Below are 72,089 nucleotides of genomic sequence, written 5' to 3'. Positions count from 1 at the left end.
CGCCAAAACTAACAAGCGAGAGCAATTATACTGCAGGTGAGGGGTTTCTTACCTCAATCGTAAGGTTTTCTTACGATTCTATTCGCTAGGTGTTTCCGGAAAAACTGTCCGCTCGACGAACCGCTTACGTCTTCGCGTTCCTCTCGCGGAGAAGAACCCCTTTCGTGTTGGAGTCGTCGCCGGAAGATGATCCTATGGACCCTTGCCTTGGTGTGCCGTGCGTGAGGAAGAGGAGAAGAAGGGAGAGGCGGCGGTGAGGTTTTGGAAGAGAAAGTGGCGTGAGGTGAAGAGGTGCCGAACCAAAATAAACCAAACCCCACTTAAGTTTATTATTTATATTAAGTGGTTTAATGAACCCAACTCTAATATAAATATATTTGGTTCTCCTTCCTTTCAGCACGGCCCTGCTGGGTTCAACTGGTTACTAACATTATCCCTTACACCATAGGTCTCGGGTTCGATTCCCGCCTAAGCTATTTTGCGACCTATTTGTTTTTGCTACTTCCGCTACTCGGAAAATTCCGGAAAAATATCTAATAATTCTAGAAAAATCATAGAATAATTCTAAAATAAATTTGGGAATTTTTCGGGCTTTACAATCCCCCATACCTTATAAAAAGTTCGTCCCCGAACTTAAAACAATTCTGGGTACTTCTGTCTCATGCTGGCCTCTGTCTCCCAAGTCGCCTCTGCTGCTGTGTGATTTTGCCAGCTGACTTTAACTAATGGTACTTCCTTGTTCCGTAATTTCTTTACTGCTCGGTCTATTATCTGAATAGGCCGACTGTCATAGCTGAGATCATCACGGACCTGTACCAACTGGGGCTCAATCACCTGGGTGGCGTCTGGAATATGCTTCTTCAGCATGGAGACATGAAATACGTTGTGGATGGCTGACATCTCCTGAGGTAGCTCTAGCTCATATGCTACCTTGCCCACTCTCTTCGTGAAAAGGTATGGTCCCACATATCTGGGAGCTAGCTTGCCCTTCTTCCCGAATGACTTCCTTCATGGGAGCTACTCGAGGAAAACTGTATCCCCAATTGAAAACTCTAGGGGTCTGCGTCGTGTATCGGCATAGCTCTTTGACGGCTCTGTCTGTCTCTATCCTCTGGCGAATCTGCTATGCGGCTGTGGTATCTACTACTAGATCTGTCTGAAGCTCTAGTTCACCACTCTCATACCGCAGATTGGTGATCTGCACCTCCGCCCATAGAGTGCCTCATAAGGTGCCATCCGGATAGTGGCCTGATAGCTGTTGTTGTATGCAAATTCCGCTAGACTCGGATATTTGCACCAACTTCCTTGAAATCTAGGGCCAGCTCGGGCATATCTTGAGTACTGATTCACTCGCTCGTCGACCATCATGCGAGGATGGAAGGCATCTTGAATTTTAGCTGGGTGCCCATAGCTGACTGTACACACTTCCGAAGTGTGATGTAAATCTTTGTCTCTGTCGATATAATGGTTCGTGGGACTCCATGCAGCCTGACTATCTCCCGAGATACAACTGAGCTAGTTGCTCCATGGAATAGGATATTCTGATAGCTAAGAAGTGGGCTGATTTAGTCAACCTGTCGACTATTACCCAAATGACATCAAAACCATTCGTGGTTCTGGGTAACCCCACTATGAAGTCCATAGAGATATCCTCCCACTTCCATTCTGGAATCTGGATCGGCTGCAGAACTCCTCCTGGTCGCTGATGTTCTGCCTTAACCCTCTGACAGGTTAGACAGATGCTGACGTATCTGGCGACATCTCGCTTCATCCCAGGCCACCAAAATCGTTTCCTTAGGTCCTGATACATTTTGGTGGAACCAGGATGCATCGCATAAGGAGTCCTGTGAGCCTCGTCTAGAATCTGTTTTCGTAGTTCCACCTGATCGGGAACACAAAGTCTGTCACCACAGTACACTACCCCACTGGCGGACACTCTGAACTCTCCATTTTCTGATTCTGCTAACCCTTGCTTGATTTTCTGGATTTCAGGATCCTGCTCCTGAGCTGTCTGGATATCATCAAGCAAGGTAGATGCTAAGGACATAGTGGAAAGCCGTCCGACTATAAGTTCGAGACTAAAGGCTGTAATCTCCTTCCTTAGGGGTGGTGACATAGCTGCTAAAGATAATAAGGTAGCACTAGACTTCCTGCTGAGTGCGTCTGCTACCTTATTAGCTTTCCCTGGATGGTAGAGGATATCTATGTCATAATCTTTGACCAGTTCTAACCATCTGCGCTGTCGCATATTCAGATCCTTCTGAGTAAAGAAATACTTCAGACTTTGATGATCTGTATACACTCTGCACTGAGCTCCGTACAGATAATGTCTCCAAATCTTGAGAGCGAACACCACTGCTGCAAGCTCAAGGTCGTGAGTAGGATAGTTCCTCTCATAATCCTTGAGTTGTCTGGAGGCATAGGCGATCACCTTGCCCTGCTGCATCAGTACTGCTCCTAATCCCAATTTAGAGGCGTCGCTGTAGATGTCGAAGTTGTCTGTGTTTTCTGGTATAGCTAAAATAGGAGCACTGGTCAATCTCCGTTTTAGTTCGCTGAAGCTGTTTTCGCAGTCCTCTGTCCACTGAAATTTCTTGTTCTTCCTGGTGAGTGGGGAGGCTATCCTGGAGAAGTCCTCTACGAATTTCCTGTAGTAGCCTGCTAATCCCAGAAAGCTTCTGATTTCACTGACGTTCCTGGGTCTCTTCCAGTTACTTACCGCTTCTATCTTGCTGGGATCTACCATAACACCATCCTTGGAGATGATGTGACCTAGAAAGGCTACCTGGTCTAGCCAAAATTCACATTTCGTGAATTTGGCGTACAGCTGGTTTTGCTGAAGGATCTGCAAAACTGTCTTCAGATGCTCTGCATGGTCCTCCTGAGTACCTGAATAGATAAGAATGTCATCGATGAACACGATGACAAACTTGTCTAAGTATTCTCTGAATACTCTGTTCATGAGGTCCATGAATGTAGCTGGGGCATTTGTCACGCCGAAAGGCATGACTACGAACTCATAATGTCCGTATCTAGTCCTGAAGGCTGTTTTAGGTATATCACCTTCCTTGACTTTAACCTGGTGATATCCTGATCTGAGGTCGATTTTAGAGAACACTGTGGCTCCCTTTAGCTGGTCAAACAGGTCATCTATCCTGGGAAGAGGGTACCTGTTTTTAATTGTGACCTGGTTCAAAGCACGGTAGTCTATGCATAAGCGCATGCTTCCATCCTTCTTCTTCACGAACAACACAGGTGCTCCCCATGGTGAGTGACTAGGCGTATGAAACCCTTGTCAAGAAGCTCCTGTAATTGCTCCTGAAGTTCCTTCATTCTGCTGGAGCCATGCGATGCGGTGCCTTGGAAATTGGATTTGTGCCGGGAATGAGCTCTATCTCAAATTCAATCTCACAGGTGTCCACGTTTTAGTTCTGCCCCTTTGTTGACTATAAATGCTAGACTTCGATGTCTGTTGGTTCTTGTCCTGGCTGGTGTTGACTACATTTGCTAAAAATCCCATGCATCCCGAATCCAATAGCTGTTGTGCTTTCAATGCTGAGAGAAACTTCACGGCTTTCCTCTTTGGCTTCCCGTACTCAAACTGTACTTCTGCTTCAGGTTGGAATATGACTTTTCATTTACGGCACTCTATAGAAGCGTCGATCGGAAAATCCATTCCAAAGATGACATCGTAGTCGGTCATTTCTAGCACTATCGGATCACCAAAAGCTCCCCGTCTGCTATAACGACTGGTAGCTCGAGCGGTCGTAGGCGCCATAATGTCTCCCGAGGGTAGCGTTGTCGAAACCGACTATTGAGTACTTCCGAGGTGTTGCTAGTTTCTCGGCAAATGCCACGGATACATAGGAGTGGGTTGCCCGATGTCGAATAAGACGGTTGCATTATCTTTGAAAAATCTTGATCGACTGTGACAAGCCGAGGCATTTGCTCGTCCTCTCAGTCGGTGAGAAAATCCGGCATTCGTGGTAGGCGTGGGGCTTCTAATGCCTGATCGATCATGGACCATCTAAGACGATACATCCGGTGTAGGTGGTTGAGCTCCATCTTGTATCGGTGAGGTGAGGAAGATTCTTGTTCGAACCTTTGCTAGCCATGTGCCCTTCACATCCACATTCAAAACAACCTCGCGTACCCTTGCGGCAAACTCACGGATGATGTTTCCCACAAGTAGCACACTTGGGATGTCTGGAATGTTTTCCGGTGGTCCTCCTTTTGGGTCATTGCTTGCCTTGCGTTTCCCCTTCAGTTGGAGCTATGCCCTTGTTGTTTTTCTGAGTACCTGAGCCAGCTTGTCCCTTGGGTCGAAACATTTGGGTGATCTTTGTCTTGATAGTGCTCGGTGATCAGAGCACTACTCACCGGCTCCTCCGTGGTTTGTGGCCTATGAACACCACCGGCCACATTCATTGCGATCTCCGGTCCGAGCATCTTCAACATCAAGCGTACTCGTTCCTTCTCTGAGATGACTAGTTCGGACACAGACGAGCCAAACTGTTGAATTTCTTCACGGCCTCCTGAACTGATAGGTTGCTGGCGAAACTCAGTAAACTCGTCGTAGTGTCGGTTCGTGACTTGCATGTGAAAGAATTCCTCGAAGAATTCTTTCTCGAAGTTGGCCCATGTCATCCGGTTTACTGGCCACTTCGGTTTAATCCGCTCCCACCACATGCGTGCGTCTCCTGTTAAGCGAAGGAGGCACACTTCACCTTTTCGTGCTCGGCCAATCTAGAAGCTCCATCGTGCTTTCGAGTTTTAAACCATGCCCGAGCATCCCATGGTTCGCCGGTGCCTGAGAAGTTCTCGGGCTTAATTCTCTGCCACTGGATAAGGTAAGCTTCTCTCTTAGCCCATGCTACTGGCTGCAGGCTGAGGTGGTACTACCTCTGTGATTATTGGAGTCGTGAGGTTCGGTACTGGAGTGTGGGGAGTAGTCTGTGGTTAGCCTTTAAGGAGGCTATCTCCTGCTGTTGTTCAGCTTCTTTGTTGTGGTGAGCCACTAATCTTTGTAAGGTGCAGGGAGGCCTCATCTTTGAGGCTCGGCTGCTGCTTTCTTAGTGGACGTCCTCGTACCATTTTCTAAATAGCGAGAACATATATATATAACTAGGCTATCATGTTATAGTTAACTCACTGGTAACATGTTAAATACTATCACTTTGTAAACATGAATTAATTAACTACCAACATGCGAGCAAACATGAAAGCACATATATCTGATATGAAAGCTGAAAAACAAAACTGAGTGAGAGATGTTCTTACTTGGAAGCTGCAGGTACAATGCTGATGTGTGTGTAGGAAGTATGGAACTTGCTCGATACCACTCTGAACGACCCAACTCCCGGGTACTAGGCTGTGAGCCGGATCGCTACATTAACTACTGAAACTACTGTGCGGAAAACTGAGCAAATTTGAAATTTGCTAAACTAATTACTGTAAAGTCTCAACCTGACATTCTAAGAGTACCTGAGTGTTGTACACATGCTAGGAGAGACAATCTATGCCTCTTGGATGTCCTGCTAGCTGTAATCGGACATTTCAACCGATCCGTGAGTCGAGTGAGGCGTCGGAACGATTCACAGATCGTTCCGGCTGATCTTGCGCGGTGGCACCCTGGATCGGTCGGTGGTGATCCACAAGCTTACCTCGCTTTCAGTGGATCGGTCTGACCGATCCAGAACACTGATCGATCGGGAGACCGATCGGTGAGCCTCCGTGCTTCTGCTGCGTTCTGTACGCAGTTGGATCGGTCTACCCTCAGGTATCTGATCGGTCGATGAACCGATCGGTAACCACACTATGCTCTAAGGCTTGGATCGGTCGGTGACCGATCCATACACAATCATTCGCTGTTTCTGCGGTCGGTCGGTGACCGATCCAGGAACCCGCAAATCTCTTCGAGGCTACTGTATCGAACTAGATCGGTCGGTGGCCGATCGAGGAGGATCTGATAGCATCTTATCTCGGATCGGTCGGTGGCCGATCGGTGGCTTCAGAACCACGATCGGTGCGGAGACCGATCGATGTCTGATTCACTCGAGTTCGATTTGACACTTTGGCGTGCCAAAACATTACACAACAGTTCTAAAACAATGGAAATACATTCCAGCATGTAAGTACTAATATTCTAAACATGATGACTAAACAAGATATAGTTTACTAAGCTGTAACAAGACTAATTCATAAAACTAGACATGTTAAGTACTAAAACTGAAATAAAAGCGTGTAGATCCCAAGGATCTTTATTCCAGACCCCTTGCACACACACATCATCGTAGCATCGCCCTCCAGCCTCCGCTAGTCCACTTTTCTTTTACCTGTATCTGCAGTATAAGAAAAGTAGTACCTGTAAGCTTAAAGCTTAGTAAGAAACCATCTACCTCACTAAATCATGCATACGATGCGAATATGATTTTAAATCATGTTGTTTGAAAACATACTGAACATGCAAGCATGGCATGGCATATCAAACAAAGCATAAACTGGGCTGAAACATGGCATAACATATAAGCTGGCATGAACCGAACTAGTCATGCATATGTCTAAATCTGTACATGAATTCAAATCATGAACCTGAACTGAACCGAAAGCTAAATTAGTGTTCTCATCGGTTTCAAATTTGAAAACTATACATATAATAGATGAAAATACTAAACATCCTGTTTGGGCCCAGCAACTACTGTGCGCGCATCCCTACGAGACCCGGGATTGCAAGTTCCGAATCCAGCAGGGTTACTAGGTCTGAACCTAGGGACGACTGTGGGAGTCCAGCCCATGGATATCTGATCCAAATGGTGCCAATGAATAAAAGTAAAATAATTAATAATTTTATTTTACTTTGTTGTTCTAGGTTATCTGAACCTAGAGCTAGGTTATCTGAACCTAGAGGCTACTGTGGGAGCCCACCCAATGGATATCTGATCCATATAGCTGTAATAACTAATAATAAACTGAATAAAATGTTTCTATTACATTTTATATGCGGTTAGGACGCCTATTGGTACATCCTTCTGAACTGGGCATTCTACCGAATGCTTGGCGTGCACTAAAAGCATGCCCTAAAACTGAAAACTATAAAATTACTGAACTAACGCCAAAACTAACAAGCGAGAGCAATTATCCTGCAGGTGAGGGGTTTCTTACCTCAATCGTAAGGTTTTCTTACGATTCTATTCGCTAGGTGTTTCCGGAAAAACTGTCCGCTCGACGAACCGCTTACGTCTTCGCGTTCCTCTCGCGGAGAAGAACCCCTTTCGTGTTGGAGTCGTCGCCGGAAGATGATCCTATGGACCCTTGCCTTGGTGTGCCGTGCGTGAGGAAGAGGAGAAGAAGGGAGAGGCGGCGGTGAGGTTTTGGAAGAGAAAGTGGCGTGAGGTGAAGAGGTGCCGAACCAAAATAAACCAAACCCCACTTAAGTTTATTATTTATATTAAGTGGTTTAATGAACCCAACTCTAATATAAATATATTTGGTTCTCCTTCCTTTCAGCACGGCCCTGCTGGGTTCAACTGGTTACTAACATTATCCCTTACACCATAGGTCTCGGGTTCGATTCCCGCCTAAGCTATTTTGCGACCTATTTGTTTTTGCTACTTCCGCTACTCGGAAAATTCCGGAAAAATATCTAATAATTCTAGAAAAATCATAGAATAATTCTAAAATAAATTTGGGAATTTTTCGGGCTTTACAATACTAGATGCTCTTTGCCCTTTTCAATGAACCCTTCTGGTTGTTTCATATGGATGTTTTCTTCAAGACTTCCATTAAGGAAAGTTGTCTTGACATCCATTTGCCAAATCTCATAATCCATATGAGCGGTAATGGATAAGAGTATCGTGATAGACTTAAGCATGACTACCGGCGAAAAAGTCTCCTCATAATCGATTCCCTCTTTCTAAGTGTACCCTTTCGCAACAAGCCTTGCTTTGAAGGTTTCTACCTTCCCGTCTGTCTCTCTTTTCCTTTTGTAGATACACTTGCATCCAACGATTTTTACACCATCAGGTGGTTCTACAAGCTCCCAGACCTTATTAGAATACATAGATTCTATTTCTGAATTCATTGTCTTTTGCCAAAATACTGCATCTATATCTTGGAGTGCTTCATCATATGTCCGGGGATCAGGTTCATGTTTACCCGGGATCAAGTCCAAAGACTCTCCCAAAAACATGAATCTCTCAGGTTGCCTTACAACCCTCCCACTACAACGAGACACTGTCGGTGGTTGTGTATCGTGTGTGACACGTGTTGCAGTCTCTTGTGGTACTTCATCTTGTACTATTGGTACTAAAACAGACGTGTCCTCTCTAAGTTCTTCTAGAACAATTTTGCTACTGAGCTTGTGGTCAATTATATAGTCTTCTTCTAAAAACTGGGCATTGGTACTAAGAATGACCTTCTAGTCTTTAGGACTATAAAATAAACCACCTTTCGTTCCTCTGGGATAACCCACAAATACGCGCACTTCTGTACGAGATTCTAACTTATCAGCATTCGGATTTAGCACATGTGCTGGACTACCCCAAATCCGAATATGTCTTAGACTGGGCTTTCGCCCATTCCACAATTCTGTGGGAGTAGAGGATACTGATTTAGAAAGTACTAAGTTCAGAATGTGCGCTGCCATTTCCAAAGCATATCCCCAAAATGAATTTGGTAATTCTAAATAACTCATCATCGATCTAACCATCTCCATAAGAGTCTTATTCCTTCGTTCTGCCACACTATTCTGTTGGGGTGTACTAGGTGCGGATAACTGAGATTGAATCCCGGCCTCTGATAAGTAATTCCTAAACTCTCCTAAGAGGTATTCGCCACCATGATTAGACCGTAGTGTCTTGATACTTTCACCAAGACGTTTCTCCACATCAGCCTTGTACTCTTTGAATTTATCAAAGCACTCAGACTTGCGGCGCATTAGGTAAATATATCCGTATCTTGAATAATCGTCTATAAAAGAGATAAAATATTCAAAACTACCTCTTGCCTAGATAGACATAGGACCACACAGATCAGAATGAACCAGTTCTAACGCTTCTTTGGCTCTATACCCCTTGGCTTTAAAAGGTATCTTGGTCATCTTACCTTCCAAGCAAGATTCACAAGTTGAAAAATTTTCCAACTCCAATGGACCCAAGAGTCCATCAGCTATGAGTCTTTGAATCCTACTTAAGTTAATATGACCAAGCCTTAGATGCCAAATATATGTTTGGTTCATCTCCGAAGGTTCTTTTATCTTATTAGAGTTAGAAGATGTGTTATTAATTTTCATATTTTGCTTTATGGGAGAAATTGGATTTAAAGTATATAAATTGCCAACCAATGCACTAGAACAAATAATCACCTTATTTCTCTTTATAATGACATTGTTACTAAAGGAAATAGAATATCCATCCAAATACAATTTAGAAACTGAAAATAAATTCTTTCTAAAACTGGGTACATAAAGATAATTTCTTAAAATCAAACTTCTATTCCTATCAAAAGATAAGTAGACGTCTCCCACTGCAACAGCCGCCACCTTAGTAGCATTGCCCATGTAGACAATTATCTCTCCATCAAATAGTCGTCGGGTTTCCTGGAACCCCTGCAAAGAATTGCAGACATGATCAGTGGCTCCCGTATCTACACACCAGGTGCTGGTAGATAACACCGCTAAACATGTTTCAACTACTTGAGCATGAGATATACCTTTATTATTTTGATTCCTACGAGGACAGTCCGCCTTCCAATATCCTGACTGCTTGCAGATGAAGCACTTGCCCTTCGGCTTCTTCATTCTAGCTTTTTGTCCCTGAGGTTTATTCACTCTCTTTGTTGAAAAACCTGTTTCTTCTTCTTCTTGCCTTTTGGCTTAGAAGTAGAACAATTTTCAGCATAGTGAATATGAGAACTTTGACGAAATATACCTTCTGCTGCCTGTAGTTCTGTCAGAAGTTCCGCCAACGTATACTCTCTTTTGTTCATGTTATAGTTCAGGTGGAACAGTTCAAAACTTCTGGGTAGCGTTTGGAGAATTATATCGACCTGGGTTTCCCCATCAATTTCTCCTCCAAGAACTTGTATTTCATTCAGATAGGCCATCATTTTGAGGATATGATCCCTTACAGGTGTTCCCTCAGACATGGTGGTTGTCATTAACTTTCTCATTGTCTCTTGCCTAGTAGTCCGACTCTGGTGCCCAAAGGGTTCTTTGAGATTGTTCATTATATCATAAGCTGTTGGTAAATCTTGATGCTGATGTTGCAATACATTTAACATTGATGCCAAAATGTAACACCGCGCCATTTCATTAGCTTTTACCCATTTCTTATGATACTCAATCTCCTTTGGGGTAGAGTCACCGTCAGGTACATTAGGGCAAGCCTCAGTTAGTACAAATTTATAGCTCTCAGCAGTAAGAACAATGTCCAGGTTCCTTTTTCAATCTATATAATTGGGACCAGTAAGTTTGTTTTCTTTCAGTATAATGACCAGTGGGTTGAAAGTCATCCTAAGAATCACAAAAATAAACTTTGGTCAAGACTCTAAATTTAGAATAATATTGATTCCTCAAATAATACTATTTTAAATTAACCAACACCTCAAATCACCGTGAATTTTGCATGCCACGATAGTGTGAACGTATACAAAATCAAACATTTGTAAGAGGAGGTTTTACCCATTAATTTTATTCTTGTCAACCTAACTTTATGACAAATAAAATTAATAGTTGGTTTTCCTTCGGTCACACAAATAATAGCAGTGACTCCGATGGGGAGGATACTATTAGACGTGCCTAAGTGTATACCATTACTTAACACTTAGTCCATTAATAAGATTGTGCCCCTTCCGATGGGGAAGATCACACACTCTTAATTAATTTCCTATAGTTATCCAAAATGGAAGTTTAATCTAGTGATCCACAAACAAACTCATCCGATATGGAGGAAGGCACTCAGAGTCAACGCGCAAGTTTGTTTGCATCACTTACAAACCAGTAATGGAGATCGTGGAATTTATTAAAATTCCTCTCCCACTTAGTTATTTAAAAATGAGGATTTTAACCTATGCTAGCATACATCACATGCACATAAACATCACAGTAAATAAAGCAATAAATTTGGAAATTAATTTTCCAACTATTATGACATTTTCCATCATTGTCTTCAGTATGCTCCAACCCTAGCTGCTGCCATCTTTAGCCACCGCCATCGAGTCGAGTTATCGCATCTATCTTGCCTCTTATTCTGCTGCACCTCTGATCCTCCAATAGTACCACGCCTCGCAAAGATACGATCCGCGACAAATATAAAATATTACATATATCGATCTTATATTCCATAAAGGAATGTACATATATTCTAGATCGAAAAAATAAAATTCCAAAAATAATACAGCTCTTGCTGTATTTGATACATACAATCACACACACAAAATAATGCCCTTGACATGTCCAAGAGTCCAATCACACACAATATCTAAATGCCATAATAGTTGGAGTTTGCAACCACAAAGTTAGCACATCCTACTATTATCCTACCTAAATTATGTATGACATGTACATAATTAATTTGAAAACCAAAACACACAGCGGCAAACCCTAGCTCTGATACCAATTGTTGGTTAGTCCTAAGAAAACATACCGGTTCCACTGTATAAATTTTTTTGTACAAATGTCAAACCTTTCCTTAAATAACCTATTGTGTTCTTTAGAAGTTAAATTAGGAATCGCAGACGGAACTTAACATCATTGATTCCAAATTTAACTTATCTGTTCTTAATGGTTTAGATTTGAATCACAAGCGGAACTTAACACTATTGATTCAAATCCACCTATGTTATTAATTTCATTAAATATTAATTTCTAAAATTAGCTTCCAGGACTGAATGGCGAGGCACATGGCCTTCTTGGATATGGGAGCAACCACCACCGCCTAGGCAAAGCCTTTTAAGGAAAGCTAATATTTAATTTCCTTAAATAACTCTAGGTTAACCAAAAGGAACAATTGAATCACAAATTCGAAAAAGAAGAAAACACAAACTCGAAAAACTAGATCTAATGCCTCTTGTGTTTGGAATTCATACAAAGGAAAAATAACTAGCATGATGCGGAAATAAATTGCTAATTATACCTTCTCTTTGTATGCTAATGACCTCGAGATCTTCTGTCGTATTCCTCGTCTCGCCTTGGACGTCGTGTGGGCGATGATCCTCCAAGATGAACAGCACCCAAAAGCTTTCTTCCTCTTCCTCTAAAATCCGGCCACCACCACCACCAAGGAGAAGAGAGCAAAGGGAAAAGAGAAGGGAGAGGGTCGGCCACCAAAAGAGTCTCCACCAAGAGAATAAGAGTTGTGTCTCATGAAGCCTCTTCACCCCTTCTTTTATAATCTTGCCCAAGGCAAATAAGGGAAGAATTTTTATAAAAATTAAAATCTTCCTCTAATTTTCCTTTTCCCTTTTAATTTTTCCTTTTCTTTCCTCTTGATTGAATCAATCACCAAAAATTAATTTGATGATTTTATTTTTAAATATGGCCGGCCACCTTGCTTGGGCACCAAGCAAGGGTGGCCGGCCACCATAAGAGGAAAGTAATATTATTTTTTTTTATAAAATTTTACAAGAAGAAAAAACTCTTATAAAATTTTACAAGCTCTGTTTTCCTAAAGTAGGAGTTAAAAAAAGGAAAGTTCTAAAAATTAAAACCATGTTTTAAAATTTAAAACTTCTCTTATAAAATTTTCTTTTTTAATATGGTGATAGAAAATTTAAATTTTAAAACTTCTCTTCCTTTTTCCTAAACCATGAGGATGGTTAAAAAAGGAAAGTTTTAAAATCTTTTAAACTTTCTCTTAAAACATGTGACCAAATTCAAATAAGGCAAGTTTTTAAAATTAAAATATCTCTTTTAAAACTTATAGTTTTCTACAAAGAGAAGATTTTAAAAATTCAAAACAACCCTCCCTTTTTGAATTATTGTGGTCGGCCCCTACTAGCTTGGTCACCAAGCAATAGGGTCGGCCCCTATAGAAGAGAATGTGGCCGGCCCTTGCTTGGTCACCAAGCATTGGACCGACCTCCTTCTTGGACACCAAGATGGACTTATATTTGGATGGACTTGAGGCTACGACAGGGACCTAGAGGAGAAATTGGTTTTTGCCTTCTAATGAGCTTGAGTATCCCGTGTTCGCCCCGAACACACAACTCAAGTTCATCGATAATAACTCATTCCACTTGAGAGTTATTATCACACTACCGCACCAATCCCAAATTACATTATGGGGTCCTTCTTATCATAAGTGTATTAGTCTCCCTGTGTTCAAGATAACGAATGTCCACTAATTAAGTAAGTTACTGACAATTCACTTAATTAATATCTAGCTCCAAGAGTAGTACCACTCAACTTTATTGTCATGTCGGACTAAGTTCACCTGCAAGGTTTAACATGACAATCTTTATGAGCTCCTCTTGGAGACATTCTCAACCTAGATAACTAGGACACAGATTCCTTCTATAATCCACAACACACACTATAAGTAATATCATTTCCCAACTTATCGGGCATATTCATTTATCGAGCTAAACCTCACCCTTTGATAAGTCAAAGAAATAAATATTAAATATATGTGCTTGTTATTATATTAGGATTAAGAGCACACACTTTCATAATAATTAAGATCTAGTTCTTTTACTAAGTCAGTACAAAAAGAACTTACCTAAAATGGTCCTACTCAATACACTTAGAGTGTACCAGTGTAATTTATTAATCAAGATAAACTAATACTTAATTACACTACGACTATTCCAATGGTTTGTTCCTTTCCATCTTAGTCGTGAGCAACTGTTTATAATTTATAAAGAACAAATAACATGATCTTCTGTGTGTGACACCACACACCATGTTATCTACTTTATAAATTAATTGAACAACTATATTCAACAAATAAATATAGACATTTGACTAATGTGATTCTTTTATTTCAAAAATAAATGTTTACAAAAGCTAAGCTTTTAGTATACACTAAACAGCACTAATGGTCTAACCCAGGTTTTGATAAATGACAAAATAGGTTAAGTTAGTCTTTTTGTTGATCTAACACTCTGACCGAGTGTGCAAGAAAAGCCAGACAGGTCGACGGGCTGACCTGATATCTGGCACGAAGCCCAGCTAGGTTGACGGACCGACCGGATAGTTGGAACGAAGTCCAAATGGGTCGACGGGCTGACCGGACATTTGACACGAAGTCCAGCTAGGTAGACGGGCTGACCGGATAGTTAGCACGAAGCCCAGACAAGTCGAAGGGCTGACCGGACGTCTGGCAGGTAGGTAAAGGTAAGTCACTGGAGGGGAGTGACTGTGAGGATGCATTCCTGGGAAGGGAACTTAGGAACCGATCCGACTTAGAACCATTTCAGAACTCTAAGTCGAGATCTTGACTATATTTCGGTCTCGGAAAGACGGAATCTAAGTCATACTCTACTTGTTGAACTTAAACTATACTAACACTTTGTTTTGCAGGACATATGTATTATATATTTGCCTCCGGACTAACGTTTTCTTGTAGGAAGGAAGATGCTGGAAAACTAGGGTCTGGGCGCCCGGAGGTCCGGGCACCCGGGAGGTACCCGGGCGCCCTGAGGCAAAAATATATCCCCAACGTCATTTCGCCGCGTGGAGTTCTCTGATTGGCTCGGCTACGTCACAACCAGAGCGCCCTGACGGTTCCAGGAGTCCCGAACCTCATATAAAAGGAAGGTTAAGGCGGAATCTCAAAACACAACTCACAATCTGATCTCTTGTACTCCTGTGACGCTGCAAAGCTCCGACAACGCGCTGTTCTTCTAGTCTCTTTCTTTGTCGGTATTGTTTTATTTTTGTCATTAGCATTCTTGTACTTAAATTATAATCAAACCTTCGAATTGCTAGTGAATTGCCCATCGGACAAGGGGGTGAAACTTTCCTTTTATTCGTTTTCGACTTTCAATTTTTCGCATAATTCCATACTGGTATTATTACCTTTTTGGAAATTTTTTCCGTTGTAATTAAATCTAAATTGGTGCAACACCAATTTAGCTCTTTTTATTATTCTTAATTCTTCCCGCACAACTAATCCAAGACCAAGTCTTGGGACTTTGTTTGTCGTTGCTATATTGTGTGCAGGGTCAGCATGCCTCAGATTGAAGGCTTCAGCAAGGTGCGTTCTCCCCTATTCAACGGGGACGATTTTCCGTACTGGAAGAAAAGGATAGAAGTCTACCTGAAGACGGACTTCGACCAATGGCTCAGCGTCACAAAAGCCTACAGAGCACCAGTTGACAACTCCGAAAATCTACTTGATCCGGAACAGTGGACTTCAGACATAAAGAAGAAGCATCGACGGAGAACAAGGCAATCAACACACTACAATGCAGACTGACAAAGGAAGAGCTGAACCGGGTAGGACCGCACCAGAACACGAAAGAACTTTGGGACAAGTTGATCAAGCTGCACGAAGGAACCAGCGACGCTAAGGTAACGAAACGCGATTTGTTACTAAATAGAATATTTATTATAAAAATACAGGAAGGAGAAACGACGAGTCAGCTTCACTCGAGGATCAAGGACATCCTCAACGGGCTCCACACGATAGGCCACCAGATGGAAAACAAAGATCTGATAAGGTACGCGTTAAACGCATTTCCACACAATAATTTGTGGGCATCTATCGTGGATGCCTACAAAATTTCAAAAAATCTATCTAAATTAAAATTAGACGAACTGCTTTGCGAGTTAGAATTACACGAGCAAACTAATGCCAAGACCGAGAAAGGTATTGCCCTGTTTGCAGGTTCCTCCAAGTAAAGAACAAAGAACAAGTCTGAACCCGGTGAAGATTCTGACCAGGATTCTGAAGACGAAGAGTACCTGGTGAACCTGGCAAGGAAAATGTTCACCAGGAGGAAGAAGAGCTTCAACAAGAAGGACCTGCAGAAGATCAACTCTCCAACCGAACCAAGGAATGTGACGTGCTTTGGGTGCAACAAGAAGGGCCACTACAAGAACGAGTGCCCAAGATTGAAGAACGACAAATCAAAGACGACCAAAAAGAAGGCCCTTAAAGCGACGTGGGACGACTCTTCCTTGGACGAATCAGAGGCCGAAGATCAGAAGCACCAGAGTCACCTCGCACTGATGGCCCGTGAAGCAGAGTCGGAGGACGAATCGGAAGACGGGTCCGAACCCGAATCGAGCCACGAGTCCGTACTCGTTTCCGAAGGTTCCGAAGGGGTATACCAAAAGTTAAATCGAAAGTTCTTTAAAATTATTTCTTGTTTAAATAGGAAATTAGTTAAAGTAGAAGATGAAAACAAATTACTCCTTGAGGAAAACCAAAACCTCAAGGAACAAATTACAAAAAATAATCCAACTCGAGATCTAACACTTGAGGAGGAGAATTTATCACTAAAAATAGAAATTAATAAATTAAAAGAAATGTTAGAAAAAATTACAACAAGATCTAAAAATTTAGATTTAATCTTAAATAATCAAAAAGCAATTTACAACAAAACCAGACTTGGCTATAAGTCAAGTTCAAATAAGACATTTAAATCATTAATAACCCAACATAAACCAACAAGTAAAGCTTGAGTTCCGAAAGTGTGCTTAACCACGCAAGTAGGACTTAACCAATACTACATACCTAAAGAAAAAATATACTATATAAAATCAGATAATCAAATACCTAAATACAAATATAAATCAACAAATTCAAAAACTAAACATGTTAAAACCCACCAAAACTTAGAATATCATAAAGTTAAATATAATTACAAAAAGAACAGACATAAACCAAGAACCAAAAATTAAATAAAGACCAATAATTCAAGGGGAGGTTCCAGAATAGCTGACACCTCCAAAACTAACCTACCCAACAGGGTAACTCAAACTAATCTACTCGCCAGGATAATTAGCACTAATTAGAAAAGGTTCAAGTTTAACTTGACCTATGGTACTGATGAAGTTTTGGATGATAGTACGTTAGGGAAGCTTAGCCTATGCATGTCTAGGAAGATATGACTTCGACCTGGTGCATTTTGCTAAGTGGAACTGACCGAAGCTACCCTTTATGGATCCTAACCAGTTAGACCAAGGTTTTGTACTAAGTCCAGTGGATAGGACTATTTGGAAAACCTCGAAGGCATGGTTACTCTAATGATGTCCAAGTGACTCACCATAGCCCAGAAGTTTATCCAGAGAATGCCTATCTGTTGGACCCAAAGCTAAACCTGAATCTAACACAAAGTTAAATCAAACCCTAAAATTGAATCTAATTCATCTCACAAAATTATAGGATTCCCTGATTGAAAACGTAGATCGTGTGAGATGACTAAGGGCTCAATTAAATTAACTTAAATTAACTTAAAATTAAATTAAATTAAATTAAATTAAATTAAATTAAGATTTATGTTAAAATTAACTTTAAAATTTTATTAGGCTAAACTTAGACTAACTCTAGTTCCTACCTATTGTAGGAAACCAAGTAGATTTTGGACAGTGGTTGCTCCAAACATATGACTGAAGAACACACCAAATTCACCCAACTTATTTACAAAAGCTTAGGGACAGTTGCCTTTGGAAATAATGGCAAACTCAAGGTAATTGGTATAGGTAACATTGAGCTAAAATTAGACTTCATTATCACAAATATCTTACTTGTTGAAAATTTCAAGTATAATCTCCTAAGTATCAATCAATTGTGTGACACTAGGTATAAGGTTAGGTTCCTATCTTCAGAATGTCTAATCAAGCACTTAGATAATCCTAAAATAAATCTAAAAGGGTTTAGAAAAGACAACATCTATGCAATCAACTTAACCATTTCTTCAATTAAGTGTTATTTAACACAAAAAGAAGAAACTTGGTTATGGCATAGAAGAATATCACACACAAATTTCAGAAATATAAGCAAATTAAATGGATTAGTTAGAGGCTTACCAAAATTACCTAACTTAGACTCAACCATATGTAATGCTTGTCAACAAGGCAAACAAACAAAATCTACCCACAAATTAAACCAATTAACCAATCTCAAACTAATTTAATACTAAAACTTTTACATCTAGACCTGTTAGACTCCCATGGAGTCAAGTCTATAAACGATAGTTTATACTGTCTAGTAATAATAGATGACTACTCTAGGTTCACTTGGGTAAAATTCTTTAAAAATAAGGATGAAACCTTTGAAATTTTTACAAACTTTTGTAAACAAGTTGAAAACGAAAAAAATCTTAAAATTAAAAGGATTAGAAGTCAAAACGGGGGAGAATTTAAAAATCATAACTTTAATAAATTATGTCTTGAAAATGGTTATCATCACAAATTTTCATGCCCTAAAAACCCTCAAAAAATTGGGATTGTAGAAAGAAAAAATAGAGCTTTACTTGAAGCCTCTAGAACTATGTTAAATGAATATAATCTTCCCAAATATTTCTGGGCAGAAGCTGTTAGAACAGCCTGCTACGTGCAAAATAGAATAACTATAAATAAAGTATATAATAAAACCTTTTTCAAAGTTTATTATAACAAACAACCCAATATAAAATATTTTAAAGTATTTGGGTGCCCAGTTTTCATCTTAAACACAAGGGAACACTTAGGAAAATTTACCTCTAAAGTAGAAAATAGGATTTTTGTGGGATACTCACTCAACAGTAGGGGATACAGAATATATAATAAGATTACATTTAGAATTGAAGAAACCACCAATGTAAAATTTGAGGAATCCAAATCAAACTTAGATCAAACCCAACTTCAGCCAATTGAGTTCATTCAAAGCAATAGTAATCAAGAAGGAAACAATCAAGACTTAAATCATGAAGAAGAAGAAAGAACTCAAGAAAATCAACCTCCTAGAACTATAAGAGTCAACCCAAATCACCCAACTGACCAGATCATTGGTGATCCAGATCTATGGGTTCAGACTAGGTCATCCTTTAGGAACCTAAGTCAAATTTCTTTAATTTCAAAAATCGAACCTAAAACCATAGTTGAATCCTTGCTTGATCCAGACTGGGTCATAACTATGCAAGAGGAACTAGCTCAATTTGAGCGGAATGAAGTCTGAGACTTAGTACCACCGCCCAAAAACAAAAAGGTAATAGAAACAAAGTGACTTTTTAGAAATAAACTTAGTGAAACTGGGGAAATTACTTGAAATAAGGCTAGGCTAGTCGCCAAGGGTTTAGTCAAGTTGAAGGACTTGACTATGATGACACTTATGCCCCAGTAGCTAGACTAGAGTCCATTAGAATGTTGCTCAGCTATGTAGCCCATAAAGGGTTTAGACTATATCAAATGGACGTCAAATCAGCCTTCCTAAACTGATTAATAAAAGAAGAAGTCTATGTAGGACAACCACCTGTATTTGAAAGTCTAGAACACCCTGAGTATGTATTTAAATTAAAGAAAGTCTTATATGGATTTAAACAAGCACCTAGGGTATGGTATGAAAGGTTAACCTCTTACCTTATATCCAAAGGGTTTAACCAGGGTCAAATTGACCCAACCCTATTCGTTAAATTAATAAAAAAGGACATATTCATAGTCTAAATTTATGTAGATGATATAATTTTTGGGATGAATTCACAAAGTTAATGGAACAAGAATTTGAAATGAGTCTAGTAGATAAGTTAACTTACTTTTTAGGATTACAAATCAAACAAACAAATGAAGGTAATTATATTTATCAACAAAAATACACTAGAGAATTACTTAAAAAATTTGGAATGGAAAGCACTAAAGAAATAAAAACACCTATGACAGTAAACACAATCCTAGATGAAGATGCAAATGGAAAACTAGTTGACTTAAAACACTATAGGAGTGTCATAGGTAGTCTACTGTACTTAACTACAAGTCGACCTGATATCTTATTTGCAGTTAGTATGTGTGCTAGATACCAAACCTGTGCTAAAGAATCACATTTGACTCAAGTCAAAAGAATCTTTAGATACCTTAAAGGAACAACAAATGTAGGTATTTGGTATCCAAGAACTAATAATTTTGAATTAATAGGGTATTCTGACTCAGATTATGCTGGATGCAAATTAGACTGCAAAAGCACAAGTGGTGGATGTCAACTACTAGGTCAATCACTTGTTAGCTGGTTTAGTAGAAAGCAACACTGCGTTGCTCTATCTACAACTGAGTCAGAATATATAGCCATAGGAGAATGCATTGCCCAACTATTATGGATGATGCACACATTAAAAGATTTTAACTTAAACTTCACAAATGTAAAAGTATTAATTGACAATATTAGTTCAATTAATTTAACAAAAAATCCAGTGCATCATTCCAGAACCAAACACATTGAAATTAGACATCACTTTATTAGGGACCATATCACTAAAGGAGACATTGAACTCAAGTACATTGAGTCAAAATCTAATTTAGATGACATATTTACTAAACCCCTCTCTGAAAGTGAGTTTATCAATCTACATAGAAAATTAGGGATGTGTCTCATAGATTAGGAATTTTAAAAATTGTTTTCAAAAATGATAATTTTCAAATTCTAAGGTAAAAGGCTTTTATGTTTTCAAAATTCCCTATTTTTAGTATTTCAAAATCAGTTGTAGCCTTAGACTAGAATAATCCCTTAGAAAGCATGTTCCCCTAGGGATAGTACTTGAGCATCCCACCAACATCCTAGGATTCCTTTGTTTGTGACTGCCAAACATAGAAAAGGGTGAGATGCATAGGCAAATTACCTGGACTTAAGATGCTTATGTCAGTGCATCAATATAAGCCTGGGCGTTAAATACCAAATAGATAGTAATCAAGTTAAGTCATTCAGTTTAGTCAAACACTAGCTGATACTTAGACTTAACTTGACTAACCAAGTGAAAGTTGTTATCTTCTGAATAGTCAGTAAGTAGCTAACTGGTTAGACAGATTTTGTAATGTCAGGTTCAGGGGGAGCAATAATTATTTTCACATCTATTTTTTAAAAATATTTTTGAAATTAGGTTTTGGAAAATATTCTTCTAAAACTATTTTAGAAATGTGTTTATGAAACCTAACCTTTGTAAAACTAAGTTTTATGTTAATTTTTTTTTTGGTTTTGAAAATTGTATGTTATAAACTTGGTTTGAAAACTGGTTTTGAAAATCGAATGTTACAAACTTAGTTGTGCAAATTAGATTTCACAAACTTAACTTTAAAAAAAAATTAGATGTTGAACATTGAATTTTACCTGGTTTTGAAAATTTTACTTTTGTAAAATTATCTTTATAGAATTTATGTTTGAAAAATGTTTCAAGTTCAAGTTCATTTTGAGACATATAAACTTATGTTTGGAAGTTTGGATTTGTTTTGGTTAAACTTTAAACTTATACTTGAAAATTAGCTTTTATAAATTTATGATTACAATAACTATCTTTTGAAAATTAATCTGCAAACTTACTACTAAGATATGTTGCTAAATTAGTTATCTTTCTAACTTAGTCATTTTTCAAAACTTAGCTATTTTGGAAAAGTTATTAAAAATTACTCTTTCTAAGTTATCTTTCTTAGCTATTTTGAAAAGGATAAGAGATACTCTTTAAAGCAAAATTCCTAATTATTTAACTCCCCTAAGTCGATCTAACTTGTGTTTACATTCTTTTTGCAAATTTTTGTATTTTTGATTATTTGATCCATGTTTATGTTTGATGAATGCCAAAGGGGAGTGTTAGGTGGTTAAGTTAGCTAAAATAAATTGAAAATAAAAACCAACTTAAAAACCTGTTAATGCTTGTTTTACTTGCATTTTATACTAACTTAATCAAGTTGTCATTCCATCAAAAAGGGAGAGATTATTGGTGCGGTTAGCACTAACGGTCTAACCCAGGTTTTGATGAATGACAAAATAGGTTAAGTTAATCTTGTTGTTGATCTAACACTCTGACCGAGTGTGTAGGAGAAACCCAGATAGGTCGATGGGTTGACCTGATGTCTGGCACGAAGCCCAGCTAGGTCGACGGGCCGACCGGATAGCTGGTACGAAGTCTAAACGGGTCGACAGGCTGATCGGACGTTTGGCACGAAGTCCAGCTAGGTCGACGGGCTGACCGGATAGCTGTCACGAAGCCCAGACAGGTCGAAGGGCTGACCGGACGTCAGGTAGGTAAGTAAAGGTAAGTCACTGGAGGGGAGTGACTGTGAGGACGCATTCCCGGGAAGGGAACTTAGGCGCCGATCCGACTTAGAACCATTTTGGAATTCTAAGTCGAGATTTTAACTAGATTCCGGTCTCGGAAAGACGGAATCTAAGTCATACTCTACTTGTTGAACTTAAACTATACTAACACTTTGTTTTGTAGGACATATGTATTATATAATTACCTCCGGACTAACGTTTTCTTGCAGGAAGGAAGATGCTGGAAAACTAGGGTCCGGACGCCCGGGATGGTTCCGGGCGCCCGGAGGTACCCGGGCACCCTGAGGCAAAAATATATCCCCAACGTCATTTCGCCGTGTGGAGTTCACTGATTGGCTCGGATACGTCACAACCAGGGCGCCCTGACGGTTCCAGGCACCCCGAACCTTATATATAAGGAGGGTTAAGGCGGAAGCTCAAAACACAACTCACAATCTGATCTCTTGTGCTCCTGTGACGCTACAAAGCTCCGACAACGCGCTGTTCTTCTAGTCTCTTTCTTTGTCGGTATTATTTTATTTTTGTCATTAGCATTCTTGTACTTAAATTTTAATCAAACCTTCGAATTGCTAGTGAATTTCCCATCGAAAGCACCCTTGTGTGCGGGCCTTGGAGTAGGAGTCGACACAAGCTCCGAACCAAGTAAATTGAACTGTGTTAGCATTGCTATTTACTTTTCGCTTATACATTTTTCGCTGCGTAATCTCTAGATAAAGTTTAAAATCGATATTCACCCCCCCTCTATCGACTTGCACGATCCAACAGGACTTGAGTCTCAAACTTAGGGAATTGACACATATAAAATATGTTTCATGCATGAAAAATATGATGTTGGTTTTATATTACATAAAAATTTATTTTGGATGTATATATGTCATATAAACTAATGTTATGGATGCATTATGGGTTAGTATGGGTAGATATATCAAGAGAAAGTCAAAACTAGAACTTTAGGTCAAGATTCAATTAAACCATTTAGATAGTTTTAGATTTTGTATCAATCTTGGGATTTGTAATAAATATTTTTTTTTTCAAATAGATATGAGTAAAACAGACCTTTTTCCAAAATTTGAAAATTTTTGAAGGTCTATAGAATTTCTAGTGTATTTCAAAAGTTGAGTTAGAAATATTATTTTAGGCTGAAATAGAGTACCAATCGACTGATGCAGAGACTTGGCGACTGATAACAGTGTTTTTCGAATACAAAATATTTCTGTGAGCTCATTTTGATGAAAGTAGTCGACTGGGGTCTATGACAGTCAACTGATACAAGCTAAAATTGACTTTTCAAAAATAGGAAATGACTAGAAGGATAGTAAACATGTATGTAATCTTATAGGGAATTAATACATGATAATTGTGGTCATTAAAGGTTAAAGAGTTTAATAATTAGGATATTGTTGAATCTCTTTTTGATGTATAGCAAAGGAGGAGAAGTTTAGATTTAAGTGAGAAACCTAAATACTTTTATAAGAAATCCTAGCACAAGGGGAGCTTAGGTGAAGGGGGAGCGATTACTCATTTATTGGCAAAGGGGAGAAGTTTACCTTTGCAAGAAATCCTATCTCAAGGGGGAGCTTAGGTGAAGGGGGAGCCTAGGATTAGGTTCCATGATTTATGCATGAATTAGTTTGCATATTTATTTGCATATGTACTGATATATTGATTCCCTAACTTAAACAGGTTGCCAAACATCAAAAAGGGAGAGATTATTAGAGTAATCAGTGTGACCCTAGGTTTTGATGTTTGGTCAAAGACTTAAGTTAAGTTATTGTTATATTTGATATGCACTTGTGAATATGCAGGATGTAGGTACAACAAGGAAAGTCTAAGTGGGATATTGGCAAAGGCAAAATCCAAGGGTGAGTCTTGACAGTGTAAGCCCAAGTGTGTAGTCTTGGCAACTAAGTCTAAGTGCGGCTTGGCAAGTATAAAGATCGAGGCTGAAGGAAGCTCTTGAAGGCAAGTCATGAAGGATGGGGAAGCATCCGAGGGATGCAAGGCTGATGGAGGAGGCTAGAAGGCAAGGTCATGAGAAAACACGATAACAAAGACAAGGCTAAAAGAAGCATCTTGAAGGCAAGACGTGAAGGATAGGAAAGCATCTCAGGGACGCAAGGCTGATGGAAGATAACTAAAAGGCAAGGTCAAGGTTGTGTGAGCAAAAATGAGTGTATGAAAGATTGCACTCGAGGTAAAACCCTACGTTTAGAGTTTTACAAGTCGACTGACATCTAGACCAGTCGACTGGGGTAGGGCACAAAATATTTCTATGCCCGACAATTGTGAAAACCAGTCTACTGATACTGTAGCCAGTTGATTGGTACTGTAGCCAGTTGATTGGTATTATAGCCAGCTGACTAGCACTGTAGCAAGTCGACTAGCACTATAGTCAGTCGACTGGTACTGTTGCTAGTCAACTAGTACTGTAGCCAGTCGACTAGTACATTGTAGTAGTTGATTGGTAAAGAGTCGTTGGTAGAATCGCAGATTCTATGAAGTGTCGTTGGCTAGCGCCAGTCGAATGGTGCAAGGACCAGCCGACTGGTAACGGTAAAATCGGCTTGCTGATTTCCCTAAGCTCTATATGTTAGTCCCTTGCGGCCGGCAAGAGGGGAGTGAATTGCCCTGCATCATATAAAACAAACAAAACACCTTTCTCAAATTTTCAAACTAAATTAAGACACACTTGTTAATAGTAAACTAATTAAAAAGAATGTAGAGACAGAACTTTTACTTGGTTTGCAATCAGAATATTACTAGTTCAAGACCTTGAAAACTCACTATCAAATCTCCTAATGGTTTAGAAGTATCTTACAGCAGTTAGGCACTAGATCACTACTTAGAACTGAATAGAAGATTGTTTACAAGTGTTATTCTGAACTACTGAGATTGGGACTATATTTATAGCTCTGATCCAAGCACCTGGAAGGATTCTGAGTGCCTGGGCATGAATAAAACTTTATCCATATCGTAACGGATTGCATCACAATAGGTTTGGATAAACTCTCTAGTCCAGGCACCTGGACCAGCTCTGGGAGTCCGGACCCTTATAAATCTTATCCACATCGCCAAGTAGGTCGAGGTGCCCCCAGGTTGCCTTGGGGGATCCAGGCGCTTGGACGATCCAGGCGCCCAGACTACAATCAACTTTAAGTTAACTTTCAGTCTGGTCATCCGCTTCGGCTCCGTTCGCTCGAGTAATTTCGGTCATCAGGAATAGGACTCACTCAAACTCATTTTCTAGCCTTCTCAAGCAGTTTTCCACTCCTGCTTCTCGTCCCTTGAAAATGTCATGTGCTCCCTTCTCATCCACCAGTGTACTCTTCCATAGCACCTTGTTTCTCGGATGCACCGAGCCCGCCGACTCTCTCCCATACCGTCCTTCTTGCTAGCTATGTCTTTTGCTTGAATTCTTGTGCTCCTAAGTTCCTGTACACTTAGACAAAAGACATCAAACCACAACAGGACCTAACTTGACTTGGTTGATCACATCAAAATTACCATGGAGGTACTTACACTATATAATGGAGCTTGAGGTAGTTGGCCTTGATGACTAAATTAGACTTGATTAAAGCCTAATTAGAGTCTCCAAGCCTTGGTAGCAAATCCAAGGTCTTGATCGAGTTTGTGGCGAGGTTTCTCTGTCGACAAGGAGGATTGTTCTAGTCAAATTTTTTGGAGACTAATCCATCGACGGATAGGGATCGCCCACTTTAAGAATAGCCATGGAGTAGAAACTTTATCTCTAAACCATGTAAATCAGTGTATATTGTGGTTTGTTCTTCTTGTTGTTATAGTCTTTAGGGTTAAGCTTTCGTTATACTTGTTGTTTTGTATTTCCGCTATGCTATCAAGTGTAGGAAGTAGTCGAATAGGTGATCGGCTATTCACCCCCCTATAGCTGGGCATCAAGGTCCCAACAGTAATTTCTTATAACAGTTAAACAACTCTGTAAAAATCTTTTAAGTTTAACGCAATGCAAGTTTGTTCTACGCCTTAGGGATTTTGTTCTATGGATGAACTAATTTATACTTATACTTCTTTTCGTCTTTTAGACTTAGCTTCCACAGTCTACTCGAGTAATACTATAAAGAACTTCCACTATAGTGGTCTTCTGGGTTTCCAGAAGAGTCTCCACGCTTAAAGGCGAGAGCCAGTTTACTCGTACCTTAGTCGCTCGGCTTGACTCTCTAAGACTTGCTCACGGAACAAGCCTTTTTACGAGATGGTCGATCAACTTGCTTAAACGTGAGGGTATGCTCACTTATAACTTGACCGAACGACACGAGAGTTTGAGATACTTAGCGCAAGAGCTAAGCTCGCTTATAAATCGACCGAACTGCACAAGAGTTTGGGACACTTGGCGCGAGAGCTAAACTCACTTATAACTCGGTCGAACTGCATGAGAGCCTGAGACACTTGGTGCGAGAGCTAAGCTCGCTTATAACTCGGCTGAATGACACAAGAGTCTGGGACACTTGGCACGAAAGCCAAGCTCAATTATAACTCAGCCGAATGGCTTGAGAGTCTAGGACACTTGGCACGAGAGTTAAGCTCACTTATAACTCGGTCAAACGGTGCGAGAGTCTGGGACACTTGGCATGAGAGCTAAGCTCGCTTATAACTCGGTCAAATGGCGTGAGAGCAAAGCTCGCTTATATTTAACCGAACGGCACGAGAGTCTGGGACACTTGGCACGAGAGCTAAGCTCGCTTATAACTCAGCTGAACGACATGAGAGTCTGGGACACTTGACGTGAGAGCTAAGCTCGCTTATAACTCGGTCAAACGATGTGAGAGTCTGGGACACTTGGCTCGAGAGATAAGCTCACTTATAATTCAATCGAACGGCACGAGAGTCTAGGACACTTGACATGAGAGCGAAGTTCGCTTATAATTTGGCCGAACGACATGAGAGTCTGAGACACTTGGTGCGAGAGCTAAGCTCGCTTGTAATTCGGTCGAATGGCATGAAAGTCTGTGACAATTGACGCTAGAGCTAAGCTCGCTTATAACTCAACTGAAGGACATGAGAGTCTAAGACACTTGACACGAGAGGTAAGCTAGCTTATAACTACGCTGACGATACAAGAGTTTGGATAATTAATTATTTTTCACTTAAAATTTCTTGCATTCATAGAACAATAACTTTTACAGCTTACATAAATCTAGTGTAAACTTACTACTCGACCTGATAAGGCTGTAGATGGTTTTCTGACTTCCGTTCCGATAATTATGTTTTGCTCCAACCCAAAATTTCTTTTCTTCTATTTGACTGGCTGAGCGTTCGATCGGACCTGCAACTCCTGTTGCATAACACTTGGGGAAGTACCAGGAAGCTAGTGTGTTGCCTAGGCCGACCCATCATGGTTGTGTTTCAAGCTAGCGACTAGCTCGACCTTCTACTTAGGGTTCAGAGTGGCCGCGATGAAGGTGGTGGCTTCCGATCGACTAGGATGGATTTATATTTCTTCATTTTCTTTGTAGACCATGGTTGGTGGAGCCTTTTGAATTGCATTTACTTCCAGTCGTTGAGCTTTTCGGGTGGCATAATATGTGTGTGCTACTAGCTAGTCACCTCTAGCTTCACTGACTGAGCCATCCATCGGAAACTTGATCTTCTAGCAGAAGGTGGAGACGGTGACCCAGAACTCGTTGAGAGTCAGTTAGCTAAGTATCACATTATAGGCCGAGGGAGCATCCACCACTATGAAATTTGTTCGGTGAGTCCTCATGAGTGGCTCCTCCCCCAAAGAGATTGCGAGGTAAACTTGGTCGATCGACAACACTTCATTTCTAGTGAACCCATACAACGGAGTCATCATGGGTTGAAGTTCACTTTTTTCTATCTGAAATTGATCAAACACCTTCTTGAATATGATGTTAACCGAGCTGCCTATGTCATCAAAAGTGTGGTGAATGTTATAGTTGGCAATCACTGCCTTAATAATTAAGAATAGTCATGAGGGATTTCCACTCCTCAAATCTCGAGGACCGAAACTAATTTCTGGTCCTTCTGCCTTCTCCTTGCTACACCTAACTGCATGAATCTCCAATCGTCGCACATGTGATTTCCTAGCCCGGTTGGAGTCACCATCGGTGGGGCCACTTGCTATCATGTCGATGTCGCCTTGGGCGACATTACCATGATTTTCTTCCTTCCGATCCAACCACCATGCTAGCCGCTTTGCCGATACCCAGGCGGGCTTTTGGTTGTCCCTCTATTGGGGTTGTTGTTGGTTCCACTTGTTGATATATTTTGTAGCTCATCTGAGCAGGTGATTGAAGTCCGTCGGAGGCTTTCTAACGAGGGATCAGAAGAAATCATTATCTGTAAGTCCTTGTGAAATGGCACTTACCATAATTTCCTGAGTGGCTGACAACGGGTCGTCCATGGCCACTTAGTTGAATCTTTTGATGAAGACCTATAATACCTCCTTAGGTCCATGCTTAAGTGAGAACAAATTTATAGTCATCTTCAGATGGCAACAATTGCTTGCTAAATGTTGGAGGAATGCCTCTCGAAAATCTTTGAAGCTACAAATAGATCCGATCGGTAGTCATTTGAACCATCTGTATGCCGAGCTAGACAATATAGTGAGAAACACTCGACATTTTGACTCCATCGATGTACTGGTGAAGTGTAGCTATATTGTCAAACTTATGTAAATAATCCTCGGGATCAGTTGATCCTCCATACTCTCCAATCGACAAGGGTCGAAAGTGAGCAGGCATCTTATCATCCAGGATTTGTTGGGAAAACTGTAGATTTACCCGTTCAGGAGAATCGTCAATTCGGGGTGCTTTTCCATTACGAGCATCCCGAGCGGATGAGTTCTCAGAGGATGATCCTTGTGTCCTTTCCGCCCGGCCATGCTCTTTTTAAGGCGTTTTGAATAGTGCTATGTGATACGAGATCAGTGCATTGGGCACATGTGGCAAGCTAGCAACAGAATGGGTGTTTGATGGAAAGCGCCCATCGGATGGTGGTTCGGCTGACGCCTGGCGGGGGCCTTCCACTCGGGTCTCATGATTAGCGTGTTGGCCCATAGCCAATATAGCTGGATTGTTCAGCGTTCGACACTCAGTTGCTGCTTGTTGTTGTTCCACTATCTTTACAGCTCAAGTGTTTATCAGCATCTTCAACTCTTCTGGGGTTTTACATCACTGTGGTGAATCATCCAGCGTCCTCCATCTCCACATCTCGGATGCAAGTGAGATTCCCATAGATGGCGCTAAATATGATCCTGTCTGAAATCGGTGAAGGCAATGAGCTGGGGCGTGACTCTGCTGCTGACTTGGTGAAGACTCCGCAATGTCCTACAACACATAGAGCGTTAGTGTCGGGCCAAGGAAAGGGTCCCCGGTGTTGTCCCTCCGATGCACATGTCAATACTCGATTTTAGAGAAGAAAGTAGTAGCTGCGAACGGTAGCAAATAGTGTGAAGTAGAATCGGATACCTCCACCTATAGATGGAGACCCCTTTTATAGTGTCACTATTGCATTATGCATATATCTCAAAGCATTAACACATTTTCTAAAGCTTTCTTAAGAAAGAACAGGCTATAAAGTGCCCTTGACATCTTTCCTTAAACAAGCCCGTCAATCTCTATGACTTGACAGGCTGAAAGTTTCTAAAGGACGATTTACCGACGAGATATTTTCTATCCTTTTCGGCACAAACTTTAGTACGATATGATAGGTAGATGGGTCTCGGCATAGGCCGATTGGTCGTCGCTCGGCCTGACAGAATGCAGTCAATAACTCGAACTTCACTCAATTTCTCATTTTGTCAAGGAGGTCTATTATATCTGATCGACCCTTAGGCCTGATAAGATGGAATGATGGGCCGAGTGCATAGCTCCAAACTCATCTATAAGTTGCGATGCACGATCACTCTGGTGGTCCAATCAACATTTCACGTCCGATGGATAGTGTGAGATCTGCTTGACCAACATAGGTGAGGCAGCGATTCTTGATTTGTCCATCCACGTGGCTTTTACCGCTTGATTTTAACCTTCACACTAACTAATCCTCCCTACTTAGACCCACGAAAAATGATATGCACAAGGAAAAAAACTCAATGAAAATCTCAAGGATAGACACATAAAATGATGGGGCCCACAAAAAGTGAAATGATGGGTCATGACTTTATGTGTCTATCCTTAAAATTTTCATTAAATTTTTTTCCTTGTGTATATCATTACTCTTGGACCCACGGTTTTGGGGGGCATGTTTATCCCCGCATCACTTGTAAAGAATCCAAGAGAGAGTTTTTTATTTCAATCAGACAAATACAGAAAACTGCTATTATAAACGTGGGAAAGGAATCAGGAAACAAACAAACCGACAAATTTAAACTCGACTATAAATATTTCATCCTACGCATTATTATACTTTTTTTAGCGTAATTTTACAATTTAGAAATTTTATTTTTGGTCGCGTGACGCAGATAAATTTTGGCAACTTCAGGTGGCACTTCGCGCGTCTTTTCGAGAATCGTGACCGTTGAAGAGGCTAGCAAAACTCCTTTGGCTGACGTGGACTCATCATCCACCTTCCACATACGCACATCCCAAATCTATTCGTGACATTTCATCATAATTAATCACTGATAAGTGATAACAAACAGCAATTAGAGAAAAAAAAATATTAGTAGATATTAATTATGGAATGCTCGGTAATATAATCACGTTTAGTAAAAATTTCTGACATGCTATTTATATAAATATAACGAAAATAATTTTTTGAAATTGCAGAAATTAATTAACAGACGTACCTGAAGAAGGCTGCCAGTCTGCGCCGGCGTGGCCTCGGCAAGGAGGCAGTCACCGGTGCGGGCGCTTCGGTGGTGGTTGATGGAGAGCTGAACTCCCACGATGCGCCTGTCCTCTCCGGCAGCGAGTTGGGCGCCGATGCTAGCCAGCGCCTCCGCTATCAGCGCCGACACACCGCCGTGGAGCATTCCGTACGGCTGCCGGCAGATCACTCCGACGACTCATTACTTTCGCTCATCCGAAATTTCTCTCCACAACAAGAACAGAGACTGAGCTAATATGATTGGTAAGTACCTGGCAACATATGTCGGAGACGGTGAGGAGGCCGGCGACGTAGTCGCCGGAGACGACATCGAACCGGAAGCCAATTGCTTGGAGCGGCGCGTCGAGCGGCGGATCCTCGTCCGTCATCGCCGCCGAGTCCTCTGTTTCGGATTAAAGAGGGGAGACTGGAGAGGAGAAGAGGGCACTTGATGGGCTATTTATCAGAGCAGCCTTATTGATAATTAATAAGAACGTCCATGATGGATGGGCCCAACCAATAAATAAACAGTAACTTTCTGATCCAAAAAATTCTAACCGAGAGGATCTGACCTTCCCAACTAATAAATGGACGGAGTGCACGATATGCGAAAATAGATTTTTAATTTTTAGTTTTGCGTATAATAAACAAAAGCATATACGAATAACCTACTGTTTAATAAATTTCGTTTTGATTACGGCATTTTAGAATAATAATTTCCTATATTTATGATGATTCTCGACCACGTGGTGGCCTAGTTGTATGGGCCTTCTTATAATTTATTTGTCTGCCCACGTTAATTTACATATATTAGCTACGTCGTTGATTATCTGTGCTGACCCAGCCACCTATAAATTCAATACTATTAATTCATTAATTTGGACTGATGTGACATCCTAGAAAGCCTATAATATTATTTATTTTTAATAATAATTATTTATATTTTAAATAATAATATATAGTAAATAGCCCAACTACTGTTTCATAATTTTAAAATTTTTAAATAAAAATTAAATTAATTTAATTTAAATAATTATTATTATTAATTTTAAATAATTTAAATTTTAAATTTGAAAATAAAAAGGTATTTATCAATTATAAAATAAGAATAAGAAGACAGTAGAAAATGGAAATGTTGTACGGGACTGGATCTTTTAGTCTTCTTATCTTGATCCGTTCTTGGATCGGGACAAGAGGAATGGTGGGAGATAATAACCCTTATCTGTTAACAGATAGGGACCCATTACCCCCTACCAATGTAAAGATTGGATCATAAATTGATCCAATTTTTACGGACTAGAAGATTCACCCTCATGCTGTACTAGTACGAAGTCAATATGCGAAACTAGATTTTTAATTTTTAGTTTTGCGTATAATAAACAAAAACATATACGAATAATCTACTGTTTAATAAATTTCGTTTTGATTACGGCATTTTAGAATAATAATTTCCTATATTTATGATGATTCTCGACTACGTAGTAGCCTAGTTGTATGGGGCTTCTTATAATTATTTTTCTGTCGACGTTAATTTACGTATATTATCTACGTCGTTGATTAATGCTCCCGAATACGACAAAAGCTTCATAAAGAAAAATCGCTCTAAACAGATGAAACAAACCCAAAGTCGTAGATTATTCACAAAATTAGGATCTTCAGCAAGATGCTAAAGATTACATTAGCAACTCATAGGAATAAGAAGGTGGTAGTTATCAGAGGTAATCAATATATGATACAAGTTCAACCATATAGAAGAACATGTTGATTCTGTGTCATGGCAGTGTGCCTGGTGCTACCGAGATTAAACTACAAAATCTGAGAAGAACATGTCGATTCTAAAGCTGCCGCAACTTCATGATGGCATTACAACGTCGACGATGCAATTTCGGTTGTAACTCAGCTCGGCAGGGCTGCTTTTCCATGGCTAGCCTTTAACTGCCTACCTGAAAATAAAAGAAACAATGAATGAATGAATATTTAAGCAGTATCGAACCAGAGTGAGGTTAGCGAAGTGGATCAAACCGTTAATGAACTTTTTTGCATCATTGCGGCTCATTCATGCCATCCTCATCTCATGTTACAGCATTGAGGCTTTCCTGCTTGCAATTTATCCCACATGCAGGTCATTTGTCTTGGGGACTGGTAATGTGCAGTGTAGTAGTCATCTATGCATCCAAACTGGCAAAACTTCAGACTATGAATGTATTCGACTGTTCGGGATTTATTAAACTGCTCAACCCACATGCCCATGCTCACATCTTCCATTTTGAACAACTGCATCGAATTAGAAAACTACACATCATATCAGGGTTTTCATATAAATAAGAAAGTAAAATATCTTCAAAGCAAGAACATAACAAAAGTAACCATTCTAGTTAACAAAGGATCATAAGAAATATAAATGTTACCCTTAATTTATGTTTCTCAAAATCAGATATTATAAAACGAGCAATGTCGGACGATACAACGTATCCAGGACCATTAGCGTACGGTGGATAATCCTCTTCAGGCCATTCCTGTATTACAAGGATCATACTCAGAAAAGTGTCTTCATGTAATATTAACATTTCCCATGTAAGAGGAACATCAAGTAGCATTCTACGTAGCTAAAGCAGATTGGGTTGTGTAAGATTATCAGTTTGAAAAATGGATCACATCACAAAGTAAACTAGAGATGTATATCATAGTGGAAATACATATGTATCATATCAATAACCAAATCGAGTGTTAATTGCAATAATAAGTGATACTGCTCCCAACGATAAAGAACGATTAGCACACTGATATACTAAAAACTTAGTCTACCAGCTCTGAATTGGACCTGAACTGTTTTCTAGGCACTTCTCATCTTTACCATTATCAAGAAAGATAAGCACACTAACACACTACAAATTAGTCTGACGGCTCTGAATTAGACCTGAAGTGTTTTTTAGGCAATTCCCACTTGTACTAAAATTTAATGTTCTTTACTCAAACCACATAAACAGAACATATACTTTAAAATGAGTTACCTCTAATATAGCTTTTATAATCAAGATATCATTATTGGTGGCAAGCGAATGTGCATATATATTATTAGACATCAATTACAAATAAACTTCTGCTATAGTTTTCTTCTACCTCCATCTCCGGTTTGATATTATCTTTGAATTTCCCTTGTGCACTAAAACAATACATAAACCAAAACATGACTGTGATCTGAATTTACCTCATATGTGACCGCCCATTTCCCTTCTCGTAGGGGCTTGTGGTGGTAGTTTATGTTACCAATATACAGACTTTTCTCAATGGGAACTGTCTTGACTTTGTTCATCACAGGATCAATTCTAACAAAGGTATCATCATCGCATTTCATTATATAGCGAGCAGAAACAATGCGAACCTATTGGAGAAAGGGAGAGAGAACACCCAAAAAGACATTGGTAATTAAAATAGTATCGGAAGTGGAGCAACAAATCCATAATAGGAACAATTATAGTCAATACAAACCCCGTATTCGCATATGGCAACGGTCTTGAGAACGACAAGATCATAGCTATCTAGAAAAGGCACGATTACAATGTCACCGAAGAACTCAGCCTCTTTCTTCAATTCAAAGTTCACTTCCTTCCTTCCATGCTGTTTGACCAAAGTCTGTAAGTTAGTACAAATCTGAAAGGAAAAGGATGGGGAATGAAAGGAATACTAGCTTGAGAATTTACCAGAGCAACAAAAAACCGAGCCACCATATCAGAAGACTTACTAACTGCACGCATCCATGATTTCCTGACAGCCATCCGTTCTGCAAAATGATTGCCTGCAGAAAGTATGCCAATGAATAGTTCAACAGGTCCATCCGGAAGTGGTGGCGCTTGCCATTCAGATGACAATTCTAGGTTCTTCTGTGGAGCAAAGCTAGGATGAGATGTTGGCAATGAGCCAGCAAAAATGTTATGCACATGAAGATCGCCGTTCACTGACAGACCAGTTGCATCCTCAAGAACATAAGCCTACAGAGGACATGAACACCATGGTTTGTTAACTCTCCATTCCAATATCAAGTACAAACCAAATCCAATTTGGGGAATTTACAATTGAAACTTACAGTGCGATACGGGAATGACGTCACATGTCTACCGTCAACGTTGACATGATAACCTTCCAACCCAGCACTGAGAGTGAGAACAAACAGCTTGTCTTCCACAAATGGATATGGCCAGTCCATGGATATCTTTTTTGTGCGACCAATTAATCTGTTTAACCACCATGTTGCCGTTGACTCTTCCATCCGGTTGTCATCATCACGTATCCACTTTTCACACTTCACGAGCCCATCAACTGTGAGCAAACAAGAGAGTCAATGAAAACCATTATATAAACCAAAGCTATCACGTCTTGGTGTAAAATACGAGAAATGTGCGTTGCAAGAATCCAATGCTGATTGGAAAAGAGGCACTTTCTCATTCATAGTATTGAATTCCAACGGAAGTTTTTTTAAAAAAAAAAACAAAATAATGAAAAAGGGGGCAGGATGCAGAATTGAACATCCAATGTCAGATATCCGAAGAATAAAACGAACCAGAAACAAGAAAAAATGAAGTATGTTTTCAGCAATACAAATAATGGTGTTTCAGGTTTAGAAGGATGTTTGATAGCACGGCGCATTTGAAAGTTGAATAATATGTAGTAGATCATCAGAAGCATATTCAAAATGACCTACCAGTTTCATCATTGAACAAGGATTTCCATCCCTCGCACCGTTGGGCAGATCCCCATTGCATTCGGTAGCAAGTATTCTGCTCAATAACTGGCTTTCCGCTCCAATCGCCCTTCAGCCGAGGATTGAAATGGAGGATCCTAGGCGGATCCTCCCCATCCACCGTCTTGAGCCCCTGCAGCTCCATCATGAACTGAGACACCATAACCTGCTTCTCCCCTTCGTTCAAAATCGCAATTTTAGGGTCGTACTCCGCGTGGGCTTGGTACGGCTTCCCAACGAGGGTGATGTGAGAACCCAACGTCAACCCACAGGGGAGCACCATCACCTTCCCCCGTTGAAGAAACTCTTCCCCGGAGAGTATTATCGAGTGCGGACACTTCTCCTGAGTTCGATTCTCCTTGGCGGCCACAGACCACGCCAAAGGCACCGCTTTAAGCTCCTTGAGCAGCTTCTGCCCAACCTCCCACGCGTCCCACGCGGCCTTGTGAAGCCCAGAGAATGGCCCTCTGCCAACGGAGGAACTGTCGAAGAGGAAATCGAGTCCCGAGACGGACATCGTCCTCCTCCGCTCCGACGGGAGGCGGATGCCTGCAGGTCCCCCGGCGGAGCCACCCAGGCGGCGGGTTCCGTGCAAAGGACGAAACGGCGCGGCACGATCCTCGGCGCCGAGGTTCAGAGGGATGCTCAGTCCGTCTCCACCGAAGATCCCGGCGGCAGCATACCCAGCGGAAGAGAGGGCGGGGGGAATCCCGTGGGAGAGGAAAGGAAGCTCGAAGATGAAAACAAGTGCGACATAAAGTAGGAAGGCGACGAGCATGACCTGCAGCGACCGCTTCCGGCCGAGGGATAGCGCCGCTTCCACCTTGGGCGACCTCCTCATCCTAACCCCACAGCCGGCCCACCGGTCGCCGGCGACCCCCTGGATCAGGAACCTACGGCGGAAACGAAAGCCACCCCCGGATTCCCGATCGCTTGCGCCGATCGCGGTTAGCGCAAGAACTAATCGAAGACGAGGCAGAGGAGGAGATCGTGCGGAGCGAAAAGGACGCTCCGCTCTTTTGGAGGTCGGTCGAAACGATGCGTTTTTATCCCATTTATTTCATTGTTTTTTCTTCTTATTATTATTATTTCAATCAAGAAATTTTCATTTAGTTCCCAAAATTAATTCATAATATTCTATATATATATATATATATATATATATATATATATATATATATATATATAAACCTAATTTTGCAGCCTCCATAATCATTATTTAAAATTTTAAATCAACATTTTACCATTTTAATTCTAATAAACAGGAATTTTTGTGAACTTTAATGACCAAAATGATTTTTAAAATTTTATTTTATGCGACCAGTCGCTATCCTGAATATTAATTCCTCAACCCTTTCATCTCGCTAGTGAAAGAGACACCGGTCCCATCCGTTACAGCCATGCAAAGCCTATTCAAGAAGAAGGTACACTAATGGGCCTATAAGAAACAACTGTGTCATATAATTCAGGGGAAAAAATGGATAAATGAAAAACAAAATGGTCCTTTATTATAATAATGTGGTTCGTGGAAGAGTTGCATGACAAATGTGGAGTCTGGCTTGGTGGAACACCAACTAAATTTTGTCTCCAATTTAAATTTCAAAAAAAAAATAAATAGAACAACCAAATAGAAAGAAAAACAAAAATATTTTTATTAAAAATTACAAAATTAAGTGCACAAGTCAAGTCCTTAGACTATATTTGAGATATTTAGTTGAGTATGTTCATATTCAAATTCAAATGCAACTCGTTTTTAATTTGTATAATTAAGATGTTGAATGACATATTTTATATGTTGGAAGGCTGTCAAAGGGAATGACCCTTCTGTCAAATTGATTCCGAGAATAATTTTATATGTTAGGCATGTTGTTTTATGGCCTAAACTTTGTCTTTTTAAAACCTTCTCTGATTGGTCGTCAAATTTTCTTTTGCTTTTTCTTTTAAAAAATATTATTATTACTATTTTTCGAATAATTTTCCTGGTGGAGTTCAACCACCAGCTTCATTGGTGTGTCGGCCTCAGAGATTAACTAATATTAATCATAATATGCCATTGCCTCTTAATTTATCAATAACCTGAAATTAGCTATTTTACGAGTCATTAGTCCTTTATAATTTGGCTGTCTCTATTAGTCTACGAGCCTTTTCAAAGTCTTGTCGTGCCTTAAATTAGATATTTTTTATTAGGATTTGCTAGATTTGTTTTAGGGTGGGTTTAATGGCCTGCCTGAGACCCCAAATTTATTGGAGCCTAATATTTTTAAATTTTTAATTTTTATTTTGTTTATTTTTTTTTTAAGAACCGTCATCTCAATTTTTAATAAAAAGATATTAGTGTTCTCCATTTTATTCAATTATTGATATCGATTAATTTTTAATATTAAATTATATCATAGATTTTTTTAATTATTATTTTAATTATACGCTATAAGACTTAACTAATTTCCATTTCCAATATCTCTCAAAATTCCTAGCAATAGATGATCATGTAATTTTTCCATCATTTATCGGTATTCTATGTCCTTTTTCTCTCATCAACTATTCTATACCTTTCTCCTCCCTCGCCAATAATACTAGCAGAGAATATTTTTATCCTCCACTCTTTCTTCTCATTATTTGAGAAGAACATGAATTAGAGATCTTTTTATCACAAAGTAAAATGCTAATTATTAGTATTTTTTTTGTTTCATTTGTCCGTTATTTATTTTTTATTTTCTTACACGTCTATTGTCATTTTTATTTCAAAGTTCAACTTATACTTGTCGTAAAAATTTAATTAATAATTTTACATCCTAACCATCGAGAAAACTAAGGGTGTGTTTGGTTTGTCCCATTTTCATTTTTATTTTCTGAAAAACGTGCGTTTTTCGTTTTTTAGAAAATGACTTTTCCGTGTTTTTCGTTTTCTTAGAAAACGCTCTTTTATTTTTCTTAAAAATGAACATGGAAAACGCAAACCAAACGCGTTTTCCATTTTCTCAGAAAATGAAAACAGAAAACAGCGTGGAAAACGCAAACCAAACGCCCCCTAAATTTTATATAAAAACTATTTTTTAAATTAATATTTTATTTTTTATTATTTTTTTAAACCCGTGATCCTACATCCCAATAAAAAATGATGAGAAAAAAATTAGGGTGCATTTGGTTTGTTTACATTTTTATTTTATTTTTCAAAAAATCATATTTTCTTATTTTTCAGAAAATATTTTTTTTTGAAAATAAATATGAAAAATATAAACTAAACATGTTTTCATTTTTTTAGAAAATAAAAATACAGAACAACGTGGACAATGTAAACCAAACGCCCTTAAATATGAGACGTCCTGACTTGTTTAGATCAGAGAACTAAAATGTCACCTTTGGGTTGTAAATATTTATGTTTAAATTAATAATAAAAAATAGCTTATCTAAGCTTTCATTTGATCTTAAATTCCATAGTCTTAGTCAAATATGAGCACCTACAATGATCTAGAGGAAGTAATGATCTTATTATGCCATATTCAAGAGTCTTTTGTGATTCTGTCCTACTTCGTGTACATTAATTGTTTCTTTTATTAAAAAAAAGTTATATAATCAGGTTTAAGCATCCAAAGACTAACGTCCGATATGACAACTAATTAGTTATAAATACAGTTAATCTTATTAACTAACCTAGGTGATTAGTCTCGTCCTACAAAATTTTTTTATCAGTTATCAAAATAAATAAGAAAGTACTCATGATAAACAATCCAAAGTCTAACATCTTTTTGATTGGACATTTGTTGTCATTTTATGGCTCCATTTGACTCGATACATTAAGTCTCGTTTGTGGTCCTTTAATGGGCCAGCAATTTAAGAGGCCGTACTCTTCATGGGCTTGAACAGTTGATGAACTAATGGGGAAGATGTTTCCATTTGATTTTGTTTTGTGCAGAAGAAAGCAATTGAGTCCTTTGGCGTAGACCCGACCATGGTACAAGTCTGAACAAGATCCAGTCCATTTAGGTTTTACATAGGGATGATATTGGATCAGATTTGAATTGAATTCTATATCTTTCGTATTTATCCCTATTTATTATATACATCTTTATACCCATCAAATTTTAACTTTCATTCATATCCCATCCTTATCTCTATATTTGTCTGAGGATCAGATATTCATATTTTATTTATCATCTTATTATTATCTACCATTCCCCTTAATAAAAAAAAATTATTAGATCTCTTGTTAAACAATGAAAACAGAGTACTTGTAAGGAAGTTGAAAATGGAATTGATCTTAGGCTGTTTGATTCTTCAGTTTTTTGTGATTGTGATTGGACTGCTATTTGGAATAAGTCTAAAGTTGCACCACTCGCATGCACTTTAATAATATGACTTATAATTTTCTACGTGAGACCTAAATTTAACTGCAATCCGAAAATTGTAAATAATCCAAACACAAAAATTAAATTAATATCTACCTTATTTTGCTCATTCTTCTGACATCTTTCTCAATGAACATAAGATCAAATCTAAATAGAATGGTGGCTGTAAATCAATATTATCCTATGTAGAAAACAGGAAATCGTTTAAGTAACTAAACATCCTTTATACTTGATCGGAAATCGTTTTAAGTAACTAAACATCCTTTATACTTGATCGGTCGAAAAGTGAAAAGATGAAAAATTAAGGTGTGACAGTTTCACTGATTGACTATAGACCTTGTTTTATTATATAAAATAAGTAATGTCAGTGTTGAATCAAGAAAGAGGTCTCCGACGTTGGTCCTTCGATACTCAAGTCAGTCATCAGAATAGTGTAAAAAAATGGAGCAATAGTAATTCTAGCATAAATAGTGAGTAACGCGTACCTCCGCCGGTGATGGATCCCTTTTATATAGAACCCTGGTGGGTGATGTGCATGCTCTTCGAGGCGTGAGCACGCCCGAATATGTTCTATGAAAGGACCTATCAGGAAAGTACCTCTGACATCATACCTTAACAGGGCATACATATCCCTGATAAGATAGTAGAAGCTTCCGTCGTATAATCCGTCTATCAACCATGTCTCGTGTTAGCGACACTATCTTCCAGAAGGATATCGAGAGATACGACCATAACCTTGCTGCTTGGCCAAGCGGGATAGCCGCTCGGCTGGGACTCCACCGTGTCGATGGCTCGGTCCCGCTGCTTAGCCTAGCGGGATAGCCTCTCGACCGGGACTCCTCCGCTCTGTCGACCTCCGTTGCTCTTCCCTGTAGTAATTGTGTAGTGGCGTGATCTGTAGGTGCAGCGGAGGCCGGCAAGAGGGAGGTGAATTGCCTAAAAATTAAAACTATACCCTCCTCAAGGCTTTCAACTCAAAATAAATAACAACAATAAAATCTAAAATAGCAGAATAAAAGAAGACCGGAAGTTTAACTTGGTTACAACCCAGGGGGTTGTTAATCCAAGGCAGTCGAACAGCTCTACTAGAAAAATCTCCTTCACTGTAGGCGGAGAAGCCTTTTTTATATACTAAGAACGCTTATAAGTTGCTAGGAATTGATCACTAAGTTGAATGATTATTTCCTAATTCTAGGAGCCTATATATAGCTCCTGGAAACTCTGTCCCGAGTGTTGAAGGCGCCTCCAAGAGGGTTCAAGGTGCCTCCATAAGGTTTGATCAGATAAAACTCTATCCGGTTGCAAACGACACTTTGGCCGGGTCCGAGGCGCCTCAAACAACCTTGGAGGCGCCTCGGACTGGGTTTGAGGCACCTCCAAGCTGTCTGAGGCGCCTCAGACAGTGGAGGCAGCTGAGGCGCCTTCAGCATTGGTCTGAGGCACCTCTGTCTAGCTTCTTCAGCTCCTTTTGGCTTCCTTTCTCCTTCCGAAGCTCCGATTAATTGGGTGATTGCGGCCAATCAAAATAGGACTCATCCGAACCCAATTTCTGGCCTTTTCCTCGAGCAGCCTTCCTCCCCGGCTTAACGTCCCTCGAACACCGCGCACGTTCTTCTCGCCCACCGGTGTACTCTTCTGCAACTCTCTCATCCTTCGGACGCACCGAGCCTGTCGGCTCCCTTCCCGTCCCGTCCTTCTCGCTAGCTGCGTCTTCCGCTTGACTTCCTGTGCTCCTAAACTCCTGCACACTCAGACACAGGGATCAAACACAAAGCAGGACTTAACCAACTTGGTTGCTCACATCAAAACACTCACGGGGTCCAACAATCTCCCCCTTTTTGATGTGCATCAATCCAAGTGCAAGTTAGGGTATAAAAACAAATAGTAATTTTAAAGAAATTACTAACTTACAGTTTAAGCATAAAAATTGTAATAAAAATTTACAATACTAAAAGAATTTTGAAATTCTTAAATATTCCTAACTTGTACCTATTTCTCCCCCTTTGATCACAGCAAAAACGGGGTAAACTGAAAGAATTTCTAAGTAAAAATTCTAAGTAAAAATGAATTTTTAAAAATTAAAAAAAATTCTAAGTAACCTGAGTTTTTAGAATTTTTCCATAATAATTTAAAAAAATGAATTTTTTTAAAGTTTTCAAGAAAAAGTTTGAAAAATTTTCAAAGCATTATTTAATTTTTAACTTTTAATGTTTTTACCAGAAAGTTGATTAAACATTTTATTTCGATATTTCGGCTTCCAGGTCGTGGCGAGACACTAGGCCTTCTTGGTTATTGGAGCAACAACCACTTCCTTAGACAAAGCTTCATAAAGAAATTTATTGTTTAATTTACTCGTTGTAAGCTCTAACTTCAATAGTTCTGATTTATCAAAGACTTTGGAATCCAGTATAGATTCCTTCTTACTGGGTTACTCAAAAATTTAGGGGGTACATAACTTCTGGGGACTTTCCTAAGTTGTCCCTGATGTTTTCTAATATACCAATTCAATTTTCCATAAATTCTTAATTTTGATTTTGGAAATTTATTTAAGCATGCATCATTATTCTTCAATTTCTCAATTTCAACTTTTAATTGTTCATTTTCTAATTTTAGATTATCATACATTTCTAGTGGACATGCTTTTGCTAGGTTCAATTTCAATTTAGCATTTTTTTTTCTAATTTGAATAAATCTTTAGAAAGAGACTTAATAAAGCAAAAAGACTGAGTCGGGGTTAGATTGCGTACCTGACTAACCTGACTCGGTGAGGCTCCCCCTTCACTGTAGCTTTCCTCTTCTGATGTTCCTCCCCCTTCATCTATGCTTATCTTTGAGCTTGACTCTTCTTCTATCTGATGGTTAGCCATTAGCGCTAACCCCGAGAAGGCTTCGATGTCTGATTTGAAAGATGACGAGTCTGACCAAGTGACCTTCAGGTTCTTGTGCTTGGAGGATTCTGGCTTCTTGTACTTGACCCTTTCCTTTTCTTTCTGCTTGCTCTTTAATTTCGGGCAGTCATCCTTGATGTGCCCTTCTTCATTGCAGTTGTAGCAACGAACCGTTCTTCTTTTTCGCTCATGCTTCTGCGATCTAAATTTGTTAGATTTAAGAAACTTATTAAATCGTCTTACCATTAATGCAGTTTCGGATTCGTCGATCAAGGCTTCGAAGTCAGAATCGTTTGTTCTTGCCTTTAAGGCAATGTTCTGACTTGTTTTCTCCAGTTTATTAGGATCTGCAATCCGAGATTCATGAAGTTCAAAAGTTGAAAATAAATTTTCTAAACTACTTACCTCAAAGTCCTTAGAGATGTAGTACGCATTTACTAAGGAGGCACACTCTAGATTTCTGGGGAAGGTGTTGAGCGCATACCGGATTGAGTCCCGGTTCTTTACTTCTTCTCCAAGGTTGCTTAGTTGAGTTATTAACTCCTTAATCCTTGCCTGAAGTTGCGCTACCTTCTCGCCGTTATTCATCCGAAGGTTCGTTAACTGGTTCCAGAGGATGTCGCACCTCGCTAGCTTAGCTTCCGAGGTACCTTCGTGAAGCTCTAGGAATTTCTCCCAGAGGTCTTTCACGGAGTCGTAGCTTTTGATTCGACTTACCTCTTGTGGTGGCAGCACGCTAAGCAGGTGGAATTCTGCCTTTCCGTTGGCGACAAAATCGGCTTGCTCCTTCTTGCTCCACGTATTTTCTTCTTTATCTTTTGGAATTGCATAACCATATTTCATAATTAAGCAAATGTCAAATTCTGTCTTGAAAAATACCTCCATTCGGCGTTTCCACGTCGCGAAGTCTCCGTAGAACTTTGGGGGACGAATATTCGCTCCGGCCATCGTCTTGATCGTTGTGCTTCAGTCGGCGATTAGTCCTTCTGAGGTGATCTGACTCTGATACCAATTGTAGGTGCAGCGGAGGCCGGCAAGAGAGGGGTGAATTGCCTAAAAATTAAAACTATACCCTCCTCAAGGCTTTCAACACAAAATAAATAGCAACAATAAAATCTAAAATAGCAGAATAAAAGAAGTCCAGAAGTTTAACTTGGTTACAACCCAGGGGGTTGTTAATCCAAGGCAGTCGAACAGCTCTACTAGAAAAATCTCCTTCACTGTAGGCGGAGAAGCCTTTTTTACACACTAAGAACGCTTATAAGTTGCTAGGAATTGATCACTGAGTTGAATGATTATTTCCTAGCTCCAGGAGCCTTTATATAGCTCCTGGAAACTCTGCACCGAGTGTTGAAGGCGCCTCCAAGAGGGTTCAAGGTGCCTCCATAAGGTTTGATCGGATAAAACTCTATCCGGTTGCAAACGACACTTTGGCCGGGTCCGAGGCACCTCAAACAACCTTGGAGGCGCCTCGGACTGGGTCTGAGGCACCTCCAAGCTGTCTGAGGCGCCTCAGACAGTGGAGGCAGCTGAGGCGCCTTCAGAATTGGTATGAGGCGCCTCTGTCTAGCTTCTTCAGCTCCTTTTGGCTTCCTTTCTCCTTCCGAAGCTCCGATTGATTGGGTGATTGCGGCCAATCAAAATAGGACTCATCCGAACCTAATTTCCGGCCTTTTCCTCGAGCAGCCTTCCTCCCCGGCTTAACGTCCCTCGAACACCGCGCACGTTCTTCTCGCCCACCGGTATACTCTTCTGCAACTCTCTCATCCTTCGGACGCAGCGAGCCTGTCGGCTCCCTTCCCGTCCCGTCCTTCTCGCTAGCTGCGTCTTCCGCTTGACTTCTTGTGCTCCTAAACTCCTGCACACTCAGACACAGGGATCAAACACAAAGCAGGACCTAACCAACTTGGTTGCTCACATCAAAACACTCACGAGGTCCAACAATCTCTCCCTTTTTGATGTGCATCAATCCAAGTTCAAGTTAGGGTATAAAAATAAATAGTAATTTTAAAGAAATTACTAACTTACAGTTTAAGCATAAAAATTGCAATAAAAATTTACAATACTAAAAGAATTTTGAAATTCTTAAATATTCCTAACTTGTACCTATTTCTCCCCCTTTGATCACAGCAAAAACGGGGTAAACTGAAAGAATTTCTAAGTAAAAATTCTAAGGAAAATTGAATTTATAAAAATTAAAAAAAATTCTAAGTAACCTGAGTTTTTAGAAATTTTCCATAATAATTTAAAAAAATGATTTTTTTTTAGAGTTTTCAAGAAAAAGTTTGAAAAATTTTGAAAGCATTATTTAATTTTTAACTTTTAATGCTTTTACCAGAAAGTTGATTAAACATTTCATTTCGATATTTCGGCTTCCAGGTCGTGGCGAGACACTAGGCTTTCTTAGTTATTGGAGTAACAACCACTTCCTTAGATAAAGCTTCATAAAGAAATTTATTGTTTAATTTACTCGTTGTAAGCTCTAACTTCAATAGTTCTGATTTATCAAAGACTTTGAAATCCAGTATAGATTTCTTCCTACTGGGTTACTCAAAAATTTAAGGGGTACATAACTTCTGGGGACTTTCCTAAGTTGTCCCTGATGCTTTCTAATATACCAATTCAATTTTTCGTAAATTCTTAATTTTGATTTTGGAAATTTATTTAAGCATGCATCATTATTCTTCAATTTTTCAATTTCAACTTTTAATTGTTCATTTTCTAATTTTAGATTATCATACATTTCTAGTGGACATGCTTTTGCTAGGTTCAATTTCAATTTAGCATTTTCTTTTTCTAATTTGAATAAATATTTAGAAAGAGACTTAATAAAGCAAAAATACTGAGTCGGGGTTAGATTGCGTACCTGACTTACCTGACTCGGTGAGGCTCCCCCTTCACTGCAGCTTTCCTCTTCTGATGTTCCTCCCCCTTCATCTATGCTTATCTTTGAGCTTGACTCTTCTTCTATCTGATGGTTAGCCATTAGTGCTAACCCCGAGAAGGCTTCGATGTCTGATTCGAAAGATGACGAGTCTGACCAAGTAACCTTCAGGTTCTTGTGCTTAGAGGATTCTGGCTTCTTATACTTGACCCTTTCCTTTTCTTTTTGCTTGCTCTTTAATTTTGGGCAATCATCCTAGATGCGCCCTTCTTCGTTGCAGTTGTAGCAACGAACCGTTCTTCTTTTTCGCTCATGCTTCTGCGATCTAAATTTGTTAGATTTAAGAAACTTATTAAATCGTCTTACCATTAATGCAGTTTCGGATTCGTCGATCGAGGCTTCGGAGTCAGAATCGTTTGTTCTTGCCTTTAAGGCAATGTTCTGACTTATTTTCTCCAGTTTATTTCGCTCTGCAATCCGAGATTCATGAAGTTCAAAAGTTGAAAATAAATTTTCTAAACTACTTACCTCGAAATCCTTAGAGATGTAGTACGCATCTACTAAGGAGGCTCACTCTAGAGTTCTGGGGAAGGTGTTGAGCGCGTACCGGATCGAGTCCCGGTTCTTTACTTCTTCTCCAAGGTTGCTTAGTTGAGTTATTAACTCCTTAATCCTTGCCTGGAGTTGCGCTACCTTCTCGCCGTTATTCATCCGAAGGTTCGTTAACTGGTTTCAGAGGATGTCGCACCTCGCTAGCTTAGCTTCCGAGGTACCTTCGTGAAGCTCTAGGAATTTCTCCCAGAGGTCTTTCACGGAGTCGTAGCTTCTGATTCGACTTACCTCTTGTGGTGGCAGCACGCTAAGCAGGTGGAATTCTGCCTTTCCGTTGGCGACAAAATCGGCTTGCTCCTTCTTGCTCTACGTGCTTTCTTCTTTATCTTTTGGAACTGCATAACCATATTTTATAATTAAGCAAATGTCAAATTCTGTCTTGAAAAATACCTCCATTCGGCGTTTCCACGTCGCGAAGTCTCCGTAGAACTTTGGGGGACGAATATTCGCTCCGGCCATCGTCTTGATCGTTGTGCTTCAGTCGGCGATTAGTCCTTCTGAGGTGGTCTGACTCTGATACCAATTGTAGGTGCAGCGGAGGCCGGCAAGAGAGGGGTGAATTGCCTAAAAATTAAAACTATACCCTCCTCAAGGCTTTCAACTCAAAATAAATAGCAACAATAAAATCTAAAATAGCAGAATAAAAGAAGTCCAGAAGTTTAACTTGGTTACAACCCAGGGGGTTGTTAATCCAAGGCAGTCGAACAGCTCTACTAGAAAAATCTCCTTCACTGTAGGCGGAGAAGCCTTTTTTACACACTAAGAACGCTTATAAGTTGCTAGGAATTGATCACTGAGTTGAATGATTATTTTCTAGCTCCAGGAGCCTTTATATAGCTCCTGGAAACTCTGTCCCGAGTGTTGAAGGCGCCTCCAAGAGGGTTTAAGGCGCCTCCATAAGGTTTGATCGGATAAAACTCTATCCGGTTGCAAACGATATTTTGGCCGGGTCCGAGGCACCTCAAACAACCTTGGAGGCGCCTCGGACTGGGTCTGAGGCACCTCCAAGCTGTCTGAGGCGCCTCAGACAATGGAGGCAGCTGAGGCGCCTTCAACATTGGTCTGAGGCGCCTCTGGCTAGCTTCTTCAGCTCCTTTTGGCTTCCTTTCTCCTTCCGAAGCTCCGATTGATTGGGTGATTACGGCCAATCAAAATAGGGCTCACCTGAACCCAATTTCCGGCCTTTTCCTCGAGCAGCCTTTCTCCCCGGCTTAACATCCCTCGAACGCTGCGCACGTTCTTCTCGCCCACCGGTGTACTCTTCTGCAGCTCTCTCATCCTTCAGACGCACGGAGCCCGTCGGCTCCCTTCTCGTGTCGTCCTTCTCACTAGCTGCGTCTTCCACTCGACTTCCTGTGCTCCTAAGCTCCTGCACACTCAGAGATAGGGATCAAACACAAAGCAGGACCTAACCAACTTGGTTGATCACATCAAAACACTCACGGGGTCCAACATGATCTCCCCATTCAGACAAGCTCTCCGGTCTCCTTGACGTCCTGTTGCTCCACATTGAGCGTTCGATTATCTTATGACATTATCTTGACGTGGGCAGGTAGTCCTCTTGGACATGTCTCCCGCTAGTCGGGCACTGACTGTCTTGACCAGCTGTTGTAAACGTCCTTCGTTCGGCCCTTTGACACCCTGTTATTGATCATCTTGACTTTAACCTCTACCTTGATATTTAACTTCGTACCAAGTGGACCTCCCTATATCGCCGTATCAATACTAATTAATGAACTAAAATAACTAAGTTCTGTTGGCAAATTTAAAATGTTCAGCCCACTTACCTTGAGATCATCATACCATCCAAATGGAGGATTGGCGGCATCAAGCATTGATATTCTAGAATTGAGTGGTGGTCATTCCTGCTTTAGTGATAGAAATAGTTTGTTATTCCATGGCTTCATGAATAGCAACTCTACAAAACCCTAAACCCTACAGTATGAATAAAAGAATGTAGTGTATAGAACAAGGTTCCAAACAAGAATTCAGAATATATATAAAAGAACCCTTAAAAAAATGAGACTAAAACTGAATACCATAGACTTTTATCCATCTTCAGGCCTCATATTGTTAAATTCATCAACTACCATATGCTAAAATCATGGCACCCCTTCCAGATAAAATTCATGCTGAGAATAGAAGTTCCAAGTTTTAATTAGAAGAGAAGATTTTACTAGCATGTTTTAATCCCACATAATTCAAGATATGTAAAACCAATACTAATCTAAAATTTCAATGGTATAAAGTTTTTTTTGTTAATAATATACTCAACTTCACTTAAATACATCTGAATAAGTGGAGAAGAGAACAAGAGAAGAAAAAAAAAGAAGAGAACAAGAGAAGAAAAAAAAAACAAGGGCACATAACACAAAGAATAAGGTGAGTTTAGGGAGACCAAACTCACAAAGCTACTATCACAAATCACTAATGTGGTTAGACCGGAAGCAAATGAATCTTTTCATGATAAATAACTCTAGTTAACAATTGGTGGGTTGATAAATAATTCAAAAAAAAAAAAAGAAGAGAAACATTCTCAATTTCCTTGTTTGAATAGTAAAAAGTAAAACAACAATCCTTTTAAGATATATTGTTGTCCGCTCATCAAACAAATGAAAATCAATTCTCAATAAGTGCAATGTAGCAGAAACCTAACAAAAAATAGAGTACAGCTGGTTGATTTTAGTTCAACCCAAAGTGGCAAGGGTAAAGGTGCAGGTGAGGAATCCACTAAACTTGGAGCTTTGTGATCAAACAGTCAGGAACATCATCGAAGAAATAATAAAATATTAAAAATAATTTATTTAACATTATTAATAAATTTATTTAACTATTATCGTTCAACACATATTAAAATTTACATCATATCTCTAAAAAACATAATTAAAAAATAAATTAATCATCTATATGCTACTCTTGATTTAATCATATTTAAACATCATTCAAAAAGCATAATAGATAAGTTTCAACTTTGAATTAATAAAAAATTTCTTCATCACTTGATATTGTAGTGTCATATAAAAAAATAAAATAATGAGAAATATAAATAATTGACCCAATATAACAAAATTAAATTGTATTAAAAACTTGCCTCATCAACATCAATAATATCCTCATCATATTCGATTGAAGAGTAATATGCTTTTGTTTCTTGTGAACTTATAGCTGCAAAATTCAATGAAAAAGATACACCATTATTGGAGATTATAAAAGAAGAATATTTTCATAAAAAAATAATAAAAATTATTTTGCAACTTATATTACCTTGTTTCTCATTTGATAACCAACTTTGAGTGTACATCAATGTTTCTATGTTTTTGGATGAAGCTTGCTTTTATGAGAACTCACCAATCTACCACTTGTACTAAATGTAGATTCTTAAACCACAATCAATATTGGAATGGCAAGTATATCCCGTGTCATTCTCATCAAGGTGGGATACTTGATTCCATTAGTCTTCCACCACTCCAATATGTCAAAATCTACATTTCTTAGCAACACTTTGTCTTCTAAATACTGTTCTAGCTCGGTCTTTAGATCAGTATTAATGTCACACTCAAGTGCTACTTCTTTATCAAAACTATCCAAAAAATCATCGATACTTGTATTCAATCTAGTCACCATTGATCTTCTTTCAACACTAGCATGACCATTATTGTTTGTGTATTCCTCAAGTAAATAATAACATATTTTTTGAATCCTTCTAAGAGGTTCTTTAAAGCCAATCTCTCCCTGTGTTCTTTTGAAATAATACTCTACCAACTTTGGCTTATATCTTGGATCTAATATAGTAGTTATTCCCATAATTCCATGAATACCATACCAATATTTCTCAAATTTGGAAAGCATTTGTTCAACCATAGAAGAAATAACCTTATTAGGAAATGTGACAATGAAGCTTTAATTTCACTAACCTTAGGAAAAAAGATATTTGTTATGGAATACTTTCTTCTAGAAAATATTTTAGTCACAAAATAAAAGGCTTTCAATATTTGAGATACCTCTTCTAATAACAACCACTCCTCTATTGGGAAATATTTATAGGATGAATTATAAAATCTCAAACGAGCAAACACATCTTTAAAAGATATAGCAGTTATGAACATCAAATATGTTGAGTTCCAACAAAATTTTCAGTCAAGCACCAATTTTTTAGCATTCATATTGTGTACTACAATCCATGCAACATCATCAAACTTTTGCTCTCTTTTAGGAGATGCTCTCCAATATGCGATACTTTCATAAATTTTCTCAACACTAGGTGAAATGACATCCAAGCCATCTTGGACAACTAAAATTAAAATATGAGCAGCACAACCCATATGAAATAAAGACCCTCCTAGCATAAGTGTAGAATGATCAAGTTTATGTAGCACATAGTTTATAAAAGAATCATTCATGGAGAAATTATCAATAGTAATTATGGATATGTTCCTATCAATATTCCAATCTATCATTGACTTAACTATGACATTAGCAAGGACTTTTGAAGTATGTGAAAATAACATAAGCAAACCTATATAATGCAAACACAATAAGGTATATATTTAAGTATCTATTTAATTTAAAACATGAAAAAGTGTGAAAAATATTATATATTTGAGTCACAAATAGAAATTATACCTCAAAATGTGACTTTGCAAATTCTAATTATCATCTATAAAATGAACTATCAAAGTCAAAAATCCCTTCCTTTGATTAGATGCATTCAACATGTTGGTGGTTAAAGCAATCGTACTGATCTGGCGGTGAGAACAGGGGACCCCCATTTTGAGGAGTCAACGCCACGTGGAAGTCAAAGGGCCAGGTGGTCCATCGGAAAAGGATGGACCGACCGGATGCTCGAGAGAAGGTCGGACCGATCGGCCGACCGGAGAAGGGTGGCTGACCGACCGGATGGCCGACCAGTGTTTAACTGATGGCCAAAAGGCGCCCCGATGGGAGTCGGGGTTTCGGCGCTCGATTGAATAGGAACAAAGGGCCGAGCGGAAGTCACGCTTGACCGAAGACATAAGGTAGCATACTGCTAACAGTCTCCACAGAGCACATGACCGAGAATCTCCCAAGTAAACCACTATATATGTACGACCAGACGTAAGGTGGAGGTTGTCCGGCCGGATGTCCGGCAGGGAGTAAGAGGAAAAGGACAAGGGACATCTTTTTCTGACAGCGGACATGTTCTACGTTCAGGCCATACTCAAAATCCTACAGTAGAAGGATCCGCTGTCCCATCAGAGACGTGCTCAAACTGTAGCAGTATGGTGTCAGGTAAGCTCCTCTGACAAGCCCACACCACGGTGTGGGAAAGGACACGTGTACACCTCGGTATGTGTGCACTCGCTTCTCCATAGCCCTATATAAAGGTCCTCACCCTTCGCCAGAGGTACGCGTTCTTGGAGACTTGGAGCCACTTTCTTGTTGTCGAGCTTTGCCTGACTTGAGCGTCGGAGGGTCGCCGCCGGGAACCCCTTCCCGGCCCGACTTCTGTGTAGGTTCGCCGGAGGATCATACGACCAGTCGGAGATCCACATCAGCGACTCGGATAGCGCCACGTGCCCAGCGTCCGTTGATTCAGCTTTCGGACAGGATCAATTTGGCGCCGTCTGTGGGAACGCTCCTGCATCCGATTGGAAACAATGGACGAGGCTGGACGACAGCATTCGGTGATGCTCTCCACAGAGGAGCTCGACGCTTTGATCGAGACAAGAGCCGCCAAGCTTGTAGAACAGAGGCAAAAGTCGCAAGCCGAGCGGGCAGAGCAGTAAGCAACATCAGCATCAGGAGGCCGAGCGGAAGCATCGCAGGCCATAGTTGCATTTCATCGGGCTCTATTCCGCACTCCTGATGCCGCGGCAGTTAATCGTGATCGAGGATCTTCCTCAGATGAAATGCCAAGGCGAGATAGCAAAAAAGGGAAAGTCACCCGAGCGGACGCCTCTCCTGAACGGATCAACCGTCAATTCTCAGAGGCTATTCTACAAGACCCTCTGCCAAAGCACTATGTGCCTCTGGTGATCGGTGAATACAATGGAACTACCGACCCGGATGATCATTTGGGTAAGTTCGACAATACCGCTACTCTTCATCAATACACAGACGGGGTGAAGTGTCGAGTTTTTCTTACCACCCTCTCGGGATCGGCTCAACGGTGGTTTCGGAGGTTGCCGGACGGATCTATCTCAAGTTTCAAGGACTTCCGAATGGCCTTCCTTCACCACTTTGCTAGCAGTCGGCGCTATCAGAAGACTAGTGTCAGTCTGTTCGCCATCAAACAAGAAGCTCGCGAATCGCTCCGAGCCTATATCCAGCGGTTCAACAAGGTGGCCATGGATATCCCTACGGCCACCTCGGAAACCATGATGAACGCCTTCACACAAGGGCTCGTGGACGGGGACTTCTTCCGCTCACTCATTCGGAAGCCGCCCCGAGACTACGACCATATGCTACACCGAGTCAACGAATACATCAACGTGGAGGAAGCCCAAGCGGACCGAAGAAAAGAAAATCTGACCGAGCGGGCTCCACCTCCCGAGCGGAAGCCGCACACCACTCATCAGCCTCCGAGAGGAGCGAGAGCCGAAGCAATCCGCTCCCCCCATGCTAGGACCCATGTCCAAGAAGTAGCAGCTGAGTGGCCCAAGCCAAAAAAGAAGTGGACCCCCATGTTCTGCTCATTCCACCGGACGGACACTCACAACACCAGAGATTGTCGGAGTCTTCCCTTGATCGCTCATCCCGTTCCCCGGGGTGGCGGCCGCCGATCTCCATCGTCCGACAGGCGACAGAGAACTCACGGAGCCGATCAGACTATATCTGACCGCCAGCAAAGACAAACACCCGAACGACAACGTACTCCTAGGCGTGAAGACAATCCTCGGATGTCTAGGGAACGGCCCCGACCGTCCGCTTGGGAAGAAGAGAATAGAAACAACACTTCCCGAGGTGAAATCAACATCATAGCTGGTGGTCCGACCGGAGGAGACTCCAACAGAGCAAGAAAGGCGAGCGTCCGGCAGCTTCAGATCCATGCTGTCGGCTGTAGCCAGGAACGGGCGAGCGGACCCGAAATCAGCTTCGGGCCCAAGGACTTGGAAGGAGTCGAAGTGCCGCATGACGATGCTCTCCTCATCAAAGCGGTAATAGCCAACTACACTATTCACCACGTTTTTATTAACACAGGAAGCTCGGTCAATATCATATTCAGAAAAGGCTTCGATCGACTACAAATTGATCGAGCCGAGTTGTTGCCCATGACAACCCCCCTTTATGGGTTTACGGGCAATGAAGTCCTGCCGGTCGGACAGATCCGACTGGCCATTTTCGCTAGGGGAAGAGCCGCTCAGAAGGACGCGGACTGCAAACTTCGTTGTGGTGGACTCTCCGTCAGTGTACAACGTCATCTTGGGACGACCGGCTCTCAGTGAATTCCGAGCGGCCGTCTCCACCTTCCACCAGAAAATCAAGTTCCCAGTCGAGGACAAAGTGGGAGAAGTACGAGGAGATCAACTAGCAACTCGGTGATGCTACGTCGAGATGGTCCGAGCAGAAGCCAATTCCGCTCGAAAGACGCCACGGATCGAGGTGAATGCTATAACTGAAAAACCTCCCTCTTTAGTTTATGAAGAAAAAGAGGAAGTGCAGATTCACCCAACCCGATCGGAGGCCACCACGTTCGTTGCGGTCGATATGGAGGCAAGCCAAAGACAGGAAGTGATCAAATGCCTCCAGAGAAATTGTGATGTCTTCGTCTGGTCGACGCACGAGCTGCCCGGAATTTCGCCGAACATAGCGCAGCATGAGCTACATGTCCGACCGGACGCTCGGCCGGTGAAGCAAAGAAAAAGGGATTTCAGCGCTGAACAGAATGCCATCATCCGGGCGGAGGTCGAGAAGCTTCTGGAAGCCGGCCATATATGCGAAGTTCAGTTCCCAAGTTGGCTGGCGAACGTAGTATTAGTCTCCAAACCAGGCAACAAGTGGAGAGTGTGCATAGATTTTCGGGATCTCAACAAAGCTTGCCCGAAAGACTTTTATCCTCTGCCTCGGATCGATCAACTGGTGGACTCCACAGTTGGCTGTGAGTTGATATGTATGCTCGACGCTTACCAAGGCTATCATCAAGTGCCGCTCGCCCGAGAAGATCAAGAAAAAGTCAGTTTTGTTACAGCCGACAGCACCTATTGCTATAATGTGATGCCGTTCGGATTGAAGAACGCGGGAGCCACATATCAACGTCTGATGAACAAAGTGTTCAATGAGCAGATCGGGCGAAATCTGGAAGTATACGTGGACGACATTCTCATCAAGTCCGTCCGAGCGGCCGATCTCTTCGAAGACATGGAGGAAACTTTCCAAACGCTACGGAAATATGGAGTCAAGCTAAACCCTCAGAAGTGCCTGTTCGGAGCAAAAGGCGGGCGTTTCTTGGGATACATAGTGATTGAGCGGGGCATCGAAGCAAATCCCAGCAAAGTGAAAGCATTACAAGATATGCCGGCCCCGAGAAATTTGAGGGAAGTGCAGCGCTTGACAGGTCGGATAACAACATTGTCCAGATTCATCTCAAAGACCGCCGATCGGAGTCTCCCATTTTTCAAAATCTTGCGCAAAGCCACTAAGTTTCACTGGGACGAAGAATGCGATCGGGCGTTTGAAGATCTGAAGGCATACCTGAACTCTCTGCCTGTGCTAGCCAAGCCAACTACGGGTGAGCCACTTTGTATTTATTTATCTTCAACTGAGCAAGCAGTCGGCTCGGCACTAGTGAGGGCGAGCGGAGAAGAGCCTGTATATTTTCTGAGCCATATTTTAAAAGATGCTGAATCTCGCTACACCGGGCTCGAGAAGCTGGCTTTCTCTTTGGTCCTCGTCGCTCGGTGCCTCCGTCCCTATTTCTTGGCTCATACCATCATCGTCCGGACAAATAGTCCATTGGGAAGAGTGCTATTGAACCCAGAAGCGTCCGACCGGCTCATCAAATGGACAACGGAGTTGAGCAAATTCGACATCCAGTATCAACCCCGTTCGGCGATAAAGGCGCAGTCCTTGGCGGATTTCGTCACCGAAGTACAAAGGCCAGAACCCGAAGCCATGTGGAGGATATTTGTTGACGGGTCGTCCACTAGGCTCGGGAGCGGGATTGGAGTACTACTGCTATCTCCCCAAGAAGAAAAGATGCACTTATCCGTCCGGCTAGATTACAGAGCTACGAACAATGAAGCGGAGTATGAAGCCCTCATAGCCGACTTGCAGGCAGCTCGGCATGTTGGGGCCGGGCGGGTGATGCTTCACTCGGATTCTCAGCTGGCCGCTCAGCAGCTCTCTGGCACCTTTGAAATTAATAACGCGTGGCTCAAACTCTATGCGGAAGCCTTCGAAAAGCTCAGGGCCGACTTTAGAGAGGTCATTATACAAAAGATACCCCGGGCGGAAAACCAAGCAGCCGATGAGTTAGCCAAACTCGCAAGTTCAATAACGCCGATCGCCATCCAGCAGCCAATTGAACAAGTATCTTTGGTGGCCCATGTTGACCGGATGGAGGGCCTCACGTTTCCGAGCGACTGGAGGACACCCATCATGGAGTTTCTGCGCTCGGGCGCTACACCGTACGATCGGGATGAAGCCCAGCTGTTAAGGAGGAGAGTCAGCCGATTCACACTCATTGGAGATCAATTATACAAGAAGGCTTTCTCCCGCCCGCTGTTGAAATGCATGAGCTAGGAAGACTCGGCATACATCCTCCAAGAAGTACATCAAGGATCGTGCGGAGGGCATCCGGGCGGACGATCGCTGGCTAAGAAGATCCTGCTGGCCGGATACTTCTGGCCAACCTTACAAGCAGACGCCGCTCGGACCGTGTCGACGTGCCTTTCTTGTCAAAAGTATCATAATTTCTCACACCGACCGGCTGAGAAAATGAAAGCAGCTACTGTGTCCTGTCCGTTCGACCAATGGGGAATGGATATTGTGGGTCCGTTTCCCATGGCGACCGGGCAGCGGAAATTTCTACTGGTGGCGGTCGATTATTTTTCTAAGTGAGTAGAGGCCGAGCCGCTAGCCAAGATCACCGAGCAGATGGTCAAGAAGTTTATCTGGCAACATATTATCTGCCGGTTCGGCATCCCTCGCCGACTTGTTTCCGACAATGGACGACAATTCACTGGAAAGTTGCTCGAAGATTGGTGCAAAAGTTATGGCATTGAGCAACACTTCACGCCCGTGGCATACCCCCAAAGCAATGGTCAAGCCGAAGTAGCCAATCAGGAAATTCTTTGTATTTTGCGCGCTTTGCTCGACCATCTGGGAGGAAGTTGGGTGGATGAAGTGCCGGGCGTCCTATGGGCCATTCGAACGACCCCAAAGGAAGGAACGGGCGTCACGCCTTTCCATCTGGTGTACGGCAGCGAAGCGGTGATTCCTGTCGAAGTCGGCGTCGAATCCATCAGGATCCAGAATTATGATGATGGCAACGCCGAGCGAAGGAACATGGAGCTGGATTTGGTTGATGAGGAACGAGCCAAGGCATCCATCCGGCTGATGGCGTACCGGCAACGGATGAAGCAAAACTACAACCGGCGCGTAATCCCCAGATCATTCCAGGTCGGCGACCTTGTCTGGAAGAAAGTAAAGCCGGTCGGCGACGTCGGTAAGCTAGAAGCTCCTTGGGCAGACCCCTTCAAAATCATCGAGAAGCTTCGTTCAGGTGCTTATTATTTGGAGGATGAAGACGGGAGGCAGCTAGATCGACCATGGAGCGCGAATCATCTCCAGCCGTACCGAGCTGGGTGAGAGGTGCGCTAATGTAATTTTATATATGTTTTGGCCGCCTATGTCCTTGTAATGCAGGAAGCAGAAATAATTAAAGGATAGCAAATAGCTTCGCCGAACGGCAGTGTCAAAATTAGCCTTAATGGCCGTCGAGCTCCGACGTTAAAAATCGAGAGACGAGCTGGCGTCTATAAACCCTTCGAGCGGAAGACCGTCAAGCTTCGACGTTAAAAATCGAGAGACGAGCCGGCGTCTATAAATCCGCCGAGCGGAAGACCGTCGAGCTCCGACGTTAAAAACCGAGAGACGAGCTGGCGTCTATAAATCCGCCGAGCGGAAGACCGTCGAGCTCCGACGTTAAAAATCGAGAGACGAGCCGGCGTCTATAAATCCGCCGAGCGGAAGACCGTCGAGCTCCGACGTTAAAAATCGAGAGACGAGCCGACGTCTATAAATCCGCCGAGCGGAAGACCGTCGAGCTCCGACGTTAAAAATCGAGAGACAAGCCGACGTCTATAAACCCTCTGAGCGGAAGACCGTTGAGCTCCGACGTTAAAAATTGAGAGACGAGCCGACGTCTATATATCCCCCGAGCGGAAGACTATCGAGCTCCGACGTTAAAAATCGAGAGACGAGCCGGCGTCTATAAACCCTCCGAGCGGAAGACCGTCGAGCTCTGACGTTAAAAATTAAGAGACGAGCCGGCGTCTATAAACCCGCCGAGCGGAAGGTCGTCGAGCTCCGACGTTAAAAATCGAGAGATGAGCCGGCGTCTATAAACCCGCCGAGCGGAAGACCGTCGAGCTCCGACGTTAAAAATTGAGAGATGGGCCGGCGTCTATAAACCATCCGAGCAGGAGACCGTCGAGCTCAAACGGTAAAAATCTACGTTAAGAGGCGGGCAACCAGAGTCGGCAACCAGAGTCTATAACGCCGCCGGACGGGTAAAGTGCGTCGTGATCCTCGGCTGTAAGGGCCGACCCATGATCGGGCCTGCCGATAAGGCGAGAAGAAAGGCAACGGGTGGCCGAGCAACTCCCTTATAAAATATACTTGGCACAAGAAAACTAGGACCGAGGCAAAAGTTAAAGATTGGATGCTGGGCGAACAAACAAATAACAAAAGAAGAGAATTCATTTGTGCCGAATAGAGGAAAGACAAAATTTATAATAGTATTCGCCCCGAACGGCCAGTTTACAAAAGACAGCAAACACTTAAAGAAAGTTCATAAATCCTTCATTCACTATCATCAAAATTAAAGAGAGAATCAGGGATGAAGCCCATCATGACCGCCAGATCTTCGGGGGGGATCCACAGCTCGGTCGGTATGTGACCCTTGGTCTTCAGATATTCAACTGCCACTTTGATCGCCTCCTTAAAAGTCAAGGACAGCTTGTCGCTGAACTTTTCGCTAAATTCATCCGAGCGGATGAATGCTTTGTGCACCTCCGCCGACCAACTAGGCTCCCCATCTTGATATTCTTTAAAAGTAGCTTTAGAAGCGTCGAGGGCATCTTGAAGATCTTTCAGAGCCCCTTCCGCTTTAGCCTGGTCGGCTGAACGACCCTCCCGTTCGGCGGACAGCGAGGCGTCCAATTCCTTCACCCGCTGTTCTAGCCCCCGATTTTCCACCTTCATCAGGTCCATGTCGTTGATAACCTTGAGCTTCCGGGTGGTTGCAATCTTTATCTCCTTGTCCCGCTGCTTGACCAAAGCCTCAAGTCGAGCCACTTCACCCGACAAGTCGGAGGACTTATTCCGTTCGGCTTCCAGTAGCTTCTTGGCCTTCTCCAGAGTGGCCGTGGACTGTCCTCTGCTTTCTCCCGAAGCTTTGAGCTTTTTCAGCTCGTCCTCCAACTCGGCTAGGCGGTTGCTGATAGCAATCTGCTCCACCCAGTTCTGCAAATGGACATGATCTAGTTAGAAGTTAAATCAAAGTGACTAGCAAGGCAAAGGATATACCCCGGTCGCCTGCTGCAAATTGCTGTCCCCTAGTTGGCTGGGGGTTATAAGAGCGATGCGAAGCCGAGCGTCCTCCCAAGCTTGGGCCAGAGGACCTGTGAGAGTGATTTGCTGTTCGGGAACCGTTGGCCGGTCGGCAGGCAATAAATATTCCTCAGACGGAAATCGCAGAACAGTTTTTATTAACCGCGGTCCGCTCGGATCATCTTGTGGCGCAGTGGCTATGCCAGACAGCTCGCCGATTGTGGAAGGACGGTCGCCCAATCGTTTCAGGTGACGCAGGGTCCGAGGAGGACTAGTAGGCGGCACCTCGGAGGCAGCCCGGGGGGAGTTGAGCGGCGTATGGGTGCTCTCCGTGGAGACCGCGCTGGAGATCAAGGGAGCATCATCACTTCGCTCGGAACGCTGTTCATCGGATGGGGTTGGATGAGAGGCCTGCTCTCGCCATCTGCGTTTCCGAGTCGCTAGAGGAGCCTCATCCGCCGAGCGGCCCGCTACCTTGGCTTGAGCAGAGGATGCGATATCGCCCCCAGCCTCGTTGAGAGAGGCAGAAGCAGTTAGGGCTTCAGGGGCAATCTGAGTCCCCTCATCCCCTTCATCCCCTTCAGGTGCCGAGCCCTCCAAGATCAATCCCCGTTCGGCGACCTCCTTCTTCTTCGCTGCCTCAATCTCAGCAGCTCTCAATTTCAGCCGCTCGGTGGCCTTGGCGGGCCACATGACTTCGGCTGCAGAAGAAAATAATAAATCAGTTAGAACAAAAGAAAGAGGACGATAAGAGCACTTACTCATGCTACAAGGCAAGTCGGCTGGGACGGGGGACAGACCGAATATATACAGCACTCCCGGAAGGAGCAGCTTGTCGATGTGGTAGCGCTGGCCGACCAGCCGGTCGGCTGCATGAAGATAGGCCTGATCGCCCCTAAACTTGCCGAGCTCCAGTTGTGCCGGCATTGCCGTCTGCCATTTGATAAGGAAAGCCGGTGGCTCGGGGAAACGCATATAGAAAAAATGCTCCTTCCAGTGTTTGTTGGAGGTCGGCATATTATCGAAAAGAACAAAACCTATCCTACATTGGAAAACGAAGGTACCCCACTCGGCTTGCTTAGGATAGTAGAAGTAGTGGAACACTTTGGGGTCCAATGGGATATTGTTCAGTTTAAAGAGAACTACCACCCCGCTCAGCAGCCTAATGGAATTCGGAACTAGTTGGCCGAGCGGGATGCGAAAATAGTTGCACACTTGTAAGAAAAACTTATGTGGAGGAAAGTGTAGTCCGGCTAAAAATTGGTCTCGAAAAAAGAGGACAGTGCCGGGCGGCGGTTCATGAGGCCGGTCGGCGGGGGGGTGGCTAATACTATGTGGTGGTCGTCAGGGATTTCATAGGTCCGAGCGAGGCGCAGTGCATCCTCCTCGTCAAACCGGCTCTCCATGGTCGTGTACCAAAGACCAGGAGCACCGGCGGTCGGCTGGGAAGTGCTAGTCATGGTCGAAAGTAAAAAAGAAATGCGGGACAAAAAGAAAGGGAAATCAAGCAAGGAAGAAAGGTAGCAGAACGACAAGGGTAGCTAATCGAAAGCATAAAGGAATGAGGAAGTGAAGAAAAGAAGGGCTTACGAGTAAAAGGGGTGATCTAAATGTGTTGCGAGGTCGTCGGAGAGCTGAGAAACGGAGTCGTCGGAGCAGAAAGAAGCAGCAGGGTGTCGAGGTGTGATGGAGCAGGAATGTGGCGGAGAGAAGAAATCGGAAACTTTATAGCGTTGGCCTCTGATAGCCCTAGCCGTCGGATTCAGGTTGCAAAAAACGAAACTATCATCAAACCGTTCATTTCAAACGGCGGCTGTCCCATCGGAGGTAACGCCACCGCCATACGCTGACAAAAGCGAGATCGCCACGTGTCAGCAGGATACAGGTCACATTTAATGAACGCCCCTTACTGCGCGCAGTGCACGTGCTGGGCAGTAAAGGGGAAGATTCAGTATGGATTCCAAGGGAATACAAGGCACGGGCAAGACACAGCCAAACGGGTGCAACGAATAGGGTGAGCTGAGCGGATGAGCATCCCCAAGCCCTGCCGAGCGGACTAGTGTAGCGGCCGTTACTCAGTCAGATCGGCAGTCCAGTCAGTCGGACTTCGCCTCCTTCGACTAGACTTGAGGGGGAGGCAAGTGATCCGGCGGTGAGAACAGGGGACCCCCATTTTGAGGAGTCAACGCCACATGAAAGTCAAAGGGCCAGGTGGTCCATCGGAAAAGGATGGACCGACCGGGTGCTCGAGAGAAGGTCGGACCGATCGGTCGACCGGAGAAGGGTGGCTGACCGACCGGATGGCCGACCAGTGTTTAACTGAAGGCCAAAAGGCGCCCCGATGGGAGTCGGGGTTCCGGCGCTCGATTGAATAGGAACGAAGGGCCGAGCGGAAGTCACGCTCGACCGAAGACATAAGGTAGCATACTGCTAACAGTCTCCACAAAGCACATGGCCGAGAATCTCCCAAGTAAACCACTATATATGTCCGGCCGGACGTAAGGTGGAGGCTGTCCGGCCGGATGTCCGGCAGGGAGTAAAGGAAAAGGACAAGGGACATCTTTTTCTGACAGCAGGCATGTTCTACGTTCAGGCCATACTCAAAATCCTACAGCAGAAGGATCCGCTGTCCCATCAGAGACGTGTTCAAACTGTAGCAGTATGGTGTCAGGTAAGCTCCTCTGACAAGCTCACACCACGGTGTGGGAAAGGACACGTGTACACCTCGATATGTGTGCACTCGCTTCTCCATAGCCCTATATAAAGGTCCTCACCCTTCGCCAGAGGTACGCGTTCTTGGAGACTTGGAGCCACTTTCTTGTTGTCGAGCTTTGCCTGACTTGAGCGTCGGAGGGTCGCCGCCGGGAACCCCTTCCCGGCCCGACTTCTGTGCAGGTTCGCCGGAGGATCATACGACCAGTCGGAGATCCACATCAGCGACTCGGATAGCGCCACGTGCCCAGCGTCTGTTGATTCAGTTTTCGGACAGGATCACGTACCTTTATTATATTCCAATAAGCTTAATAATTTTGTCTTTTCAAAGTCATAAATTTTAAATATATCACTCTTAATGGTATTGCAAGATGGAACCATGAACAAAGGTTGAAGACTTGCTAAAAACCTAGGAAATCCATGATGCTCCAATATTGTTAATGGATACTTATGTAAAATTATCATTTAAGTAAGAATGCACCTTAAGGTTATTGGGACCTTGATGCCCGGCTGAAGGGGGGGGGGGGAAGTGCCGATCACCCACACTTTGCTTTCAATATTCGTTAGCATGCAGCGGAAATACAAAATATAAACTAACAAGAATAGAAAACTAACCCTAAGCTCTACAATGACAAGAAATAACAAAGCCAATGGCATATTTATGTAACATGGTTCGGAGATCTCTTACTCCTACTCTATGACTGTTTGTAAGGTGGACGATCTTGATTCGTCAGTGGATAACTCCCTGAAAAACCTTCAACTAGCTTACGTAGCTCCTTGTGGGTGGAGAAACCTCATCACAACTCTTACAAGAATACTTGGGATGCTAGGACACTTGGAAGACTATTAATAGGGGTTAACCACCTCTATTTCGTTAACCATGTTCAGTCATCCTGAGCTCTATTAAATAGAGCTTGGAATGAAATACTTAGTTGTGTTTCCCACCACCAGTCGACTGATAAGTGTCACGCCCCAGGTAGTCTCTGCCAGAATAAATTTCAGCAGCATCTTGTTAGAGTATACTAAAAGCCTAGCTTTTGTATAAACATTTATTTAGAAATAAAGAATCACAGTGGTCAATATCTACATTTATTTATTAAATGTAATTTGTTCAATTAATTTATATAGTAGATAACATGATGTAGGGTGTCACACACAGAAGATCATGTTGTCGGTTCTTTATAAATTATAAACAGTTGCTCGCGACTAAGATGGAAAGGAACAAATCGTTGAAGTAGTCGTAGTGTAATTAAGTATTAGTTTATCTTAACTAATAAATTACACTGATACACTCCAAGTGTATTGAGTAGGACCATTTTAGGTAAGTTCTTTTTATACTGACTTTATAAAAGAACTAAACCTTAGTTATTATGGAAGTGTGTGATCTTAATCCTAATATAATAACAAGCACATATATTTAATATTTATTTCTTTGACTTATCAAAGAGTGAGGTTTAGCTCGATAAATCAATATATCCGATAAGTTGGGAAATGATATTACTTATAGTGTATGTTGTTGATTATAGAAGGAATCTGTGTCCTAATTATCTAGGTTGAGAATGCCCCCAAGAGGAGCTCATAAGGATTGTCATGTTAAACCCTGCAGGTGGACTTAGTCCAACATGACAATGAAGTTGAGTGGTACTACTCTTGGAGCTAGATATTAATTAAGTGAATTGTCAGTAACTTACTTAATTAGTGGGCATTCGTAATCTTAAACACAGGGAGACTAACACACTCATGATAAGAAGGAGCCCATAATATAATTTGGGATTGGTGCGGTAGTGCGATAATAACTCTCTAGTGGAATGAGTTATTATCGATGAACTTGAGTTGTGTGTTCGGGGCGAACATGGGATACTCAAGCTCATCGGAAGGCCAAAATCAATTTCTCCTCTAGGTCCCTGTTGTAGCCTCATTAAAGCCTCAAGTCCATCCAAATATAAGCCCATCTTGGTGTCCAAGAAGGGGGCCGACCCAATGCTTGGTGACCAAGCAAGGGCCAACCACATTATCCTCTTAAGGGGCCGACCCCTTGCTTGGTGCCCAAGCAAGAGGGGGCCAGCCACATTAATTCAAACAAGGAGGGGTGTTTTGAATTTTTAAAATCTTCTCTTTGTAGAAAACTACAAGTTTTAAAAGAGAGATTTAAAATTTAAAAACTTTCCTTATTTGAATTAGGCCACATGTTTTAAAAGAAAATTTAAAAATTTTAAAACTTTCATTTTTTAACCATCCTCATGGTTTTAGAAAAAGGAAGAGAAGTTTTAAAATTTAAAATTTTGTAAACATGTTAAAAAAGGAAATTTTTAGAAGAGAAGTTTTAAATTTTAAAACATGGTTTTAATTTTTTAAAACTTTCCTTTTTAACATCCACTTTAGGAAATTAAAAGAGAGCTTGTAAAATTTTATAAGACTTTATAAAATTTTTCCAAAAGATATCTTTTCCTTCCTTATAGGGGTCGGCCACCCTTGCTTGGTGCCCAAGCAAGGGGCCGGCCAATAGGATTAAATCATCATCCAATCAAATTAAAATCAATCTATAATTGGTGATTGATTCAATCAAGAGGAAAAAAAAGGAAAAATAAAAAGGGAAAAGGAAAAACTAGAGGAAAATTTTATTTTTTGTAAAAAGTTTTTCCTAATTTGCCTTAGGCAAATAATATAAAAGAAGGGGAGGAGAGATCTCATGAGGATGCTATTTTTTTCTCTCTTCTCTCTAGTTTTCTCCTAAGGGCCGACCCTTGCTTCTCTTCATGCTAGGGCCGACCACCTCTTGTGGTTCTTCATTGTGGCCGGATACAAGAAAAGGCGAAGAAGAGGAGAAGTAGGGAAGACAACAACTCTTATTCTCTTGTGGAGGATTTCATTGTGGCCGACTCTCTCCCTATCCCTTTTCCCTTGCTCTCTTTGATTCCTAAATTGGTGGTGGTGGCCGGATTTTAGAGGAGGAAGAAGAAAACTCTTTGGGTGGTGTTCATCTTGGAGGATCGTCGCCCACACGACGTTCAAGGCGAGGCAAGGAATACGGCAGAAGATCTTGAGGTCATTAGCATACAAAGAGAAGGTATAATTAGCAATTGTTTTCTGCATCATGCTAGTTATTTCTTTTTGTAAGAATTCCAAACACAAGAGGCATTAGATCTAGTTTTTCGAATTAGTTTTTCAAGTTTGTGTTTTCTTTATTCTTCGAATTTGTGATTCGATTGTTCTTTTTGGTTAACCTAGAGTTATTTAAGGAAATTAAATATTAGCTTTCCTTAAAAGGCTTTGTCTAGGCGATGGTGGTTGCTCCCATATCCAAAGAAGGCCATGTGACTCGCCATGCAGTCCTGGAAGTCAATTTTGGAAATTAATATTTAATAGAATTAATAACATAGGTGGATTTGGATCAATAGTGTTAAGTTCCGCTTGCGATCCAAATCTAAACCATCAAGAACAGATAAGTTAAATTTGGAATCAATGATGTTAAGTTCCATCTGTAATTCCTAATTTAACTTCTAAAGAACACAATAGGTTATTTAAGGAAAGGTTCGACACTTGTACAAAATTTTTGTACAGTGGAACCGGTACGATTTTATTAGGACTAACCAACACATCTCCCCTGTACGGGTGACAATCTGAGACTTATATACATAGCCCTCAGGGCTCACTAACCTCGGCCAACATGACCGGAACAATAACAATAATAATACCAAACACACCACGCAGTTTATATCAAAACCAACCTCCGGCTGTCACCACAATACAAAAGAAAATAAAACAACATCTAAACTTACCTCTTCTGTCGATCGGCAGGCGCGTAGCAAAACACACCAAATAAAACTCCACTAAGCAAACATAAACCCAACCAGTACATTACGTAAAGACAAACCACACAAAATCCAGAGTACAAACCAATCCAAGTCTAGATCCTAGTTTCATGGCAAATAAATGGAAAACCAAAAGACTAAAACGTATACTCCTGTGACAAGGGGACTAGCAACTAGAATCTCTTGACGGCTTCAACTTGAAATAAGAATAATCAATGGGGTGAGTTCAACAACTTAGCGGATACTAGATAGACATGCATAATAAGATATAACTAACGATAATCATCATGTGGTACAGTTTTCTGAACAAAGGCAGGAAATGCAAACTAAAAAAGGCTGAAGAAAATTGTACTCACCAGGACCTCCTATCTGAATATAAGGGTCTTCAAACCAGATACAAAATATCACCTGTATGTATGTCAAACATATGCAACCCAAGCAATGCAGCATCCAAAATGCAACAATCACAAACAATAAATGCAATCTATGCATATGGTGCAAAAATGACATGTGTCACCCCTGATGCCAGTCATCCATCTCACACGCGATGGTGAGACCGAGTGGGTAGAGATATGACAACTATGCACTCTGCCATCATTGCTCCTGAGTGACCTGTTGGGTTTTTCGGGCCGTGAAAACCACTTTTTCGCGTTGCGGAAACCCCGAAACCCCCGCCACCGGATCCATGCGAAGAAAAATAAAAACAAAATACGAGTACGAGTTTCTAAAGTCTAGATCTATACTAGATAAGAGCGTTACCCTCGATGCGATGCCCTTCACTATCCCGCTAGTCCAACGGTTTGCCGGATCTCAAGATCGTCAAAGTAGACAACCCTCTAGAAGTATCCACACGAACAAAATTCTCAAGATCGTCAAAGTAGACAACCCTCTAGAAGTATCCACACGAAAAAAATTAGGTGGAGGGGACCAAACAAAGGTGTGCTAGCACCTAGGGTGTTCGGCCAAGAGAGGAGAGGGAGAGCTTGAGGAAGAAGATGGAATAATGAGCCTTGAATGAAAAATGAATTTTTTTCATTCACCACAAAAGTGGCCGGCCACCTCAAGAAGTGTAACCCCCTTTTTTTGCATTAAGTGGCCATTAAAGAGGGAATTTGTAACCTCCATGAGGTGGCACACACATGTGCCAACTATGATGATGTGGCACATCATCATTGGCCACTTAATGCCAAGTCACAAATGATATGGCATAAAGTCAAGTCAAACTTGACTCTTCCTCTTCCTCTCAAGTCAAGTCAAACTTGACTTAATCTCTCTCACGGTTGATCTAATCCAACCATTTAATTCAAGCCAACTTAATATAATAAATCTAATTCATTTAATTAAATTGATTCAATGAGTCATAATCTAAATTAGACTCATTGAACACATGAATCAACTTGAGTCCAACTCAATTAGCCCAATTAGGATTACACTTAATCCAATTTGATTCATCAAATGAATCTAATCCTCTTGTTTCATCATATGAACCTAATCTCCATCTAATTGTCCTTAGTGTGTGACCCTATAGGTTCTTGTAACGTTGGCAATGCCCCTAAACCCATTTAGGAGCATAAGTAATGAGCGGTATCTAGCAACACATCATTACTACCCAAGTTACAAGAATGTTGAGATCCAACATCACCTTGTGACTACTAATTGTGACTCCTCACAATATATGACAAGTGTCCTTCTATCCTAGACATCTAGATTGATCAATGTGAGGCATAGACCATGTCATCCTCTGACCAATCTAAATCTTGATTTCTAAGTTAGACTCACTAAATCAAATGAGCTCAATATCTCATATTGACTCATTTGGGCATGACCATGCACTTCGTGGTCTCACTCTATCAAGAATATCGATGTCACTCCCGTCATATAGAAGGGATAGATCTCATCTACATCACTCACATCCCTCTGCATAATTCGTTACATACCCAGTAATCGCCTTTATAGTCCACCCAGTTACGGGTGACGTTTGACGAAACCAAAGTACATAACTCCTTATGTAGGGATCCATGGTGACTTCAGGTCCAAGGACTATTAGTCATACTAATATCCACATGAGAAAGTATATGACACTCATATAATGATCCATGATACTTTCTCATAGCGGGTCATTCAATATATATTCTCCAATGCATACCCATGTGTCAACTTGATATCTCTATATCCATGACTTGTGAGATCAAGTCATCAGTTGACCTACATGCTAGTCTTATTACATTAACATTGTCCCTGAATGTTAATACTCGACTAGGAATGATTAAGAGTAGTGTTCCCTATATCATCTCACTATCAGTTCAACTAACCGATTGATATAGGTGAGAACCTTCTACTCAAGGACGCTATTATACTTAGTTTATTTGGCACCAATACAAGTAAGTATAATAACAAAAAACAAATGCCTTTATTTATATAAGAATATGATACAACAAGTCCATAATATAATCATCAAATGATTGGCTCTAGGGCTCTAACTAACAATCTCCCACTAGCACTAGTGCCAATCAGTGTAGGCTCTAAGCCCCAATGACCTAGTGTGACCATCATGCTTCCTCTGTGCCAAAGCCTTGGTCAAGGGATCTACGATGTTAGCCTCTGTAGGTACTCTGCAAATCTTCACATCTCCTCTCTTGATAATCTCTCGAATGAGATGGAAGCGCCGTAGTATGTGTTTGGTCCGCTAGTGTGAGCGAGGTTTCTTCGCCTGTGCTATAGCTCCATTATTGTCACAATAGAGCTCAATAGGGTCAGCGATACTGGGAACCACCCCAAGTTCAGTGATGAACTTGCGGATCCAAACTGCCTCCTTTGCTGCCTCTGATGCAGCAATGTACTCGGCCTCTGTCGTAGAATCAGCTACTGTGTCCTGCTTCGAACTCTTCCAGCGCACAGCACCACCATTTATGCTAAATACGAATCCTGACTACGATCGATAATCATCTTGATCGGTCTGGAAGCTGGCATCACTGTAACCCTTTACAGCTAGCTCATCATTGCCTCCATATATCAAGAAATATTCTTTAGTCCTTCTTAAGTACTTAAGAATATTCTTGACCGCTATCCAGTGACTTTTACCTGGATCTGACTGGTATTTGCTCGTCATGCTCAAAGCATACGAGACATCAGGTCAAGTACATAGCATGGCGTACATGATAGATCCTATAGCTGAGGCATAAGGGATCTGATCCATGTGGTCTCTCTCCTCTCTAGAAGAGGGACCTTGAGTCTTCGAAAGACTCACGCCATGTGATATCGGCAGAAATCCCTTCTTGGAGTTCTGCATGGCAAACCGAAGGAGTACCTTGTCAATATATGTACTCTAACTTAGGCCAAGCAATCTCTTAGATCTATCTCTATAGATCTGTATCCCTAGAATGAGGAATGCCTCACCTAAGTCCTTCATTGAGAAGCAACTCCCTAGCCAGGTCTTGACAGACCGAAGCAAAGGGATGTCCTTCCCAATGAGTAGTATGTCATCCACATACAATATGAGGAAGACAACTATATCCCCTACAACCTTCTTATAGACACAAGGCTCATCTTCGTTCTTGATGAAACTAAACTGTTTGATTGCATCATCAAATCAAAGATTCCAGCTCTGAGAAGCTTGCTTTAGTCTATAAATGGACCTATGCAGCTTGCATACTCTGCTAATATACTGTGGATCTACAAAACCCTCAGGTTGTGTCATGTACACATCCTCGAGCAGGTTTCCATTCAGAAACGTAGTTTTGACATCCATCTGTCATATCTCATAGTCATGGTATGCTGCAATAGCAAACATGATCCGAATGGACTTAAACATCGCTACTGGAGAAAATGTTTCATCATAGTCAATACCATGAATCTGCTTGAAACCTTAGCTACCAAGCGACCCTTATAGATAAGTCCATCCATGTCAGTCTTTCTCTTAAAGACCCACTTACACTCTATGGGTTTTACCCCTTCAGGTGGATCAACCAAAGTCCATACTTGGTTGGTGTACATAGATTCCATTTCTGATCTCATGGCCTCTAGCCATTTCTCGGAATATGGTCTCATCACAGCTTCTTGATAGGTGGTAGGCTCATCCTCTATGAGCACAACGTCATCATGTTCAAACAAGAGAAATGAGTATCTCTCGGGCTGACGACGTACCCTATCAGACCTGCGAAGAGGTATGTCTACTTGAACTGGTTGTTGTTCCTCAACTCTTTGTGGAACAACATCATCCACAACACTTTGTAGTTCCAGTTCAACTTCCATCGAGGCTTCAGTGCTATGGTCTGCATCTTGAACTTCTTCAAGATCGAACGTACTCCCACTAGTCTTTCTAGAAACAAAGTCCCTTTCTAGAAAGACCCCAGTCTTTTCCACAACTACCTTGTGCTGACTGGCAATGTAGAAGTAATATCCCTTAGTTTCTTTGGGATATCCAATAAAGTAGCACTTGTCGAATTTGGGTCCTAACTTGTCTGAGACTTGACGTCTAACGTAAGCCTCACAACCCCAAATACTCATAAAAGACACCTGAGCATCTCTCCCAGTCCATATCCTATATGGTGTCTTTATCACGGTCTTGGATGGAACTCGGTTGAGTATAAAAGCTGCCGTGTCTAGAGCATAGCCCCAAAGGTATGTCGGAAGATCTGTGTGACTCATCATAGATCGTACCATATCTAATAGGGTACGATTCCTCCTTTTGGATACACCATTCCACTATGATGTTCCAGGAGGAGTGAGTTGGGATAAAATCTCACACTCAGCTAGATAGTCACGAAACTCATGGCTAAGGTATTCTCCACCTCGATCTGATCGAAGTATCTTAATACTCTTGCCAAGCTGGTTCTGTACTTCATTCTTGAATTCTTTGAACTTTTCAAAGGATTCTGACTTATGTGTCATCAAGTACACATAACCATATCTACTGAAGTCACCAGTAAATGTGATGAAGTACCTATAACCGCCTCTAGCAGTGACATTGAAAGGGCCACATACATCACTATGTATAAGTTTTAACAAATCAGTCGCTCTTTCGCTGTGCCCACTAAAGGGAGTCTTGGTCATCTTGCCTAGTAGGCATGACTCGCACATCTCATAAGATTCAAAATCAAATGAGTCCAGCAAACCATCCTTATGGAGCTGGGATAAGCGCTTGTCATTTATATGACCTAAGCGACAGCGCCAGAGATAAGTTTGGTTCAGGTCATTTGACTTGAACCTCTTGGTATTTATGTTATAGATAGGGCTTTCAAGGTCTAAAATGTAGAGTCCGTTCATCAGAGGTGCACTACAATAGAACATATCTTTTAAATAAACAGAACAACATTTGTCCTTTATTATAAAAGAGAATCCTTTCTTGTCCAAACAAGAAACTGATATAATGTTCTTAGTTAAGGCAGGCTCATAACAACATTCATCTAATTCTAGTACAAGCCCAGAGGGTAGAGATAGATAGTAAGTTCCTACAGCAACAGCAGCAACCCGTGCTCCATTGCCTACTCGTAGGTCTATCTCGCCCTTCGTCAATGCTCTGCTATTTCTCAACGCTTGTACATTAGTACAAATGTGAGAAGCACATCCGGTATCTAATACCCACGATGAAGAAATAGAGAGGTTGACTTCTATAACATTTATACCTGAAGTAGAAATCTTATTTCTCTTCTTCTTAAGATCTTCCAGGTATCCTATGCAGTTCCTCTTCCAGTGCCTTGCTTGTCCTTGATACAGTTGACGAAGATGTTCAACCATATCATAAGCGCCCATTAACTCGTGTTGCTTCTGAAGCTCAGAGTTCATGGTCGTGAGCATAAGACAGGACACATCTAATGCGTCATCTTGATGCTTCTTGTAAGCATCTCGGTCAGCTCGCGTAGCAGTGACAAGAGGTGCCTCCGGAATGGGCTGCTCCAGGACATACAGTTTTCTTTCTTGTGTAGGAACGATTCTCAGATTCCTGTACCAGTCCAGGAAATTAGCTCCATTGAGCTTGTCCTTGTCAAGGATAGAACGCAGGGAGAAAGAGTTCGTATTCGACGTCATGGTTATCTACAACAGAAAAATACATAAATAAATATCATATTCTATTAAATCATTTAATTAGGCCTTTAACTAAATGATGCTCCCACTGAATTATATAATTTTTGTAGAATCAAGTGAGTGATGTGGTCAAACCATACTTACGAGATTCTAACCAAGTAGCTATAATTCATGTGGGACAAGATCCACATCATACTACGCCTTGAGTTAGCTTTGGCTAAATCGCCCAAGACTTAGTATGATCGGTAGGTAACAATTTACCAATTACATCTCTATGCAACTCTTGTTTATAGGATCATTATCCGCAGTTATATTAAAACTTGAGTTAGCTTTGGCT

At 41.4% G+C, this 72,089-nt stretch overlaps 2 protein-coding genes across 3 annotated transcripts; both read right to left on the bottom strand.

Moving 5' to 3' along the window:
• Window positions 1–30,477: 30,477 nt before the first annotated feature.
• Window positions 30,478–31,406, bottom strand: LOC122003940 (1,4-dihydroxy-2-naphthoyl-CoA thioesterase 1-like). Its single transcript, XM_042558903.1, has 3 exons — window positions 31,256–31,406; window positions 30,964–31,158; window positions 30,478–30,765 (listed from the first exon to the last, which is right to left on the bottom strand). The coding sequence occupies exons 1-3, from the start codon at window positions 31,370–31,372 to the stop codon at window positions 30,598–30,600; spliced, it is 480 nt and encodes a 159-aa protein (XP_042414837.1). The 5' UTR covers window positions 31,373–31,406; the 3' UTR covers window positions 30,478–30,597.
• Window positions 31,407–32,594: 1,188 nt separating this feature from the next.
• On the bottom strand, window positions 32,595–36,754 carry LOC122006345 (hydroxyproline O-galactosyltransferase GALT6-like). Of its 2 annotated transcripts, none has more exons than XM_042561813.1 (8): window positions 35,683–36,754; window positions 35,068–35,300; window positions 34,685–34,972; window positions 34,473–34,601; window positions 34,192–34,365; window positions 33,392–33,499; window positions 33,006–33,257; window positions 32,595–32,922 (listed from the first exon to the last, which is right to left on the bottom strand). In XM_042561813.1, exons 1-7 carry the CDS (start codon window positions 36,560–36,562, stop codon window positions 33,051–33,053), a joined length of 2,019 nt encoding a protein of 672 aa, XP_042417747.1. In that variant the 5' UTR covers window positions 36,563–36,754; the 3' UTR covers window positions 32,595–32,922; window positions 33,006–33,050. The 2 variants fall into 2 exon arrangements, with proteins under 2 accessions (XP_042417747.1, XP_042417746.1); XM_042561812.1 differs by having other exon boundaries at window positions 32,595–32,926; window positions 35,683–36,753.
• Window positions 36,755–72,089: the final 35,335 nt, after the last annotated feature.

The sequence above is a fragment of the Zingiber officinale genome, chromosome 7B (assembly GCF_018446385.1).
Source record: "Zingiber officinale cultivar Zhangliang chromosome 7B, Zo_v1.1, whole genome shotgun sequence".
NCBI classification, from domain to species: Eukaryota; Viridiplantae; Streptophyta; class Magnoliopsida; order Zingiberales; family Zingiberaceae; genus Zingiber; species Zingiber officinale.
This window is presented reverse-complemented; position numbering and strand designations above follow the sequence as displayed.

What these genes read in the sequence shown, in the direction of transcription:
- LOC122006345 (XM_042561813.1), bottom strand. Translation starts at nt 36,562, where the DNA reads ATGAGGAGGTCGCCCAAGGTGGAAGCGGCGCTATCCCTCGGCCGGAAG. An exon ending in CTTGTTCAATGATGAAACTG is followed by an intron (nt 35,301 to 35,682) that starts GTAGGTCATTTT and finishes GTTTGCTCACAG; the next exon opens with TTGATGGGCTCGTGAAGTGT. An exon ending in AATGGGCGGTCACATATGAG is followed by an intron (nt 33,500 to 34,191) that starts GTAAATTCAGAT and finishes CTTGTAATACAG; the next exon opens with GAATGGCCTGAAGAGGATTA.
- LOC122003940 (XM_042558903.1), bottom strand. Translation starts at nt 31,372, where the DNA reads ATGACGGACGAGGATCCGCCGCTCGACGCGCCGCTCCAAGCAATTGGC. An exon ending in TCTCCGACATATGTTGCCAG is followed by an intron (nt 31,159 to 31,255) that starts GTACTTACCAAT and finishes ATCTGCCGGCAG; the next exon opens with CCGTACGGAATGCTCCACGG. An exon ending in AGACTGGCAGCCTTCTTCAG is followed by an intron (nt 30,766 to 30,963) that starts GTACGTCTGTTA and finishes TGTCACGAATAG; the next exon opens with ATTTGGGATGTGCGTATGTG.